Source organism: Pezoporus wallicus, unplaced genomic scaffold, assembly GCF_028554395.1.
Source record: "Pezoporus wallicus isolate ANWC-B61680 ecotype Strahan unplaced genomic scaffold, APGP_CSIRO_Pwel_v1 contig_2721, whole genome shotgun sequence".
NCBI classification, from domain to species: domain Eukaryota; kingdom Metazoa; phylum Chordata; class Aves; order Psittaciformes; family Psittacidae; genus Pezoporus; species Pezoporus wallicus.
Genome location: NW_026642515.1, coordinates 140,368 through 212,456, shown reverse-complemented (window position 1 = coordinate 212,456; position 72,089 = coordinate 140,368). Strand labels below are relative to the sequence as shown.

Here is a 72,089-nt window from a genome sequence, read left to right as displayed (position 1 = left end):
AGTAAGGAGTGGAATCATCATGAAACCATCAACATGGGTCTCACACTGCCCAAAGTCAGCAGACTGTGCCATACTCTTGGAGCAGCTGCTTTCTGTTATATGTCACACTGGGAATAATAAATCCCAATGGATCAAAATCCCTTGACTGAACATGAAGGGAATAACATTAGGACTGCCAAACTGCCCACCTAATACAAAGTACAGGAGGGAGTAACTGCAACATGTTAAGAAAGCTGGTAAAATAAAAAGAAATGAAAAGACACATGTAAAGTGGACAAAGGCAGACAAACAAATTTTTATGCTGCTTAAATCATAATAAAAAATTCTTAAACCAGTAAATATTCTTGATCTGCAATAACACTCTTGGCTTAAACCTCCAAATCTGTTGAAGAACTATGTGACCTCCTAAAAAGCTGGGGTTTTTTTTAATTATTATTTCATTGTTTTGCAGCTGTTTACATTAAAATGGGAAGTAAACCATGACTACATTGAACATGACTGCTTATAGCCAAGCAGCTGTGATTGTATTGCTGCTTGCAATGGTATTTGATCTGTCTCACCTCCAGGTTACTGGAGGTGGGACGCAGAAAGCCAAACCTGCTCAAAGCTGAGTGACTCCATGCAAACCTCTCACAGACTTCTAGAAACAACACCACTATGTGACTTTCTGGGATGTTTGCTAAGATAGATATGGACAATGCCAGACTGACACACCTGTGTTTTTTTTAGACCTTATAGACATAGTATAGAAATACTCCAGCAACCAGAGATACTGAGAATGCCCTTATACTCTTCAAGCCTTGGATAGTTTACCTTCATTTATGTTAAATGACCATTTTAGCACTTAATGTACAAATCATCAGTCTGCTTAATCATTGGCTTTCCTTTGCTAAAAGCTAGATGATAACATTGCAGTAAAAATCTAGCATGAACTATGCATATATAGCAATCCATGGTCTGTGAAAGAAGGAATGAGCATAGTGTTAATATTTCCTACCACACCCTTGTGTGAGTGCATTTACTGGACAGTGAAAGCCACCTTTGCATCCAGAACTTTACATTATTCTCATTGAGGACCTTTGTGGCATTTGAAGGCTAATCTGAAGTAATGGTTATAGTAGGAACTACTTTTAAAATGGAAAAAATGAGTCAATGCTTAGCAGAAGTGTAGAAGCAGTAGCAATTCTGTGAATAAATCTGCTGTTGGAAGCCTGTTTAAAGACAAACAAATTAAAAGTCTAGCTTTATGGGTTTTTCTTCTGAACATCTTACCTGCAGATGGATACTCTTGATCATTTACTAATATTTCCTAGACAGTTGGTTAAAGTTGTCTTGATTAATAGATCATAATCAATGTAGATACTTGAGAAGCAGACACTGGTCAAGAAAGGAGAAAATGAGATAACCCAATTTCCAAGTCAACCATCAACATTGTGTTTATGTGGTATACAGTTTCTATGGAAACTCAAGTGCAAAACTATACAAAACATAATAATAGATAATGCAAATTTCATATCACATACAGTAACGAGAAAATTTATTTTAATATACGTCACACAGTTTGGAAAAGAGAAAGTTAGGTAGAAACTTTCTGGAAATGAACAGAAAGAAGCAACATGTTTGGTCTATGAGCTTTCCTCTCCTGTGGAAGCCTGAAAAAAATATTTCATTCATATTATCTTAAATTTCTAGTCAGAACTACAAGCACAAAATTATAGTTTAAATTTTTTGTTACTGATTTCACAACATAGTATCTGAAAGTGATTACTTAATGAAATACAGAAGCTAACAAAAGTGCCTGCATTTTGTTCTAGACATAGCATAGCAATCAAAGTCTGCTTAATTAGTACTGTAAGAGAGAGAGTCAACTTTATGGAACTTTTGCAGAAAGTCTGTGGAAATAAGGTAGAAGAAGGTGGAAATTTTTTTTACTTCAGGCAGAAACAAGTGAATTACCTAAGAGATTCAATGAGTGCCTTAAAGTTGTATTGAAAAAAAACCCAAACTAAACCCAAACCAAATGAAAAAAAAGACCACACAAACATATATTCTAAGAACGTTATAGTGAGCTCATTGAGAAATTAATTCAGAGGAAGTTCTGTGAAAACTTATCCCAACTGAACTGGGATCATTTTTTTGATTTGTGATCTGTCTAACCACGCTGATTAACAGCTGGGAGGGTACAAGGAAGTGGGAATTAGTGTCTTCAGGATAGCTTAAGAAATGTTCATGAAACAAAACATTTGGGCAACTGTGACATAGAGTCATCACAATGAATTCAGGAAACAGCAGAGAAGGAGCAAGTAAGATAATGTTTATGAAGAAAGTCTATGAGACAAACTAAAAATAATGAAAAGGCTGTTATCAGTTACATGTTGAGCATGTGGTGAAAGCTTTTAATTCTTTGAATCATACTTATGACTCATGCCATAATCAAAGCTCAGTACAATTCAACATGTCATCAAATTAACAGAAAGTACAGCTAAAGGAAATGCTAATTAGCACCCTGGTACAGCAGAGATAGCAATAGCACTGGCATCATTGGCTCCTGGAGAATGTAATGAAAATGATTAATTTATCTCTCAGTAAATCAACTCTCAGAACAAATTTTAAAAGTATTTCACATTAATTTGAATTCAATTCTTCTATGCTAAATATATAATACTCCTAGGAGCATTACAAGTTTCTAACTATGTAAACATTAAGAGGCAAAAATCCTGATACTTTACAGCAAGAAACTGAATAATGGCATGGCATCTTTGATCCAAGTAGTTCAGACTTCAAAGTTTTGACAACTGAAACTCATATCAATGCTGTGAAGAGCCTAGGCAGGGCTACCAAACATCTTCTCCAGCACATCCTCTCCTCTGCTCTGGTTTATAGCAGTAACAGTTCTGGGAGTACTTCTCTTATCATACTGGGAAACAAGTGCATTGTGAGAAGCAAAGAAGAGCAAAATACTCTTAGGCTCAATTTCTGGACTCATATAATACCTTTTTTCAATCTGGTTGGTACAACTTTCCATGAATTATGTAGGAGCATGCAATTTTTCACTTGTTCTGCTAAATAATTTATAATGTAGTCCCTTATCTAAGAGAAAAAATTCTCCAAATTTCACAAGGAGTATATGTTTGTTTGGCAGCAACACATAGAAGATGAGGTGCCAAGAACATTGTTACAGTCTAACTGTACCTGAAAGTCTGCTGTCCCTGGATATGACATCTCTCTTCTAAAATGCAATATAGTCAATATATATATATCTTAAAAAAACAAACAAACAAAAAATGAGTGCCATCACTCCCTCAAATCTAGAACCTACAGGAAATATCTTGATATTATGCTTCTGTAGCATCCCTTGCTGACAAATGACACTTGTCCTTGTCATTCTCTCAAATAGAAAAGACAAGTGTTACAGCACGACCTGGTCTGATAAGAAAAAAGAGGAAGGGTCTTACAGACGTCTAAACATTACTTTGAGGTCCTCATAGCATGAAAAATTGAGACTCCGATAGTTTTTAGGCTTTAATAAAATATGTGAAGCTAAACTATCTACCTTTCATCAGGTGTGAAGACATGTGTGAAGACTGCCAGGTCCAAATCCCACACTTTTTTTATAGGATCATAAACTCATAGAATCATTGAATAGTTAGGGTTGGAAAGAACCTTAAGATCATCTAGTTCCAATCCCTCTGCCATGGGTAGGGATGCCTCACACTAGACCATGGCACCCAAGAATCTGTCCAACCTGGCCTTGAACGCTGCCAGGGGTGGAGCATTCACAATCATAGAATAGTTTGAATCAGAAGAGACCATGAAAGGTCATTTTGTTCAACCTACCTGCAATAAGCACGGACATCTTCAACTAGATTAGCTTGCTCAGAGCCTTGTCCAGCCTGACCTCGAATGTTTCCAGGGATGGAGCATCTACTACCAAGATAGATGGTAGAACTTCTCTTTTAGTGATGAAGGAGCTAAATGGTTGTACCCCACATGTCCTTAGTTCAAAAGTTGTAGGTTTTGTTGAGTCATTTTTCACAGTGAACGAAGGCAAATTCAGAATTTGAGCCTTTCTCCATACTGGGAGCCTGGGCAGTAATCCACATCAGCTTCATCAGGCTGATGTCACAGTGGTTAGGTAGTTTCAAAAATGCTTTTTCAGCCCAGTGGTCAGAAGCCTTGTGGTTTTTGCTGAGATGTACAACCATGCTGCTTTGTCAACTCTGTATTCAGAGATTGTCTTTATGTGTCCTTATATATATGTGTACATACACATACAAAAAACACGCATATGCTTACATCACATGCATGCAGAGGTCTCTCGGGGTGTTACAAAGCTTTTGTCTCAGTAACTATTTTATTATAACTGACTGTGCTGCAGAGATTTCGAATGTATACTAAAGGTGAGGGAATACTGAAAGAGTGAGGTTTCCTGACAATAGGAGCAGCTAATAAAGCTTCTGTTAGGACACAGAGATGGCATGAATTTAGACTGAAGGTCTATGACCCTGCAGCACTGACTAAAAGTAAAAAAAAAAAAAAAATGGAAAAAATAGAGAGAATCTGGGGTACAGAGGAGACTGATTTTTGTGTGTTTTGTTGTTTTTTTTTTTTGGAGGGGCTGCTGTTACTTGAAGGTTCAGGACCTCTCTTCAGCAAAGGAGAAAGTCTCCTTGACCGTTCTGTCTCTGTCTTTTGGTGTGGAAGGACAGGGGCATGTAAGTTATTCCAGAAGCAAAAGAGAGACCAGAGAGGCCCGACACCTTTGTGTTAAGCAGTTGTGAAAGAAGGGTGAAGTGCCACTCTGGTCTGCATCTCCATTTCCCCATCAGGAAGCCTGGCAAAGTAGGGAAGAAGGACCCACACAGCTGTTTTCCCACCATTTCTGCAGGTAGGGTTAGAGGCACAAGGATTTCATAGGCAGGTTTGGGAGATGGGAGAAGAGAAAACCTGGGATGGTCATCAGAAAAGCAACAGGCTGAGGAAGGAATGAGAGATATGGAAGCAGAACAGGGAGAAGTCACATATGCCTGGGAAGGCAGCCTAGCCATAGGGAAATGATTTTCTTGCTAGGCAGTAGGCAGCTGCCAGCTAGTGGCCTGAAGGTGTTGTGGTTTAACCCCAGTTGGCCACTCAGCTGCTCACTCATTGCCCCCGTGGGATGGGAGACTGAATTTGAAAAGTAGAAGTGAGAAAAATTGTGGTTGAGATAGTTTAATAAGTAAAGCAAAAGTCATGCATGCAAGCAAATCAAACCAAAGAATTCATTCACTACTTCCCATTGGCAGGCTGATGTTCAACCACCTCCAGGAAAGCAGGGCTTCAGCATGTGTAATGGTGATTTGGGAAGAAAACCACCATCACTCTGAATGTTCCCCCTTCCTTCTTCTTCCTCCAGCTTTGAATGCTGAGTATGAAACTGTATGGTCTGGAACATCCCTTGGGTCAGCTGGTCCTGGCTGTGTCCCCACCAACTCCTTGTGCTCCTACAGCCTGCTTGCTGATGGGGTGGAGTGAGGAGCAGAAAAGACCTTGGCTCTATGTAAGCACTACTGCGCAATAACAAAAACATCCCTGCGTTATCAGCACTGTTAGCACAAACCCAAAACATAGTCCCATACAAGCTAATATGGAAAAAATTAACTCTATCTCCGTCAAAACCAGAAAAGGAGGTCAAACAATTACATCTGATTTTTGAGTCTGGAAAAAATCTGTAAGTTCCTCAGCAGCTGACTACCTGTAATTTTATTCAATTAATTCCAAGACATGCTTTCCAGCAGGAGCTCCTGACTGATGGCCATTACCTTGGACTTGCATTTGGAAGCGCTTCTTAACACCAGATTATCAGAAGGGATGCATGCACATTGTGAATGCATACAGTAGACCCAGGAGTCAGGAAATATTCAGTCTTTCTTGTCTCGTGTTTTCAGGTCTCACAGTTTTTAGTATTTAGTAATAAAGGGTACAACTTTGGTATTTAGTAATAAAGGATACAACTATGAAAAAAATTAAACATTTGTCTTCAACCAAAGAGAAAAAATTCCAACCCAAGTAAAATTCCACGTCAAAAAAAAATGTGACCTCAGGAGTGCTGTCATATTCTGAGTTTGATTCAGAAGAAACTATAGAATTCTGCTCAAAATTTATCTATACGAAAATATTTTAAAAAATTTAGGAAACTTTTGCTATTTGTCCTACTGATGAGTCAGTATTTCACTGTAAAGTGTAATTGTGGAAACATAGCTGTGTGATGCATATTCCTTTCTCCTAGACTGTGAGTCAGTCAGAGGTAGACAAACCACACAGTCATATAAGCAGAGAACTCCACAAACACAAGAAACAAGCACATCTGTGTCTCTTCGAAATTAAAATTCCATCAAATGTCGTCAATGTGCATTGAAATCTCACTAGAAAACCCCCAGACATGGAGGGCTAAAGGATGCTACCATCTCCATGCTGCAGAGGACTGCTGTGCTTCAGAGTGACACTGTTTTGCTGTGGTCAAGCAGGAAACCTGGTAAAGCTGGAGGGTTTGTTGCAGGATGGGCAGTGGTGCTCTTACACCTCTCCAGGGCAGAGCCCTAAGTCTTATGCTGGAGCACCTGTCCTATGAAGGCAGGCTGAGAGAGCTGGGCTTCTTCAGCATGGAGAAAAGAAGGCTCTGTAGACCTTACAGCAGTCTTGATACCTAAAGGGGTAAGATTCCAGTACCTGAAGGGGGCCTACAAGAAATATAAAGTGAGATGTTTTACAAGGGCATGTAGTGACAGGACAAGGCAGGGGGGAGGGGGGAAGGGTTTAGATTAGATATTGGGAAGAAGTTCTTCCCTGTGAGAGTGGTGAGGCCCTGGCACAGGTTGCCCAGAGAAGCTGTGGCTGCCCCATCCTTGGCAGTTTTCAAGGCCAAGTTGGACGGGGCTTGGAGCAACCTGGTCTGGTGGAAGGTGTCTCTCCTTGTGGAGGTTGGAGAGAGGTTGGAACTGGATGACCTTCAAGGTCCCTTCCAACTCAAACCATTCCATATTTCTGTGATTCTACGACAAATCTGTTTTTATTTTTCACCTCTTGTTAGAGATTCCTGGGGATGCTTGTTTAAATAGTGGTGTTTCAGTTTTCTGGACTTTAATTATTAGTTTCTTTTAAGCTAAATATTTATAAACAATAAATTCTTGTCAAACATCAGGAATTGGATCTTTTAAAAATTCATCAAACTATTTGTGAAACATAACCTGCCCTAAGAGTTAGTTTATGCTCCTTTTATTGTTTTAGAAGAACTATTCCTCTTAAGGAGAGGAGTGAGAATAAACATGGTATTGGCATTCTTTTCTCAATGCTGTAAAGATAACCTCTCTATGATTTCATACAAAATTTATTCCTGTAACATCAGCTTTGTATCTATAGTGATTTTTTCTTGCTTTTACATTGCAAGCAAAGATTTAATTTACTTGACTTGTGACCTGGTGTCCAGGACACTTAAGCTTTCTTTGTTACATAACAAAGCTGTTTTTTCCCCTACAGTTTTTCTCCTTTCTTGATTATGTTTTCTTAGGATATTAATATACATATATATATATATATATATATGTATATATAAGATTTTCTGTTTTTTTCCTCTTTGAATGAGCTGCTATAACAAGTTCTGCCTAGCATTACCCCTGTAAGCTTCTCTAAGAATCAATCAACTAAGTCTGTGGAAAAACCCGTTATATATATTGCATCAGAAATGAGACTTAGAAGACTAAATGTGTGAATTTGTTGGGGGCATCTGTAGTAATCTAGGACAGACGAATACAACTTTGTCTAATTAAATTTGTCAATGAGAAAATAAAGTATAAGCATGTAAGCATTTGCATAAATATTTTTGTAATGAAAAATAACGGTTAATATGAAGTCAATAGTCATTAAGTAAATGCTAAAACTTTAAGGCATTTTTCATGTGATAACTGCTTCATTGCAAAGTGTTAGTGACTATTTAAGACAACAATACATATCTGTCCTGGGTTCAGCAGTAGCAGTCATGTTTTTTCCTTTGTGTTAACTGGTGCAGTGCTGTGTTTTGACTTCTAGTTTGAGAACAGCGTTGGTGAAGCCGATGTTGTCGGTTGTTGCTAAGTGATGTTTACCCTGACCAAGGACTCTGTGAGGCTCATGCTCTGCCAGGGAGGAGGGGAAGCTGTGAGGAAGCAGAGACGGGGCGCCTGACCCGGGCTAGCCGGGGAGGTATTCCATACCACAGCACGTCATGCCCGGGGTGGGGGGTAACTGGGAGTTACCCGGAAGGACAGGGGCTTCCGGGTGGAACTCGTTTTCTTGGCCGGTGGTATCGTATTCTCTTCCCTTGTTATTTTCCCTTATCATTGTTTTAGCTGATAGTAGCGGTGGTGATTTGTTGCTGGACTGTTCTTGTCTCAACCCGTAGGAGTTGCACTCTCTCGATCCTCCTCCCCGTTCCTCCGGGAGCGGGGAAGGGGAGAGCCCCGGTGCGGGGGGGGGGGGAGATGGACACGGACCTTGATTGTTGTCAGCTCGGCACCACTCACTGGGAGTGAGTGAACAAGTTACCTGACTGGGTTTAAACCACGACAGTTCTTTTTGGCGCCCAACGTGGGGCACGAGGGGTTGAGATAAGAACAGATCTGACTGGATTGATAGTCACTCGTCACAATGCTGATTTATTGGCTCTCAAGGTTTTTCCTCTTGATCTCACAGTTTCAGTATACCATATCTTACGTCCATCCGGTATTGGCTGTATTAGTGTTTTTCAAGTGTGGGGCTTGGGCTAAGGTTTTTATCCCATTGTACTTTATGGTAATGACTTGTAATACAATAGAATCATTGATCATGAAACTGATCTGGTTTATGTTCCCAGTGTGGTCACCACCTTTATACTTTGGGAGGTATATGATGGAGGTGCTTAGCAATTACACATCTTTTTTCTCCTTCTCAGGTGCTCAACCTGTGAAGGAGACATCCTTTACCCTCCTAGTCGTCCCCCCAGACCATTTACATTTGAGAGTTTTGAATTTTTTGAATGGCCTTTTAATGCTGTTGAGACTTGTTTACTGATGGTGATGGGAATCACCATGCTAACACGCATACAGAGTGTGTTTTGCCCACTACTGATTTCAAGAGTTAAGCAGATTCAGGTTTGGGTCTTGTCTGGGGTCAAAAGACGATGTAGGAGGACCGAGAGATTTTCCCAGAGGCTGGACAGCCATGAGTGGCAGGGTGTGTGGGATAGTATGGGCAAGTATCTAGGTCAGTGGGCCCCTCCAGTATTTTGGAATTTCACTACCGAACAACTGCAAAATCCAGAAGAATTAGTAAAACACTTAAATGAGGTGTGTGGTCATTCTGGCCATACCAGAGATGGACAAATCACGGCAACGTGCTGGGGCTTGGCCTATGCTTACAGGGCCTTGTTCAACACTATCCAGCACCTTCAAAAGGAAAAGAATATCGGCGGATTTGAGGGCAAAGCGACAGTCGCTACTCAAACTTTGGCTGCAATGAACTGCGCAGCTACCCCAGTGGCAAGTACAGCAGCTGCTCAAACTTCAACTGCAACAGACAGCGCGGTTACCCCAGCTCCAAGCACGGTAGCTACACCACCCCCAGCAACAAGTACAGTCGCTACTCAAACCACAGTGATAATCACTGCAGCCAAACCAGAGGACCAATTCGTACCAATATCAGTTGCCCCTGTACGCAAGAGAACAAGCAAAAAGGAGGCAAAAAGGGTGAAGCGAGATGAAGAACCAATGAATTCACCACCCGGTCCAGAATCTGATCAGGAGTCATCATCACATGACGAAGAAGAAGAAGAAGAGGTAACTTCTCGACCTCGAACCTCAACCGAGCTGCGGAATATGCGAAAAGATTTTACCCGTCAACCAGGGGAGCACATCATCACCTGGTTACTCCGATGCTGGGACAATGGGGCCGATGGTCACGAACTAGAAGGTACAGAAGCCAAGCAGCTGGGATCACTTGCTAGAGAAGGGGGAATTGACAAAGCAATTGCAAGAGAGAAAAAGTCCCTCAGCCTTTGGAGGAGGCTCTTGGCAGCTGTGAAAGAAAGGTTTCCGTACAAGGACGATGTTACGAGTCGTTCGGCCAAGTGGACTACTATAGACAAAGGCATCCAGTCTCTGAGGGAATCGGCCATCATAGAGATGATCTATCACATCAAGCCGAATAACGGGGATACACCTATAGATCCAGATGAAGTTGAATGTACACGACCCATGTGGCGAAAACTTACACGGAATGCACCGTCATCATATGCCCATTCATTGGCAACAGTGACCTGGAATGACATAGTACCACTAACAGTGGATGAAATGGTTCATAAACTCCGAGAGTTCGAAGACAATCTCACTCCTTCCATCATCTCAGCTGTGAAAAAACTGTCCCAGGACCTCGACAAATTGAGGGACGATGTATCTGATTTATCCAGCTCCTCACGTGTACCAACACACGTCTCAGCTATTAACAAAAGACGTCCTATTATTCAAGAGAGGAGATACAGAAGGTATACGCCACGGGGTACCCTATGGTTTTACCTGCTGGATCACGGAGAAGACATGACAAAGTGGGATGGAAAACCTACTTCAGCTTTGGAGGAACGGGTGAGTGAACTGAAGAGGGGAGCAAGGGCCAAGACTGATCGTCCCATGAGAGCTACGGCTTCAGTCTCTGGTGAGCAGTTTCCCAGATGGAGTGGAAGAGCTGATTTTACTCCAGCTCCTGTGATAACGAAGAATAATCCCTTTCAACACGACTTAAGTGTCCAATGCTGTGACGACCATTAGAGGGGCCCTGCCTCCAGCCAGGTGGAGGTAGGGGACAATCGGATTTACTGGACTGTGTGGATCAGATGGCCTGGCACATCAGTCCCACAGAAGTATAAGGCTCTAGTAGATACCGGTGCACAGTGTACCCTGATGCCATCAAGCTGGCAAGGGGTGGAACCCATCTATATTTCTGGAGTAACAGGAGGATCCCAAGAGTTGACTGTGCTGGAGGCTGAAATCAGCCTGACTGGGAGGGAGTGGCAAAAGCACCCTATTGTGACTGGTCCAGAGGCTCCATGCATCCTCGGCATAGACTACCTCAAGAGAGGGTACTTCAAAGACCCAAAAGGGTACCGGTGGGCTTTTGGTATTGCTGCTTTGGAGACTGAGGAAATTGAGCAGCTGTCCACCTTGCCTGGTCTCTCAGAAGATCCCTCTGCTGTGGGGTTGCTGAAAGTTGAAGAACAACAAGTGCCAATTGCGACCACAACAGTGCACCGGCGGCAATATCGCACCAATCGAGACTCCCTGATTCCCATCCATCAGCTGATCCGTAGACTGGAGAGTCAGGGGGTGATCAGCAGGACCCGCTCACCCTTCAATAGCCCCATATGGCCAGTGCGAAAGTCTAATGGAGAATGGAGACTAACAGTAGACTATCGTGGCCTGAATGAAGTCACACCACCATTGAGTGCTGCCGTACCGGACATGCTAGAACTTCAGTATGAACTAGAGTCAAAGGCAGCCAAGTGGTATGCCACGATTGATATTGCCAATGCATTTTTCTCCATTCCTTTGGCAGCAGAGTGCAGGCCACAGTTTGCTTTTACTTGGAGGGGTGTCCAGTTCACTTGGAACCGACTGCCCCAGGGGTGGAAACACAGCCCTACCATTTGCCATGGACTGATCCAGACCGCACTGGAACAGGGGCAAGCTCCAGAACACCTGCAATACATTGATGACATTATTGTGTGGGGCGATACAGCGGAAGAAGTCTTTGAGAAAGGGAGGAAAATAATCCACATCCTGCTGAAAGCCGGTTTTGCCATAAAACGGAGTAAGGTCAAGGGACCTGCACAGGAGATTCAGTTTTTGGGAATAAAATGGCAAGATGGACGTAGACAGATCCCCACAGATGTGATCAACAAGATAACAGCAATGTCTCCACCAACTAATAAGAAAGAAACGCAAGCTTTCTTGGGTGCAGTGGGGTTCTGGAGAATGCACATCCCAAATTACAGTTCGATTGTAAGCCCTCTCTATCATGTGACCCGGAAGAAGAATGATTTTAAATGGGGCCCTGAGCAGCAACAAGCCTTTGAGCAAATTAAACGCGAGATAGTTCATGCAGTAGCCCTTGGACCAGTCCGGACCGGGCCAGATGTAAAAAATGTGCTGTACACTGCAGCTGGGGAGAACGGTCCTACCTGGAGCCTCTGGCAGAAAGCTCCAGGGGAGACTCGAGGTCGACCCCTCGGCTTTTGGAGTCGGGGATACAAAGGATCTGAGGCCAGCTATACCCCAACTGAGAAAGAGATACTGGCAGCGTATGAAGGGGTTCGAGCTGCTTCAGAAGTGATTGGCACTGAAGCACAGCTCCTCCTGGCACCCCGGCTGCCCGTGCTGGGCTGGATGTTCAAAGGCAGGGTCTCCTCTACACATCATGCAACTGATGCTACATGGAGTAAATGGGCTGCACTAATTACACAACGAACTCGAATAGGAAATCCCAGTCGTCCAGGCATTCTAGAAGTCATCATGGACTGGCCAGAGGGCAAAGATTTTGGAATGTCACCAGAGGAGGAGGTGGTGCGTGCTGAAGAGGCCCCACCATAGAATAAACTGTCAGAAAGTGAAAAGCAGTATGCCTTGTTTACTGATGGCTCTTGCCGTATTGTGGGAAAGCATCGGAGATGGAAGGCAGCTGTATGGAGTCCTGGACGACAAGTTGCAGAAACTGCTGACGGAGAGGGTGAATCGAGTCAATTTGCCGAGGTGAAAGCCATCCAGCTGGCCCTGGACATTGCTGAACGAGAAAAGTGGCCAGTACTTTATCTCTATACTGACTCATGGATGGTGGCAAATGCCCTGTGGGGGTGGTTGAAGCAATGGAAGCAGAGCAGCTGGCAACGCAGAGGTAAACCCATCTGGGCTGCTGCACTGTGGAAAGATATTGCTGCCCGGGTGCAGAACCTGGTGGTGAAGGTACGTCATGTAGATGCCCATGTACCCAAGAGTCGGGCCACTGAGGAACACCAGAACAACCAACAAGTGGATAAAGCGGCTAAGATTGAAGTGGCTCAGATGGACTTAGATTGGCAACATAAAGGTGAATTATTTCTGGCCCGGTGGGCCCATGACACTTCAGGCCATCAGGGCAGAGATGCAACATATAGATGGGCCCGTGACCGAGGGGTGGACTTAACAATGGACACTATTGCCCAGGTTATTCATGAGTGTGAAACATGTGCTGCAATTAAACAAGCCAAGCGGTTAAAGCCTCTTTGGTATGGAGGACGATGGTTGAAGTATAAATATGGGGAGGCCTGGCAGATTGACTATATCACACTGCCACCAACCCGCCAAGGCAAGCGCCATGTGCTTACCATGGTGGAAGCAACCACCGGGTGGCTGGAAACATACGCTGTGCCCCATTCCACTGCCCGGAACACTATCCTGGGCCTTGAGAAACAGATTTTGTGGCCACACGGCACCCCAGAGAGAATTGAATCAGACAATGGGACTCATTTCCGGAATAACCTTATAGATATTTGGGCCAAAGAGCATGGCATTGAGTGGGTATATCACATCCCCTACCATGCACCAGCCTCTGGGAAAATCGAACGGTACAATGGGCTGTTAAAAACTACACTGAGAGCGATGGGTGGGGGAACTTTCAAGCATTGGGATACACATTTACCAAAGGCCACCTGGTTGGTCAACACCAGAGGATCTGCCAACAGGGCTGGCCCAGCCCAGTCAGAACTTTTACATATTGTAGAGGGGGACAAAGTTCCCGTGGTGCATATGAAGAATTTGCTGGGGAAGACAGTCTGGGTTATTCCTGCTTCAGGTAAAGGCAAACCCACTCGTGGGATTGCTTTTGCTCAGGGACCTGGATATACTTGGTGGGTAATGCGGGAAGATGGGGAAGTCCGATGTATACCTCAAGGGGATTTGATTTTAGGGGAAAACAGCCAGTGAACTCAGTTGTATACTGTTGCCTGCTGTGTAATGCTTTTATAGCCCATCAACTAGATGTCTCCAGGTCACCAGCGACTGGCCCTGACTTCCCTCCAGCCATCATCCCAACAGAGAATGAACTTGGAACATCATGGACCGAATGGACTCGGCAGCATTATAGGGATTGGTCCATGCACTAAGAAAATGATTTTTTCCTCTTGGTCTGTATGTATATGGATGTATATATGTGGGAGAGCGATGGTGTATTGAAAATGTGGGATCTGAGCACGACGTGAATGGTATGGAATAAGGGGTGGATAATGTCCTGGGTTCAGCAGTAGCAGTCATGTTTTTTCCTTTGTGTTAACTGGTGCAGTGCTGTGTTTTGACTTCTAGTTTGAGAACAGCGTTGGTGAAGCCGATGTTGTCGGTTGTTGCTAAGTGATGTTTACCCTGACCAAGGACTCTGTGAGGCTCATGCTCTGCCAGGGAGGAGGGGAAGCTGTGAGGAAGCAGAGACAGGGCGCCTGACCCGGGCTAGCCGGGGAGGTATTCCATACCACAGCACGTCATGCCCGGGGTGGGGGGTAACTGGGAGTTACCCGGAAGGACAGGAGCTTCCGGGTGGAACTCGTTTTCTTGGCCGGTGGTATCGTATTCTCTTCCCTTGTTATTTTCCCTTATCATTGTTTTAGCTGATAGTAGCGGTGGTGATTTGTTGCTGGACTGTTCTTGTCTCAACCCGTAGGAGTTGCACTCTCTCGATCCTCCTCCCCGTTCCTCCGGGAGCGGGGAAGGGGAGAGCCCCGGTGCAGGGGGGGGGGGGGGGGGGGGAGACGGACACGGACCTTGATTGTTGTCAGCTCGGCACCACTCACTGGGAGTGAGTGAACAAGTTACCTGACTGGGTTTAAACCACGACAATATCTGAAAACATTTTAACATGAGCAATGAAACAAGGTTTTGTAGACTTTTCTAAAGGTCTAGATCATGAGCTTACACACATAATTATACTGTGAAATTTACAGGTTCATAGGGCATTGAACACAGCATAACCACAGCAGCGTGTCAATCTCCTGTGGACCATTTTCCATGAATATGCGGTAGCCATGCAGGGCATCTGGTAAACTGGTTCCAATACAACCAGAAATCATAACCAATTCAGGTAGTATCATATGGCACTCCGCCACATGCATCAGTTTGAAGGTTGCTTCTTGACACTGATGGTAAGGAAGAGTTTGCAAACTCTAAACACAGTGCAGATGAGAGGCCCTATAGAGAGCCCACAGGCAGAGAGAACCTCATCAAGTATCAGATAAAACATTGCTTATGTCTCCAGCTGTGAGAAAGAAGGCATTGAGCTAAGCTTCAGTAGAAAGTCTGACGGTTTTTTTAGCCATGGTAGTTTAAGGTGATGGCTTGTTATCCACAGAGACCCATCAGGGAAACAGGACATAATTTAGCTGGGACCTGTCAGGGTCTGACTGGAGAAAACCCCAGTGTAGGACCTGTTTTGTTTGTAATTGCAAGACTGAACTTAAGATGCAAACAAGGTTAAGTACTGTAATTGGTCATTTTTGTTTATTACAAAAAGACAATTATTATAAAAAGGAAATTAGTATAAAAAAGAGTGATAGGACAGATCAGAAAAAAAATAGAAATGAAGCAAGAATTCAGGGTGCAGAGAGATAGTCATCACCATGGATCCAGCAGTGTCCAGGGGTCCGTAGTCATCATCCTTGGTGGTGGGAGTCCTCCAGAGTTCGTGGCTGGCATTGGAGGAGAGTGGCTCAAAGCGCACATAGTAGTCGCTGGAGGTGTTTGTCCTCATGGAGGGTGTCCTTGTGGTGGGTGTCGCTCATTTTGCCTTTTTATAATGGGCTGGATGAGTGTTCTTTATGTCATGTACTGCATGTTCTTTGTGGACCAGTTTTGTTGTCTTTGCAGCCAGCTCTTCAACTGCACGTCTGCAGCAATTCTTGGGATAATGGACAGCAATTGCTCACATCAATCCTTGACATAATGAACGGAAGAGTCTTATGTCAGCTCCTTCCACCCATCTCTCAGGCAATGGACCCTGGAGTCCCCTTTCAGTTCCTCACATCCTTCTATCAGACAATGGACCTTGGGGTCTTATCTCAACTCCTTCCACCCATCTTTCAGGCAATGGACAGTGGAATCTCATCTCAGCTTCTCATTCCAGTATTTGAGACAATGGGTAGTGGAGTCTGATTTCAGTTCAGTCTCTCACAGGACCAAAAGGTGCGTGCAGTAGAAAGTAGACCTGTGAGCTGTTGGTGCACAGATGTGAGATGAGTTTGTGGCAGGTGAGATACAGTTTGAAGGTAGAAGACAAAAGAACATCAGGTGAACTGCTGCAGGGAGGAAGGATACCATCTTCCAAGGAATACTGAATGTTACTATGGGCAAGTTAATATTTTTATTTGACAATACACAGCATTAAGTAATGTATATTTGAGTATGATTGCTTTTTTCTTATTTAGGCACTGCCTGCAAATAAGAATGGGAGTCAAAATAAAGAAATATTTGCATCATTTGCAGCAAAAAGGGTCCTTGCAATTTCCTACATGTGATATTTCTGCATGGCAGATTTCGAACATTGTGAGTCATATTAGGCTATTATATGATATCTCTGGTGTTCAGGAAACTTTCATCCTTTCTACAGTGGTGGTTCTTAAAGGAATTTTTTTTTTTTTATAGTCTAGATAATCTGATTTAATGATATTTTCTTGCAGACTAAGTAACTTGGATACAGTTCTTACTGACAGCTTTATCCTGTCAGAATCATGTATGTTAAGAAATGCCATTTTTTTCCTTGAATTGCTTGATATTGAATTCTCCCCATCTTAGTTATTGTTCATGCATTTTGGATGTTTGTAGGAAGTCCGACTCATCTCAGTAGTGCCCACTGACAAGACAAGAGGCAATGGGCAAAGCCAAAACCATATTATATTCCACCTGAATGCACAAACCCCACTTTTTACTGTGAGGCTGGTCAAACACTGGCACAGTTCTTCCCATAGAGATTGTAGAATCTCCATTCATAGAGATATCAAACACCATACTGGACATGCTTACAGGCAACCTTCTTTAGGTGATGCTGCTTGACCGGGGGGGGGGGGGTCTGTCTTTATGTTTCCAAGAAGCCTCTTCCAGCCTAAACCATCTCGTGAACCTGTGAGATTTCATATGAAACCTTGCTACCAGGCTGTAGCATACTGACTTTTGCTCTTACCCCTACATCATTATTTTCTCAGGAAGAGTCAACAGTTTCTAGAGACATATATTGATATGATGTTCGGAAAGCTATATGTCTGCACAGGTTATTTTGGGGGTATTTTCCTTTGAGTTGTTTTCCTCCACATCTGGGAGATTTGAAAGAGATACTGTCAGATAGTTTAAGTCCCACTGGTGTCTAAGCTGCTTGGTCATTACTAGATGTGTGGTAATCTTTCCTTCTATGTTTTAGATCTCTTATGGTATCAGGAAGTGCCATGTACTGTATTGAATTAGTTTTCTTTTCACCATTTTTGTTCAATTTTAGGTCTAGTCCCATTCTTTCTTCTAGCTGAAAACAGAATGTTGAGGTTGTTTTCTGCCAGAAGTTTTGCTTTTGGAGCAACTCAAGTACTGATTTCATTTGGAAAAAGTTGCCTCTTTAGAACAAGATGCAAACTTTACCCCTTACTTTTAGTTTATATGTCATAAGTATTTATTGCTATTTATTTATCAAATATGAGAGCTTTTGTATTCTTTTCAGCGACAGGCATATCCTGTTGCTGCTTAAAAATTTGAAAATGTGTATGTTTCCTCCCCTGCTCTTATTTTCTTCTTTAAAATTTTTAGTTTCTGCGTTCACCACCCTGCAGGAGCTGACTCATTGATAAGCATATGTTGGTGCAAGAGTGTTTGTAGAGAGTGCATATTTTAGGCTTTCTGCCTGCCCTCAAATTTCCTTTCTTTCAAGCACTTTTTTAAAAGTAAAATTCTTGCTGTTCTTATGTGTTACTCTAGATACAACCATTTGGTTTTATATCCTCTGCTTGGAAGCCATGTATTGGTTAGGTAGCCCTGGCTGAAAGACCATTCCCACTCACAAAATTCAGAGCATAAAAAAGACTGAGAACAGAGATCCTCACACAAAATACTGAACTACACAACTAAGTCTGACTAGTGTCTGTAGGTGCAGTGACTGGGATATTGCTTTGCCATGCTGTGAACTTTGGGGCAGAAAGATGACAGTGAGAATACAGGCAGAACTTCTCAGACAGAGAAGATGAGACAGAGAAGATGCTGCCATAGCAGAGCAGGGATTGCAGAGTAACGAAAATGTCCACTTTGCTGTCCCACCTCCTGGGAAAATTTGGCTGGTGTCTATTATCTACAGAAAATGCAAAGGAGATCATGGCTTACATCACTAATTTTCTCTTCTAGTGCAAACCACTCTGCAAGGTCACCAGACCTAGGCTTAACTTTTTGCTTTTAGGAATACATTCATGCGGTTGAGTGATGGTAATGTTAATGCACCACCAAAGCATTTACTCATCTCCCAGCTTAAAACTGATTTCTAATAGATACTCAGGATTCATGCTTGAAATTGCACTTTAAAAACCAATCACTGTATCTTAAGTTGCAGCAAACAGCAACACATACCAGAACAGAAGTTAACAAACAATAGTTGCAGTACTTGGAGAGCCCTTTCTAGAAAAAAATATGATACATAGACCTTACCCAGAGTACATCTGCACAACATGTACGAGAGCACAGTATTTCACTGAAGCACCATTGATATGACAATTTCCTTTTTATCTGTAGGTAGATTTGAGCACATGGATGGGACATGTGCAGAGCTCAGAAGCCCATGTGTATGCTTTGTTTAATAGCCATGCACCAGTTCTAATCACACTTACTCCTTAGGAATCTTCATTGGGCAACATCCCTAGACATCATAGATAACTATCTGCACCAGTACGAGTTTAGATACTTAATTTTTAAGTTCTGAAAATCAGACCTTTACATCCACCTGAGGCCAAGTGAAAAGCCTGTCTCACAGCATAATGTGCAGCTACTGTAATTTCTTTCTTCCCCTTTCCCCCCTCAAAAAAAAAAAAAAGCCCAATGGTTTATCTACAAAAGGTACCTGTTGCTACAACTGTATTTGGGAGGCAAGGACATAACAAAGGCAGACTGAGGATACAGCCCATATTAGACTGTAGCTGAAGTCCCGACTGCCTTAATTTTCTGCCTCACCCATGATATCCATTATAATTAAACAACAGGGTTATGTCTGAAATGAAGAACTGAACAGAAAAATTGCCTTGACAAACATACGGCATTCATCCTGCATATGCTAACTCTTCACAGCACTAATTAGAAAGAGGAGACACTAATTATTTCCTTTGAATTTTCAGATGGAACTTATATGGGAAGCTTGTAATTAGCTATGGGGAAGTTTGCCAGGATGTAATTTTTTTTTTTTTTTTCAGGAAAAACTCCAAATTGTTAATATTTCCAATATATAATTGCATATAGACCCTTATACCTTAGTCATATTATTTTCTAAATGCTTCTAGCAGTCTCCTGGGTAGTATGCAATTCAAAAGCATGTTCCAAACATCAGGGGTATTAAGGGCGAGGATCAAGCTACCTTCACGTGAAGTCAATGTTATCAAGACAGTAGCTTGATGAAGATAATAAATGCTTTTCAGATCAAATGTTCCCTGGCATTAAGGAATGTGCAATTTAAGAAAAGCATAAAGTGAATTTTATCTGAGAAATACAGATGACCACACCAAGTAACAACAGCATACAAATAAAAGTGAGTTGTAGAAGAATTGTGACTTTTTTGCAGCTGATGAGATGTTAACTTGTTTATCCTATCAGTTAGTATGTGAAAATTATATAGAACGATGAAAAATAAATAGAGTGTAGAGAAATTCAGACAACTACAGTTAGGACAAAGTAATCTTACCAAGTAAATTGAAGTGTGCCTATTACCAATTACCAATCCAGTTACCAATAACTACAAAATTTATGACAACAGCCTCCAAGTTTTGCTATTCAGAATGAAAATAGTGAATGAAACTGATGAAATAATGATGAAAATAGCTCTACGAAGCTAATGCCTTCTTATTAGTTTGTCCTCCCTATGGCTGACTGCCCACTGTCTCCTCTGCTTGATACCTCTTCAACAGTTCAGCATCTCTTTGCAGCACAAGCATTGACTATGCTGCAGAACTGTGCTGCTTTACAGTTCCCACCACCCATGATCCCATGTTTCTGAATTAGTTTCTTCAATTTTTTTTCTGCCTTTTTTTTTCTTATACTATAGCTGCCAACTGAAGGGGAATAAAAGCTTTTAACCGAATGTTTGTAGAGCAGCCAGTCCAGAAGAGCCGTTTACTTGACCAGGGCCATGGAGTACTCCCATAATACAAGGTAACAGTAGTAACAACATGAAAGTTGACTGACCTGAAGCAGACACTGTTTAAGAAACAACTGGAAGCAGCAATCTTTTGAATACGCCCAAACCAGATAGGACTCTCCCCTCTCCCCCTCCCTGGTTTCTGCTTTGCAATTTCATAAAGTGCACTTGTGCACTTGTGCACTCTTTTCCAGGTGCTGAAACTACTTAATTGGTTGTTACATTTTCCTTTGCTATTGCCAATATGGGATTAGGCATTTAGATACCATGAAGCTAAAATTATTGGGAATAGCTTTGGATACAGAGCATCAGTAATAACAATTTACAAGCAAATACTTCAAGACTTTGTAATGTCATCAGTTATTTCCTGGTAAAATGCAGAATGCACTAAGATAAGTCTGAGTCACCTTACTCCCTTTCCTGTACTCTCTAATTGGATCATATAAACATAAAGGGCCTATTTAGTACTGTATACAACTTTTTTTAGGTTACAATTACACTTCCAGGCCTCCTATCAACATCAGTGAGCCATTAGACAAAGCAATAAATAAATAAGCTGTGACAAAGAAAGGCCACCTCTTGAAGAGCTCAGACTTGAATTGGTGCATCTGAAGACAAAAATGAGTTCAGGTAGTCTGCACCATTTCCCTGTTGTTCACAATGTCCCATATTTCCACTTAAGCCACTTGTTTGGGTTTTTTCCTCCTCACACATTAGGCACAGGTTGTTTTTTACTGACGATTAGGCAGCAGTCAATGTCCATTTTCCTAGTAAGGAAGAAAGACTAGAATATTTTGAGAGGTTGCTTTTATATCTAGCTGTATGAAAATGGAAAAGTTTTTATATTTTTACTGCCTATGTGATACCCCTACAGGATACTCTTCATACTCTATTATGTTATACTTTTTGCAGAAAACTCAGAGGTGTGCTGGCTAGTTTTAGCACTAACAGACTTTATCCAAGATCTTAAGACTGGAAGAAGCCCAACACATTCTGACACAGTTCTCTTAGGCTTGCATTTTTCATAATATCTGCAGTAAAATAAAGCTAAATGTTATTAAACTCCCTGTGAACCTAAAGTCTACACATATTAAAATTAAGAACAGAGGTCACCATGTCCTAGCCATCCCTTAAATACTTTTTTTTTAAAAACAATCTGGATTGTAAATGTCAATGCCTGTAAAACCAATGCATCAAAACATCAGGATAAGTGTATTGATGTAAGCAGAACTGAGCTCATTCTGCCTCTTCTCAATATAGCTATCCTTTTCTTCCCGGTTATATAACACAAACATAGAAATACTGTAATAACATCTAATTCTTAATAGTTGTAGGCCAGCCATACATGAAACAGCTGAATACTGCCATGCATGATTCCTAGGTGACTTTTCCTTATGAGAATAACTGACAAAACCCACCCTTACCTTAAAGTCAAATTTGTTTGCTTTTTCACTTTCATGTCATGTTTAACAGAGCACATTTTTCCTCACACTTCTTCAGGATTTTTGATACTTATGATGAAAGCCAGAATCAGAAGAGTGAAACCAATTAAGAGGAGAGCAGTGGCTTATGATTTTTGCTTACCTTAAGAGAAGGAATTTCTAATTTCAGTGGAAGAAAGTTTGCTGTTAATTAGGTTTGAATTGACAAACATTAGCTAAACAAACAAGCAAGCAAACAAAATACCAAAATAAAAGCAAAGCCATCCCAAACAGAAAAAAACAACAAACCTAACAACAAAACAAAACAAAACAAAACAAAAACACAAACCCCACCCCCTTCAAAGCTATTTAAAGTTTATATAAGCTTCAGTTAGAGAGATTATCTCTGTTGGAAGAATATTTTGGTCTTGGTTTTAAAGTACAAACAATTACACCTATGATTCAGGATGCTGGACACCTAAAAAGATTTTCTCATACAATACTTGTCTTTTGTCACTAGAGATTTTATTAAATGTTAGGATGATGTCAAAATGGACATATATGCTTCACAGGCAATGAAAAAATGCATATCTCTGCCCTGGTTTAGAAGTAAATAGAGGATTATGAGTAATTAGCCAAACAGCCATTCTCTTAATGCCAGCAGCCCAATGAAGATGATGACTAATCAAGTACATTGAAGGGACTTTAAAATCCCATTTGCCGCTTGATTTGATGAGTATTAAAAACAGGCTACTGAAAGCTTTTTATTTCTATAAAAGTTGTGGCACTTCCTGCTATGTGCAATTCTTAAATTCTTAAGAATTTAAGAATTAACAATTAATTCTCTCCCCTTCCTTCTAGGTGTTTTGACTTCAGACACTCTCCACATTATCTGTCTCCAGAGCATTGTCTACCTGCATGGTACCTACTCCTTTTTTACCTTTTTTTTTTCCTTTAATTTGTAAACTGCAATAAAAACCACCAGAGCCAATAAAAACCTTGCAGTTTTCCCAAGCTCTTTAGACAGCCACTGTAATAGTATGTGATCTGGGTGAGGTGAGTTGAGTCCATCAGCCTTTTAGCTGGTTCAGCTGATATTTGGATCTGGGAAGAATTGGACCCTTAATGATTTTGATGAAATTAAACTTATCTAGTTTAACCATCCATTCTCCATTTAATAAAAAACAAACCAAGATTAAATGAGCAAAGTATATCTGCATTTGTGTCGGACCTGGTCCTATATTTACTACCACAGCAAACATTAAATCAACCTCCCTGCAAGGTTCAGAAAGCAAATACACCCTTTAAAAGAGAGGAGAAAGCACCAGGGCTATAGCATTCAGTTACCATCAGCTGCAATTTAAACCTACCTTCCTCATCATTTAGTCTATGAAGTACTGTGCCAGCAGATGATCAGCAAACCCGGGTGAGCTATTTGATAGCACTCCTGCTATTCCTCTGAGCCCAAAGGGAGAGAAGGATGCTTGCTTTCAGAAGCTCCTGGAGTCTGAAAGCTGCTCTCAGGTTATCCAGCTTAATAAAATGCACTGCATCCAAGCTAGCCTTGCAACTTCCCATAAGCAGAGGAAATAAGAAATTGACAAGCATCTAGACAGGTAGTATCACTCAACTATGGAAGTAAAAGGCAGGAAGAAAGGAAAAGGAAAACAAAATATTTAACAACCATCCTGAGAAGATGAAATGTCTTGACACACAGGGGCGGCACTTAGTTCTTATAATTTGCAACTTTTGAAGCACATTATTCTACCTTCCTGGGGCAAGTCAAGGCACATGGCCTACTTTGAACTCATGCAACTTCTGTCTCACCAAAGGGTCACACTCCAGAAGCTTGAACTTGAGAAAAAAAGATCCCACCTTCCCTGACCCAAAAGAAAACCACAAAAAACCACTTCCATGTAGATAAGCAGTCTGCCTGTTTCTGCCTATTGGTGGGCACTGCAGCTGGTGGGAACATAAGCACGGCTTTGAGAAGCAGCTGGGGAAGTGCGACCAACACAACCAGGGAAGGAGAAGACCTGGCAGTAGCTCCCACCACTGTCCCACATCTATGGGGACATTACAGAGGTGATGGAGGCAAACCCTGATTAGGGAAAGCAGTGAAAGTACTGGATGCAGGAGTGCTAACCTGCAATAAGGTAAAAAAATCCCTGTGGAGTATAAAGATAGGTGAGATATAAGGATATAAGGTCAGGAGCAACATGCCCCTCCAGGGCCCAGGTTCCAGGTGTGAAGACTTACCAGCAAAGCTTTCTGTTTTGATCTGTTGCACTCGAAGACATCGCTAATCAAATTTTCTCTTGTTTGAGTTCTAGCAAAATTAGCTTGGAGGCATCAGAGGGCTTTTTCACTTTAAGAGATAATGCCAACAGACCTACCTTGAAATACCAGCCAAGCGACTTCTTATCACAACAACACTAATAATTACTATTAGATGTATGATATATGTGTTCTAAATTTTTCTTTTCTTATTGTAAACCATATGTTATTCTCCTTACCAGTGGGATAAATAATATGCTATTTTTCTTTTGGAGGAGGACTATAAGCTTCATGAAATTCATATCTTACTGCAAAAAAACTTTTTCAAAAAACTTTTTCTTCATGAAATCCATTGCAAATATAACTACAAAATTTGCACAAAATGGCAAAACAAATGTTTCTTCTTAAGGTTTGATCTTAAGGTCATTTCCAACCCTAACCATTCTATGACTCTCAAGAACAGCTCAGACATGGACTGTAGCAGAATAAATAGGAAAACAAATTTTTGAGCACAACTTCTCATGTAATTCTTCCAAGCCAAAACCACTTTGGAAGCCTGTTTTCGAACATGGGTCTTGTAGTGGCCTAAAAAACAGTTAACATTTCTTATGCATTGATATGTCCAGTTTCTCTTTATCTCCAGACTTTGCCCAGCTCTTTAAATAAAGTCTTTTCTTTTTACTGCTACCACCCCAATACTTCTTTTAAAAAAAGTCACCAGTTACAGTTACTAACTGTAAGTTTTTGTAAAAAGCTTTGTAAGGGAAGGGGCAATTATTCACAGCCTCAAGAGAACATTAACTTCTTTGTCTGTATTTATTTCTCCCACAGTTCTGAGGCTATGGGCATACTATGAGCCAGCAGTCTGTGAAATGATATTTAAGGTATTGCCCACAAGTGCCTACAAATATTTCTTTCAAATTATCTTGGTATCACATTGACTTTCCAGCCATGCCATAGAGAATGCTACTGAAATGGCTTCCAAAATCTCAGGCTTCCTTCTCCTCTTTGAAGTGTTTGGGGTTTTTTGCTTGCAGACCTGTGGCTATGCCTATTAAAGGCTGCCTAGCTGAGGGAACTACCCAAACTGATTGTGGATGAAGGCTGCTAAATTGTAACCCAAAAGGTAAATGTGTGGAGCCCAAGAGGTGTGCTGCCTCGTATTTGAGTACTCCATGGTGGTAAACTAAAATCATCACTTTAATATTTCAAGGAAAATTGTGATGCCCTCCTGGGCTCCCAGAGAACTAAGAAAGCTGACTTTCCCATCTTTCAGCATTTGTCCCATTGCAGAAAACGACAACAGCTGGTAGCTTGTGCAAGCCTCTTTCCTCTCTTAGCCTGTGTGCAGCAGGGAACTTACTAGCATTTTGGTATCATGTTACCTGATTGCCTGAAGACCAGTTCATAGGGAGCTACCTGAGAACTCTTTCCCTTATTAAATACTGAGGTGTAGATGTATGCATAGTTATGTGGCATGAGTTTTCATGTTAACAAAGAGTTAATAAACCTCTCCATGTGGAACACCAAAGCAGTACTCTGTTAAGAGTGTTGAGCAACAGTCTCTTATTCCAGCTGGAAAAAATGTGCGCATTCAGAAAACCTGATACCCAGTAGCATAAAAAGTGGAAACTGCAGAAGTTTCAATGCTGTTTTAAAAGCTGAGGTAGCCTGAACTACATACTGAAATCTTCTCTCAGTTCTGCTGACTTTCTGTTAGTCTGATGTTTAAGAGGCGTTTAAAACTCAACATCAGCTGATTTCCTAAATTGCTTGGATTAAAATATGTCAACACTGTCTGTTTCTTTGCTTACATATTTTCACTGTGAAATTTAATTATCTGATAATTTAATATCAGTATGAATCCAGCCATGGATCCTCACTCAGTTCTAATCATCACCAGAATTTGAAAAATGTGGTGTATCACTCCTGTTTTAGTAGAAGGTTACAGCAGCTGGTGTTAATGCTTAGTCTACATCCTGACTTGTTTTTTCAGCATGCAATTAAACATGAAATTACAACAGCATGCCTTTTACTTTTAGCTTCTTATCTCAGATTAGTTCTGAGATTTCAAAAATGAAAGTCGTTCTGCAAATATTTATAAGCACACACAACATGTTGTCTCTAGCCCTAATTTTAAACTTAGATTCTTTTTTTTTTTTTACCAAAGACACTATGTTTATACTACGCAATTTGTCTTGTTGCTTAATATTTGCAAAATATTATGACTATATTTATAAAATCTTAGTATTTATAAAAAGGTCAATGGACCTTTGAATAGGAAAGAGGATTTTATGAATTCATTAAGAGAATGGTGGCAAAAGGAGGTGATTTCCTCAGAACAGACCTATGACACATTCATATTTATTTTCAGTGAATCATGCTGTAGAGCACTAATAATTGTCCAGAAAGCTGGACAGGAGTTTTCTAGTTCACACGTGAATAAGAAAAAAAAAAAGATCAATATGCTGGTGCAATGATAACACTTTGTGGTTTGACTTCTGTGGGAGAGTTCCAGGTAGACAGCTTGCTGGAATAGCTGCTGGCCAGCTGAGCACATGGTAAGCCACCAGTTAACACAAAAAAGTTTTTAGCAAAGAAGGAAAGAGTCCTGATGAGGTTAAGAGACACCTGAATATTGGATATGAGCAGGATTTAAGATACAGTTTTTTTTCCACATGCCTGCGTTCACGATAGCATACTGTGGAAACTGTAAGTGAATAATCAATGAACAGATCACAGCATACTCAAATTAACTCCTATAATATATGAAGGAAAAGAAACAGCACCTTGCCTTTGAAAGACTATTTCTCAGCATCAAAGCATGATGTCTCTGATCTCTCAGTCCTGATTCTTAAGGGGAACCCACAAAATAAATTCAGGTGAGGAGCCTGAAAGCTTGTACTGGCAAAGCTTTAGTAGGTGAGGCTGCAGAGGTGGCCTCTATGAGAAGACACCAGAAGCTTCCCCCATGTCTGACAGATCCAGCGTTACCTGGCTCCAATACAGACTGCCACTGGCCAAGGATGAGCCTATCAGCAATGATGGTAGTGCCTCCACGATAACACACTTAAGAAAGGCTAAAAAAAAAGCTGTGTAACAACATCTGTGAGAGAGGGGTGAGAATATGTGAGAGAAATATTCCTGCAGACACCAATGTCAGTGAAGATGGAGGTGGAGGAGGTGCTCCAGCCACTGGAGCCAGTATTTCTGTACAGCCCATTGTACAGACAATGGTGGAGCAGGCCACAGTGCAGCAGATATCCACACTGCAACTCATGCCTCGAAGGAAGCTGTGACCAATTAGAGGACATGCTAGAGCAGGCTCCTGGCATGGACCTGGGGCCCCATGGGGAGAGAAGCCTAAGCTGGAGCAGGTTTGCTGGCAGGGACCCATGCTGAAGCAGCCTGTTCCTGAAGGATGCACTGTATGGAAGGGACCCATGTTGGAGCAGTTTGTGAAGAACTGCAGCTTGTGGGAGGGATTCAAGTTGCAGAAGTTAATACAGGACTGTGTCCTGTGGGAGGGATTCCACGCTGGATCAGGGGAAGAGCATGAGGGGAAAGGAGCAGCAGAGACAATGCGATGAACTGACTGCAACCCCCATTCCCTGTGCCCCTGTGCCACTGCAGCAGAGGAGGTGGAGAATCTGGGAGTAAAGTTAAGCCCAGAAAGATGGGAGGGATGGGGGAAAGTGTTGCTCAGATTTGGCTTTATATCTCAAAATCCTACTCTGATTTGATTGGTAATAAATTAAATTACTCACCCCAATTCGAGTCTGTTTTGCCCACAGTGGTGATTGCTGAGTGATCTTTCCTTGTCCTTAGCTTGACCCATGAACCTTTCATGATATTTTCTCTCCCCTGTCCAGTTGAGGAAGGGGAGTGATAGAGTAGCTTTGGGCAGCTGGCATACAGCCAGGGTCAGCCCACCAGAATTCATTTATTTATATATTTATTTAATTTATGCTTTTGCGATAAGTAGGTTTTCCATTAAAAAAAAAACCTCAAAGCTGATTCTGTAATAAAATCAGGCAAAATTAAAAAATTACTGCTAGCAAAAAGAAAAGACAAAACATAACCAAAACACATTTTTTAATAGCTTTTGTAACAATTAGAATAATAGAGTCATAGAATACTTAGGGTTGGAAAAGACCTTAAGATCATCTAATTCCAACCACCATGGGTAGGGACACCTCACACTAGACCATGCTGGCCAAGGCTCCTTCCAGTCTGGCCTTGAACATTGCCAGGGACGGAGCATCTACCACTTCTTCGGGCAACCCATTCCAGTGCCTCGCCACCCTCACATTGAAGAACTTCTTCCTTATATCTAACCTGAACTTCCCCTGTTTAAGTTTGAACCCATTACCCCTTTTCCTATCACTACAGTCCCTAATGAAGAGTCCCTCTTTGGCATCTTTGTAGGACCCCTTCAGATACTGGAAGGCTGCTATGAGGTCTCCACGCAGCCCTCTCTTCTCCAGGCTGAACAGCCCCAACTTTCTCAGCCTGTCTTCATATGGGAGGTCCTCCAGCACCCTGATCACCCTCCTGGCCTCCTCTGGACTTGTTCCAACAGTGCCATGTCCCTCTGATGTTGAGGACATCAGAACTGTACGCAGTGTTCCAAGTGAGGTCTCACAAGAGCAGAGCAGAGGGGCAGGATCACCTCCTTCGACCTGCTGGTCATGCTCCTTTGGATGCAGCTGAGCACATGGTTGGCTTTCTGGCCTGTGAGCACACACTGAAGCCAGCTCATGTTCAGTTTCTCGTTGACCAAGACCCCCAATTCTTCCCCGCAGGGCTGCTCTGAATCTCTTCTCTACCAATGCAGCTGTGCCTGGGATTGCCCAGACCCAGGTGTAGGACCTTGCACTTTAGTTGGTTGAACTTCATGAGGCTGGCATCGGCCCACCTCACAAGCGTGTCAAGGTCCCTCTGGATGGCATTCCTTCCCTCCAGTGTATCAACTGAACCACACAGCTTGGTGTCATCAGCAGACTCGCTGAGGGCGCACTCAATCCCACTGTCCATGTCAGCGACAAAGATGTTGAACAAGACCGGTCCCAACACCGATCCCTGAGGGACACCACTCGTTACTGGTCTCCAGCTGGACACTGAGCCATTGACCACAGCAATTCGCGTGTAGTCATCCAGCCAGTTCTTTATCCACTGAGTAGTCCACCTATCAAATTGATGTCTCTTCAGTTTAGAGACAAGGATGTTGTGTGGGACAGCGTTGAACACTTTACACAAGTCCAGGTAGATGACATCAACTGCTGTGCCCCTGTCCATCAATTTTGTATACCTCTCATAGAAGGCCTCCACATTGGTCAGGCAGGATTTCCCCTTAGTGAAGCCATGCTGGCTGTCACCAAGCACCTTGTTGTTTTTCATGTGCTTTAGCATGCCTTCCAGGAGAATCTGCTCCAAGATCTTGCCAGGCACAGAAGTGAGACTGACTGGTCTGTAGTTCCCTGGGTCATGAATTTTCTCCTTCTTGAGAATGGGGGTTATATTTCCCTTTTTCCAGTCATCGGGAACTTCACCTGACTGCCATGATTTTTCAAATATGGTGGACAGTGGCTTAGCAACATTTTAGTTTGAAAGGGTCAGAACAAGCTCTGCAAACCAGACTTTAGGAAAACAGTCAGATACCTTGTATTGAACTGAAAATATTTCTGCCTTAAATTCCTATTTCCATCTGGTGACAACTTATCAGTCTAAACATACATAGAGCATTTGAATCTAGCATGGGATATAAAATGGGAACTTCATTTCTACACAGAAGTCTTTTAAAAGTAATTTTGATTAATAACCTTAATTTCTATCAAATTAGTACCAGCATTCTTTCAAAATTAAAATTCTGAATAATCACGAAGGGCAGAATCGAAGTCAGATTAGGTTCTGAACAATTCCATGAATTGCTTGTAACAACCTCTTCTCAAAGACATCAGAAGTTGAATAGGTGCATGACTTTGCTAATATTTGCTCAGGAAAGTTTGTGTCTGTTTCATTTGCAAAATTCCTGGTTTCAATTTTGCCTCTGGAGAACTCCAGCAGACACTTTGCAAGTTTTCTTGCAGCATTTTGTACCCTTGAACACAGCTCTTCTCTGCAGTATTTATTAGAATGACTTTTTCTGTCAGGTTTTATTTTGTCAGAAATTTTAACTGAATATAAATGTATTTCTGTTTTAGTACTAATAAAAATATAAACTAGATTTCACCCTCTCAAGTAGTTTCTCTTGAGTGGCTTAATTTCAAAGTTTATCTCTAGTCAAATTTTAGCCCTAATGGTTCTTAAGTGTAAATAAATTCTTTAAAACCCTCTATGTTGCCAGTGGTTTCAGTGTAAAGAAGAAACAAATCTTTATGGAATAATTTTGATGCTAAATTTTCCTAAATCTTTTAACATTGAGGGGTGGTTGTGGTGGTTTTGTTTGTTTGCTTTGGGTTTTTTTAATAGTTTGGGGTGGGCTGTGTTTGTTTTTTGGTTTGTTTTTTTTTTTTTTTTCTTTTTACTTTTGAGACTTCTTTTCCTTTTAGTTCTTCCAAATCACAGAAAGTAATGTGAGCAAACAGAGGAAATTAGGAATGCTGAAATATTAGGATAAAATAACAAAGGGATTCTAAATCTCTGGCTCAATATATGTGATGTTGCAATTCAAAACAATGAAAAAAGTTTTCCCAAGATAACCAAATAGCTATGCTACGAACGCCAGAACAAAACTTCCTACTTCCCGACATCTCCGGATCCCCGAAGCCCCAGCAGCCCTTGCGAGAGAGCGGCTGACGTGACGGGGGGCGTTCACACGGTGACGGCGACCACCCCCCTGCCCCTTGCCTCGGAAGAGCCTCAGAGAGGGCAGCGGCAGCCCGCCGGGCGCGGGCAGGTCGTGTTGCTGGCCGTGTTGCTGGTGTCCCAGGCTGCTGAGCAGTGTGGTCGCCTCCAGAAGGAGAGCTTGCAGTAAGAAGACTGCAGCAACTCAGACAGAGACCCCGTCCCAAACCGTGGCTGTTCAGGTCTCTGGGTGCAGGGAGTGCCAGAGCCTGCTGCTGCCGGGGGAGGGAGGACAGCATTCCACCTGCGGGAGGTGTGAGCAGGTAGAAGATCTGCTTAGCCTGGTGGCAAGACTTAAGGAGGAGGTTGAGACGCTGAGGACCATCAGGGAGTGTGAAAGGGAGATCGACTGGTGGAGTAACTCCCTGGCGGGCCAGTCGGAACGGTTCCAGGGAGATACCCCCCAAAAGGGGAGGGACCCCCTGCCCTCTCACACAGAGGGGGATGGCCCGAGACAGCCCCTGCCCTGTAGCTGTTGCGCAGAGGTAGGGGACCAAAAAGACAACGAGGGTTGGAAGCGAGTTCCAGTTCGGCGTCATGGGAAACCCTCCCCCCTTCCTGCCCTGCTTCCCCAGGTGTCCCTCCGTAATAGGTTCGAGGCCCTGGATCTTGAAGGAGAGGTAGGTGAGGATGTGGGGCAAGGCCACATAGGAAAAGGGAGTCGACTTTGCACCTCAAGACTGCCTCTGATAAGAAAGAAAGAAGGGTCATTGTAGTAGGCGATTCCCTTCTGAGAGGAACAGAGGGCCGGATATGCAGAGTTGACGCTCATCATAGGGAAGTGTGTAGTCTGCCTGGAGCCCGGATCAGGGAAATCACTAGGGCGCTCCCCAACCTGGTGCACCCGACAGACTACTACCCGCTGCTGGTCTTCCAGACAGGTGAGGGGGAAGCTGCCTCCCGCAGTCTGAGGGGGATGAAGAAAGACTACAGGGCCTTGGGGCGGATGGTGAAAGAGTCTGGGGCTCAAGTGATCTTCTCCTCACTCCTTCCGTCTTCCACTGACGATGTGGGAAGGAATGGGAAGATTCAGTTCATAAACGATTGGCTTCGAGACTGGTGCTACAGGCAGGGCTTTGGATTCTTTGATAACGGCTGGTTTTATAGGGCACCAGTCTGGACAACGACAAGAGGGAAAGGTTTATCTCACAGAGGCAAAAGGATGCTGGGGCATGAATTAGCAGGGCTCATTTGGAGAGCTTTAAAGTAGATTCGAAGGGGGATGGGGTTGTAGCTGGGCTTGCCCCAGTGGGGCAGCACTCCAGAATTGATGAAGACTGGGAGGCCTCCTATAATCCTAGGGTGAAATCGGTGTGCTCAGCTCGCTCCCTGGAATGTCTGTACACCAATGCGCGCAGCATGGGTAATAAGCAGGAGGAGTTGGAAACCTGTGTTAAGTCAGGAGACTATGATCTGGTGGCAATTACAGAGACGTGGTGGGACAGCTCACATGACTGGAATATAGTCATGGAGGGCTATGTCCTTTTCAGGAAAGACAGGCCAGCCAGGAGGGGTGGTGGGGTTGCTCTTTATGTACGGGAGCAACTACAATGCACCGAGTTCTGTCTAGGGACAGATGACGAGCGAGTTGAGAGTCTGTGGGTGAGAATTAAGGGGCAGGCTGGCAGGGGTGATACTGTTGTGGGTGTCTGTTACAGACCACCAGATCAGGGTGAGGAAGTTGACAAGGCCTTCTACAGGCAGCTGAGGCCGTGGTCGTCATGGGGGATTTTAACTTCCCTGATGTTTGCTGAAAGGACCACTCAGCAACCCAGCCACAGTCCAGGAGGTTCCTCCAGTGTATGGATGATAACTTCCTCCTGCAAATGGTGGATGAGCCGACCAGGAGAGGAGCGCTGCTGGATCTCATCCTCACTAACAAGGAGGATCTGGTCGAAGCAGTAAGGGTTGAGGGCTGCCTTGGTTGCAGCGAACACAAGATGGTGGAATTCAGGATCTTGTGTGGTAGGACCAGTAGAATAACAAGTAGAATTGCAACCCTGGACTTTAGCAGGGCAAACTTCGGCCTTTTCAAGCAATTGCTATGGGAAATCCCATGGGCAAGGCTGTTTGAAGGTAAAGGGGCCCAAGATAGTTGGTTGGCATTCAAGGATTGCTTTTTCCGAGCTCAAGATCAGAGCATCCCGACACGTAGGAAGTCAAGGAAGAGAGCCATGAGACCTGCGTGGCTAAATAGGGAACTGCTGGGTATGCTCAAGTGGAAGAGGATAGTTTACAGGTCATGGAAGGAGGGGCTGGCCACTTGGGAGGAATATAAGGCTGCTGCTAGAAGATGTAGGAAGGCAGCTAGGATGACTAAGGCCTCCGTAGAATTAAACCTGGTGAGAAGGGTCAAGGACAGCAAAAAGAGCTTTTTCAAATACATGGCAGATAAAACTAACACCAGAGGCAATGTAGGTCCACTGATGAACGGGATGGGTGTCCTGGTGACAGAAGATACAGAGATGGCAGAGTTACTGAATGCCTTCTTTGTCTCTGTCTACTCTGCTGCAGGCAGTCCTGAAGAGCCCTGTACCCCTGAGACCTTAGATGAAGTCAGGTCGATGGAGCAGTTTGCCTTAGTCGATGAGGAATGGGTTAGAGACCAGTTGAGCAATCTGGACATCCATAAATCCATGGGTCCAGATGGGATGCACCCGCGGGTGCTGAGGGAACTGGAGGGTTAGGGTTAGGGTTAGGGTTAGGGGTTAGGGTTAGGGTTAGGGTTAGGGGTTAGGTGCTGAGGGAACTGGAGGAAGTCATTGCTAGACCACTCTCCGTCATCTTTACCAAGTCTTGGGAAACGGGAGAGGTGCCTGAGGACTGGAGGAAAGCAAATGTCACTCCAGTCTTCAAAAAGGGCAAGAAGGAGGACCCGGGTAACTATAGACCGGTCAGCCTCACTTCCATCCCTGGGAAAGTGATGGAACACCTTATCCTTGGTGCCATCTTAAGGCATATCAAGGATAAGAGGGTTATGAGGGGCAGTCAACATGGCTTCACCAAGGGGAGATCATGCTTGACCAATCTCTTAGCCTTTTATGAGGAAATAACACGGTGGATGGATGATGGCAGAGCGGTGGATGTGGTCTACCTTGACTTCCGCAAAGCATTTGACACAGTCTCCCACAGCATCCTCACAGCTAAATTGAGGAAGTGTGGACTGGATGATCAGGTAGTGAGGTGGACTGCGAACTGGCTGAAGGAGAGAAGCCAGAGAGTTGTAGTCTATGGGGCTGAGTCTAGTTGGAGGCCTGTAACTAGTGGAGTGCCTCAAGGGTCAGTACTGGGACCAGTATTATTTAATATATTCATCAATGATTTAGATGAGGGAATTGAGTGTACTATCAGCAAGTTTGCTGATGACACTAAGCTGGGAGGAGTGGCTGACACGCCAGAAGGCTGTGCTGCCATCCAGCGAGACCTGGACAGGCTGGAGAGTTGGGCAGGGAATAACTTGATGAAATGTAACAAGGGAAAGTGTAGAGTCCTGCATCTGGGCAGGAACAACCCCAGGTTCCAGTATAAGTTGGGGAACAACCTGTTAGGGAGCAGTGTAGGGGAGAGGGACCTGGGGGTCCTAGTGGACGACAGGATGACCATGAGCCAACACTGTGCCCTTGTGGCCAAGAAGGCCAATGGCATCCTGGCCTGTATTAGAAGGGGGGTGGTTAGTAGGTCGAGAGAGGTCCTCCTTCCCCTCTACTCTGCCCTGGTGAGACCGCATCTGGAATATTGTGTCCAGTTCTGGGCCCCTCAGTTCAAGAAGGACAGGGAGCTGCTGGAGAGAGTCCAGCGCAGGGCAACGAAGATGATTAAGGGAGTGGAGCATCTCCCTTATGAGGAAAGACTGAGGGAGCTGGGTCTCTAGAGAAGAGGAGACTGAGGGGTGACCTTATTAGTGTATATAAATATATAAAGGGGGAGTGTCACGAGGATGGAGCCAGGCTCTACTCAGTGGCAAACAATGACAGGGCAAGGGGTAATAGGTACAAACTGGAACACAAGAGGTTCCACTTAATCTTGAGAAGAAACTTCTTCTCAGTGAGGGTGACAGAACACTGAAACAGGCTGCCCAGGGAGGTTGTGGAGTCTCCTTCCCTGGAGACATTCAAAACTCGCCTGGACACATTCCTGTGTAACATTATCTAGGTGTTCCTGCTCTGGCAGGGGGATTGGACTAGATGATCTTTCAAGGTCCCTTCCAATCTCTAGCATACTGTGATACTGTGATATTGCCTGTGTGACACACTATGAGATTGGGAAGTGTTTATTGTCAGCTCCTCAACAATAAATCTAAAGGTTATTTATGGGCAAAAACTGGTGATTAATGTTAGCAGATGGCAAGACTATCAGCCAAAAGAATAGAATTTCAAATTTATTTCTTTCCAACTGTGCCTTGTTTATTTTGTATAAGCTCAAACTACGCTTTCTTATTGCATAACATATGTCACTTGGAATTACATTTAAAATTCTTAAGAAAAAAAACCTAGGAGTCATCCAGAGAGGAATAGCAAAACTTACCAGATGTCTAAGAAACAAAACTCTAGGTCGACTCTTTTATAAAGAGCACTCACAAGGAAGGATTGTCCCACCTTGCAGAGCAGAAGACAAGACATGAGAACTGCCTTCTGTGAAAGGCAGCTGAAATATGACAAGCTCTGCAACTGGTTGGTATTCACATTTAAATGTTGAAGTGTCCCCAGTATCTAAGGTGCTTTTACTGCTTATAAGTCTTACACTACACCTGACATTTTGCACTTCTGACTCATGGCTTAAGCCCCCTTTCAAGAAGCTCCCAAGTCTTACCTGCTACCTCATGGTTGTACTTAGCTATGCCCCAGCCATGATCCAGCCATCGCAAGAATCAACACATTTGTGCAGCAGGGCCCAAGGTCTTTGCACTCATTCATCTTGTGCCTTGCGTAGCAAAAACAAAGAGTGAAAAAAAGGCATGAAATAGTGTAAAAAGAAGGTACCCCATAAAGCCTTTAGATGTAATTAACAGGGGCAATTAGCAGAGCAGATAAGCCTTGGCGCTGTGCAGCCAGTGTGGATTTAGGAGGCTTGGGCTGCTGTGGGCAGCTGTGGGATAGCTGAGTGTTTCTCTGTGCAAGGATAAGGACTGCATTTGGGAGTGCAGGAGAACTGGAAAGATGGGGAAAGGTTTGGGACAGGGCTTGTGTGCACACCGGAGCGTTTGCCCTGACAAGATCACGTTGTTAGGGAAGAGGACTCATAGAAGACTACTCATAGACCAGCCCCCTCAGGCTTTGCAGGCAGGGAGTGCTTCCTACAGTTCAGATGCCACTCAGGAGCTCAGTAGTTGTGCCTGGGACAGGCTTGCTCCTGCTCATGTAATTGGCATCATGACCTGCCAGCACCCATCACTGTAAGCAGACAGCCACTGTCTTCTTTCAGAGAGTATCTGAGACACCAACTGGCATCAGTGAGAACATTGCTTCCAGGAGCCTTCAGAAAGCTATTGTTGCCCTATGCAAATAAACCAGAATATGCCCTATGAGTGGGTTAATTAGTATTTTAATTTATCAATTTTTGTATTAATCAGAAATAAGAGTAGATAGGGTGCCTTCTTCAGCAAGACAACTCTTTTTGCTTGAAGGCAGGATTCTTAGCGAGTGACTGGGGAAACACAGAGGCAGCAGCACCACGGCATTGTTTAAAATAACCCCTGGGGATGGAACTGGCTGACAGGAGCTGATAGACAAATTTTCCCATTGTTGATTCGCACAGTCTTTGCAAATTACCTGTGGTTTGCCCTTATTATTCTTCTTCTACTTCTTTAGCTCACTTTTTCCTTTGTACCTTGTAATACTAAAGAAGCTTCCCTCTACTCAAAAGGCAAGAATAGCAAGGTTTATACATCCACTATTGACCTATCTGTATCTCCTGCTATACACGTAGTTTGCTTTAAAGTGATTTCCTTCTGTCATATCATTACTTCTGTCTACAATATCACTCCTCCTCTCCTCTCCTCTCCTCTCCTCTCCTCTCCTCTCCTCTCCTCTCCTCTCCTCTCCTCTCCTCTCCTCTCCTCTCCTCTCCTCTCCTCTCCTCTCCTCTCCTCTCCTCTCCTCTCCTCTCCTCTCCTCTCCTCTCCTCTCCCATCCTCTCCCCTCCCCTCCCCTCCCCTCCCCTCCCCTCCCCTCCCCTCCCCTCCCCTCCCCTCCCCTCCCCTCCCCTCCCCTCCCCTCTCCCCTCCCCTCCCCTCCCCTCCTCTCCCCTCCCCTCCCCTCCCCTCCCCTCCCCTCCCCTCCCCCCTCCCCTCCCCTCCCCTCCCCTCCCCTCCCCTCCCCTCCCCTGTAAAAGGGATAGTTGCTTTTAAGCAATCTTTTTTCTTACTATACCCAACCAGAAATTGTAGAAATTAGATCATCTTCCTGCTCAAATAGTCATATATATCTTTCTGATTGCTTAACCATCTTGTACCACCCTAAAACGTTGCTGATATGATTTAACACATTTACCAACACATTTGCTAAAAATACTAAATAGCTTTGGCCATTTTGTTTTTCTTTTTTTTTCTTTTTTTTTTCTTTTTTTTTTTACATTTTTATAGTGATTTTCAGGATGATTGCAACTATTTAGTATTATCTGCATCAGTCAATGTGGTGCTAAAAGTAAACTAAATTGTTAAAGAGCACATTTTGAAAAACTCTAGTTCCATTCCAAAGAAGAACATATGGCACCATAAATAGAGATAGAAGAAATGTTAAAAACACAGTAAGGTGGGCTAGTGAGGTAGAGAAATATTTCACGGGGCATAAGAAACTAATGATCAGTCATTACCCCAACATACCTGGATTAGGAAGTCCATCAGAGAAGATATAGAACCAACACATTGCCAGAATGTAGAAGGGGTAGCAGAAAGTGCGGCCTTATGAGAAGACAAGTAAGTTTCCTTTGTATGTGCTCACAGCGGAAGGGCTTGAAGAAATAAACTCTGTGGGGGGATTTATCCTGATGTCAGAGAAGAAACTCGTTGCAAAAGTAGAGGCAGCATGCAAAGCCACCTCTGTGTTAATGTGTTACTGCTCTCAGATAAATGCAAATGACATTCCTAATTCTCTTGCATCTGAAACTGAATTCCCTCAGTTCCACCCAGACTGTCACACTGATATTTCGTGCAAGACATCCCACAATCTGCCTCTCCTCCACCAAAAAAGAAAGAAAGAAAAAATGTTTCAGAGCCACTTCTTCTACTAAAATAATAAATTATGAATGCTACATATTACCTAATGGGTGGTGAGTATTTCTCTTGGCACTGGACAGTCACCCATTGTGGAAAAGCTTTGTGAATTGCAGGTCAGCTGCTGGACCTACACAAATGTCTTTTTCCTGTTTCTTGTGTCAGTATCTCCCTTCCATCTGAGTGGTGGCAGTTCTGCTCTCCAGCTAGCTATTCACCCCAACCATGTTTCCAGAGCAACAAAATGGTCCTTCTACAGGGCTGTCCTTCTTGTGGCAGCTCTCTTTCATTCTACAGTAAAACATAGCTATAAATACTTGACTGCTGATTCCTGCTTTAGTATGATTACTATACATCAGCATGTTGCTTCTTTAGTGTACTGTCCATAGATTTAGTCAATGTACTAGGTATAAAAAGGAAAAAAAAATAAGCTTCCATCTTGCCCCCACTCACAAAACTTTAGAGTTGGCATCTAACTAGTTAGTATTTGGTTTATGGCTAATGCTCAGTGGGAAAAAGGCAAAGCCACAATGAATGTATGTTTAAAGGCACCCTGATAGGTCAGAATTGTTTTATGCTGGAAAAATGTATCTGTTTTGAATGGAGATGAGCATACACTGATTTTCTTGGAATAATGGGCAAGTGATGGCTGGATGCTGGATGCCTCCTGATGCAGAGCCTCATGATGAATAGATGTATACTAGTTAGGAACAGTACTCACAGCTAAGTTCTGATGCTAGTGTGGTTCTGCAAAAAATGGCATATCAGTAAGAAGAAAAGGAAACTATCTGAGCATTGCAAAACAGTTGTCTCAAAATCCTTTTGGAAGCCAATATCAGGATAATCAAGCAGACAAAGATATAAAAGGAAGCTACCACTATAACAAGAGCAAAATGGCTGAATTATGTCCTTCTCAGCATATTATTGAGGGGAGATGAAAAATTATTAATCAGAAAAACTTCCAATGGACTTACCCACATCACACCTTGCAGCCTATGGTCTCAACTCACTTTTTTATCTGTTAAAGAAAGCTCAAGGTAGCAGCACCATCAACAGCAGCATCTCGAGGAATCAGAGATCATAAAAGCAAACCACAATTTTCCAATGCAGTCAGGATTTTCCCAGAACAAAAGTTCTTCTCCCAGAGTCAATCTGAGTCACAGTCTGACAGATCTCACCTCAGTTCCAGGATATCTGATAGGAAATTTGTCACCTGGTTCAAGTAGCTTCTTTTGCAGGGCACTATGCAGGGCTGTGCATGGACATATCAGTTGACTCTAAAATTGATCATCAAATATAGCTTGCATCTGCAAGGAAATTTTGGGCATAACCTGGGTGACAGGATATATAACACTGACTTCTAGATTGGCACAGACCATGGTGAGAGAGGTTGTCCCTCTGGAGTTCCTGCAGGACCACAGTGGAGCAGATATCCACAATACAGCCTGTGAAGGACCACAGGCTGGAGGGAATTGAGATACTGTGAAGGAAGTCACGATATCTTGAAAAGTCCACACCAGAGCAGGCTCTTGGCCCATGGAGAGAGGAGCCCGTGTTGGAGCAGGTTTGCTGCAAAACTTGTGACTCTGCAGGGACCCACACTGGACCAGACTGTTCCTGAAAGACTGCAACCCATGGAAGGGACACAAGCTGGAGCAGTTCATGGACTGCACCTTGTGGAATGACTCATGTAGAAGTTCATAAAGGACTGACTGTTGCTGGAGAGACCACACACTGGAGCAGGGGAAAAGTGTGAGGAGTCCTCCCCCTGAGGGGCGAAGGAGCAGCAGAGACATGTGATGAACTGCCTGCAACCCCATTACCTCCCCTGCACTGCTGGGGCAGAGGGGGAAGAGAAATTGGGAGTGAAGTTGAGCCAGAAAGAAGGGAAGGTAGGAGGAAAGCGGTTTTGGATTTGTTGTTTCTCGTTATCCCTCTCTGTTTAATTAGCAATAAATTAATTTCTCCAAGATGAGTCTGGTTTGCCTGTGATGGTAACTGGTGAGTGATTTCCCTGTCCTTGTCTTGACCCACAAGCCTTTTGTTTTTCTCCCCTAGTCCTCGAGATGGATTGAGAAGATGGAATGACATAGTGGCTGGTGGAAACCGGACAGCCAGCCAAGGTAATACTCCACAGAACCCTGCACTGTCGATACATAGTTACCGATTTTCCAGGCACTCCTATTGAACCTGAATTTTAAACAAGTCTTGCCAGATCTTCATATAAAGGTTTGGCTACTTTGTTGTAAAACACAGAGGCTCACAAAATTAACAATTAATACTGTTTCCAGACCTTCATGAGTGCAGGTACCCATGTGCTAGATTTTTTTTTTTTTTTAATGTTACTGTTCTAGTTCTGGAGATCTTAATTTAGCCTTTATTGTTTTAAACATGCATTATGAAGCTCAGGAAACATCAAGGTTTGGTGTGTGTTTGTGTAAGAAAAAAACACATTTCAAGTGATTTATCCTCTTCAGTCTTATTTATATGCAGAATCCAAATAAGGGGAAGTTGTTGAAAAACTAAATGGAAACCAGACATTCCAATATTTCCATATTTCAAAGAATTAGTGGATTTTAGGAACATCTTGAAAAGTCACTGATGTTTTGAACCATCTCAGCATGCTTGTCAAAGAAATTATATGTGTGCTGTTTTCAGACTACTGTTTTACATGTTTCAAAGCTCCATATAACCCACAGGAACAGAATAATTGGAAGAATGGAAAAGAAGAGGACTTAGGAAGACATACACATATCTGGAGAAGTGAGGAAGCATTACCATGCAAGTACTCCATACAAAGAAAACAACCTCACATCATTGTCACAAGGCAGAGTAAGAGGTACCTGAACACTACAACATTTTTTTTCCCACAATGCAAAATCATCGTATTGTTGTTGCGAAAATACCACTTTTTTTTTCCTTTAAATGTATTCTGTATTACTTATTTTCAGCATTGATAATTTGTTAAATCATCTATTACTACAACTATATTAATTTTAAGTCTAATTACTACCAGCCTTTTCTTCTGTTGATCTTGGGAGTAAAATCTAAATGCAAAAACTTCTGGCAAACAAGAATTTCTATCTTCATCACTGAGGGCACAGCAAATATTTCTACAGCACAACCAGATTTTTATAACCCCAGGCATGAATCTGTTCCTGTGATGGCTATATGCCAGTTCTTGGAATGCTAATTCACTTCCTAATAAGTAGTTCTTTTGCTTCTGTTATTAAAATAAAAAAAACCTTGCAAACAAACGCCGTAAATACAGAAAGTTAGGCACCTTCTAGAAAATTGTCTTAAGAATTACAAAGAATGAGAAACAAACTTTCTACACTTCCATATCCGCCTGCCTATTGCTACAGAGTTAATATATTTCTTCTACCAACAGAACAACATTTCGTACTGACTGAGCTGTGTGACTTTCAATCTCATCCATCTGAAGTGTTAAGGGAAGATTCACCAATGCAGAATACAAATTGCAGTCTCAATGAAAAGTTCAATCTGTATCTTTTGGTGATCAATTTTGGCAAATACTCTACAGCGTGCAATGGGCAGTGTTATGCACAGTGCTGAGTTCCCAGAGTAGCCTTCAGCTAAGGAAAAACAGAAGAGAACTGGGGCTTGGGATTTCACTGGAGAGATATAAAGGACAAAGAGAAAAGGCAGATATAAAACCCAAGAAGAAATAAAAGATGAGAAGAAGGTGGAAAAACTAAAGAGAGGGTAGACAAATTATTATGTAAAAAGCACAGAAATGGTGCATAAAGTCAGGCAGAACATATAAAAGGAAACCTAGAGAAACTGTAGAAAGTGCCTCCTGTCAAACAGAAAATAATTCTAAAAGAAGAAAGACTTGAAGTTAGGAATAGTTCAATAAATCTGAGGCTTTCTATATAGACATTTTCTAGGAATCTTAATTAGAAGAACCAAAATTTCAGCTTAATTTTTTTCCCTAAAAATTGCAGCTGTTGACAAAATACTATACCTAACCATGGTCTGCACAAGCCCCATACCAAGCTGTTCTGTGCACTTGCATGGAGAGAGGAAACAAAGTTGACTCCTATGGAAAAGAACAGGTATCATATCATCAGTGACAAATGGCTGTATTTATGCCGTACAAGAACACAGGCCCAAAATACCTGGCCATGGAGAATGTGTGGGAGGGACAAGGAAGAAAATACAGTGTTCCTACAACATCTAGAAAAGGTATGTCCTCATTCTCTGGGCAGTTCTGCCTCACTGGAAGAGTTAACACACCACACCTCAACCTCCACATCACACAGCTCTGCAACGTGATCAGGAAATCCCCTTCACACCCCCAATGTCATTTTCCTGATGATTATTAAGCCTGGAATAATCCTGACCAGATAACTGTCTGCACAATCTGCACAGAGTTTGAAGATTTGAGAAATAGCTATTGACACTTGATTTGATGGGGAAGAGGCGGAGTCTGATAGATGACTAAGAATTTGAAGCTACAGGCAAGACAGGGGAAGGCATGTGTCAGAGTAGAACTATCACGCTTTGCATTCCCTTTTGTCTCCAGCTATGAGGGGCTGTCCTACTATGGAAGCAGAGCATTAGTTTCCCAGTAAGTATCAGTTACAGAGATCCTCAGTTACCCTTAAATAAGATTACAACTTTTTATGTTGTACTCTGAAAGGTTTTCCTAATACTGCAGTTATTAATTGAGCAAGCTCACATGAATTGTTTTAGGAGGTTCAAAAATTTTTAACTTGTTACATGCCAGTGGTATGTTTCCTTTGTGACCTAAAATGTCTGTTTAACATTTCCATTGAGAAAAATGTTGAAACAATATTTAAATGCACAATTGTTTTCCCTTTTATGGAGTAATTTGAACCATTTTTCAACAGCAGTATATTTATTTGAAGGGTGTCACATTGAGGAAACCTCATTATTAGACAGCACTTACCATACACAAAAGTATCAGAGGGAAAACATGAGGGAGTTTCTACAGGATACACTATGTTGGCAAATCAATGAAATTAAACAGCCAGAGAGGACATGACTCATTCATTTTCTTGATAAAAGCTAGCTTTATAAATGTAATGAGTAGCTGTTCTTTAGGAAGAAAAAAAAAAAAATATTAGCCAAAGCAAGTGTAATTTAGCACATCTCAAAGCATGTCAGAATGGTTAAGCAACAGTTACCAGCATCAGTAGGTACTTTGCCACCCTTTCTTTCCTTTTTTTTTTTTTTTGCTTGTAATGGAAAGAGAAAATAAAAACAATTCTACCCTTGAAAGAAAACACTGTAGGCATTTTTAAGCTGCTGAAACACGTTGCCACATGAGAAGTCATCTCCTTTCCTCCACTGTGCTTGAACAACTGTTAAAGTGACATGCACCCCATCAACACTGGCAAGCACACACTTGGTTTCAAGAATCATCTTTCCCACTATCTTGTATTTTTTTTATTTCTGCCTCAGTTTGCATACATAAAGTTAGGCCATGCGTGAGTCCACTGATACCTGTATCTGTCGAGACCGTAAAACACGTCAGTGGTCTGTATGGACATCAAAGATGTCACAGCCATTTTGAATGGAACTGAATAGAGTAAGACATGGGAATCAAGGCAGATGTGCATATTAGTGTTTCTTTCTACACAATGTGCTTGAAGGCTCAAATACTGTGCACACAAATTCAGTGTTCCATTTCAGGAATCAAATACTCACTTTGCAGGAGAAGTAAATCTACTGTTTTTATTTCTGAAGGTACCCTAAACCCAAGAATAGGGAACTCCAACTTGTCTGTTGCCTCTAAAAATTCAGTTTTGGCAGACATGAATTGTCTATACAGAATGGAGTTGGGTCCTGTCCAACAAGTCCTTTTGTTCCAGACTTGCCTTAGTGCCAAGCTTAAGGCTGTGAAATAAGAGCAAGACTCAGAATTTCAGCTAACAGCTAAACCATACCTTCTGATTGTATTACTGTGGGCACAAGTCACATTCAGCCCTACACTTTGGGAACAAAAGAAGAGTGATACAGTATCTCATCCAGATCAAGCTGCCACAGGTAACAGGTACTGCAGCCAACTCATTAGCACTTTGAACTATAATAATGAAAAGATCTGTAACTGCAGCATTCGGCTGGTGTATGATGGAATTTGCATCCACTGAAAGGGTGCCTTGATTTGAAGGGAAGATGTCAACTCTTTTTCCTTTTTTTTTTTTTTTTTTTTTACCCGATTACAAAAGCTGAAAGAATAACTGGCTTTTTAGTTGAGTTAGTTTCCATCAGGGGAAAGAATGCTGTGCTTAAAACTGTCCTGTGATTTTAACTTATCTCTAAAAATACCCTTTGAAAGATAAAGACAGAAACAGACTTCCAAATGAAACCCTCCCTAAATACTAACATTCAGACATTTCTACTTTATTTTATTAATTTGTTGCAATTGAGAACAGTAATCTTCGACTTCTGTTTATCTGCATTATGACCTTAAGGTTCTTTCCAACCCTAACTATTCTATGATTCCACATTCCATTTTCAATTCTTTCTTTCCCACCCCCAGATTTTGTTCATAGTTTGCCAGACTATCTTTAGAGAGGATGGAGCACTTAAGGTAAAGACCCAATTATCTTTATTCCATAAAAAAAAAAAACAACCCAAACCAAATCAAACCTGAAGATACAGTTTCATCCAACTCCTTAAAACCAGATTCCTCCAGTTTTTCATTAAATAAAGATCTTACCTTCTTCTATCTCTGCTTGAGAGAACCAAAACTAGACAAATGGTTTATTCATATTTTGCTACCACCCATCTTCCCGTACAGGTGAGGGAATGCTGCTGTTGTGTGCTGATCTCAGATCTCTTAGAAACAGCCATTTAGTAAAAAAAAAATCGTGTGTGACCTCTTGTTGTGATTTAAGCCCAGCCGGTAACTCAGAACCATGCAGCTACTTGCTCTCTCTCCCACTTCTTCCTCCTCAGCTCCCAGAGCGACGGGGAGGAGAAGAGAAAGAATGTAACTCCCATGGGCTGAGATAAAAACAGTCCAGTAACTAAGGTATAATACAAAACTACTACTGTTACCACCAATAATAATAGTGATAAGGGCCCATCTATATGTTGCATCTCTGCCTTGATGGCCTGAAGTGTTATGGGCCCACTGGGCCAAAAATAATTCACCCTTATGTTGCCAATCTAAGTCCATCTGAGCCACTTCAATCTTAGCAGCTTTATCCACTTATTGGTCGTTCTGGTGTTCCTCAGTGGCCCGACTCTGGGGTACATGGGCATCTACGTGGTGTACACCTTCACCACCAGGTTCTGCACCCGAGCAGCAATATCTTTCCACAGTGCAGCAGCCCAGATGGGTTTACCTCTGCATTGCCAGTTGCTCTGCTTCCATTGCTGCAACCACCCCCACAGGGCATTTGCCACCATCCAGGAGTCAGTATAGAGGTAGAGTACAGGCCACTTTTCTCGTTCAGCAATGTCCAGGGCCAGCTGGATGGCTTTCACCTTGGCAAACTGACTCGATTCACCCTCTCCGTCAGCAGTTTCTGCAACTTGTCGTCCAGGACTCCATTCAGCTGCCTCCCATCTCTGATGCTTTCCCACAATACGGCAAGACCCATCAGTAAACAAGGCATACTGCTTTTCACTTTCTGACAGTTTATTATATGGTGGGGCCTCTTCAGCACGCACCGCCTCCTCCTCTGGTGACATTCCGAAATCTTTGCCCTCCGGCCAGCCCATGATGACTGCTAGAATGCCTGGATGACTGAGATTTCCTATTGAGTTCGTTGTGTAATTAGTGCAGCCTACTTACTCCATGTAGCATTGGTTGCATGATGTGTAGAAGAGCCCCTGCCTTTGAACATCCAGCCCAGCACAGGCAGCTGGGGTGCCAGGAGGAGCTGTGCTTCAGTGCCAATCACTTCTGAAGCAGCTTGAACCCAGTATCTCTTTCTCAGTTGGGGTATAGCTGGCCTCAGATCCTCTGTATCCCTGGCTCCAAAAGCCAAGGGGTCGACCTCGAGTCTCCCCAGAGGCTCCAGGTAGGACCATTCTCCCTGGCTGCAGTGTACAGTACATTTTTTACATCTGGCCCGGTCTGAACTGGTCCAGGGGCTACTGCATGAACTATCTCATGCTTAATTTGCTCAAAGGCTTGTTGTTGCTCAGGGCCCCATTTGAAATAATTCTTCTGGGTCACGTGATAGAAAGGGCTTACAATCGAACTGTAATTTGGGATGTGCATTCTCCAGAACCCCACAGCACCCAAGAAAGCTTGTGTTTCATTCTTCTTGGTTGGTAGAGACATAGCTGTTATCTTGCTGATCACATCTGTGGGGATCTGACCCAGGACGCTTTTTCTGCTCAGGTACTGTTGAAAGGGTAGATAGTTTGACAGTGACATCTGTTAGCCCTGAATTACACTAACAAAAATCTTCAGAACATAGCAAGAGATTTCTATCTTAATGCAGAGACAGGCCTCATTTACATCATGTGCATTGGGTATGCTTGTAGCTGAAGGCATGTATTTAGCTGAATGACCACCTCAAATGGAACAGACCATGAAGGACATTAGCTTACATACTTTGTACTTACTGCTAAATTCAAAATACAAAAGAAAAGCATGTGTTTTGGTACAGTCTTGAGAATTCTGCATAAATCAGTAAAGCACACTGTAGATCTCAAGTACTACTGACAGGACCCAGACTAGATCTGCTAAAAGAAATGAATGCAGCTGGTACCTTGAAAGAACGTAGTACTTGTACCACCACTAGATCTAAGCTCTGATCTAACTCAGCCAGAAGTCAAGCCTGGTCTGTTGGCCAGTCAGCTCTGTTCTTTAAAAAATGAATGAAAAACAATGTACAAAAAAAGTAATTAAATCTGTACCAGGAAGAGTAAGTTTTCATATTTCAGAATATTAAAAACTTACTTTCTACAGCAAGTCAGTATTTTGTAGTTTTTAGTGGTGCATCCTGCTAAAGCCACCTATTGATCACTCATTTAAGCTAAAATTTGAGTACGCATATGTACGAGCCAAATGAACAGAAATACTTTTAGCAGCGCACTTAAAAAGGTTAATTTTTTTTTTTTTTCATGCCACATTTATTCACATTTTTGCATGGGCAAAACCAACAACTCTGGACAAAGCAGTCTATTACTTCTTTTGGGAAGATAAAGCAAGTACGCATGAAGAATCCAAATATGTTCACTCTAACTGATGGGAAGAGGACCAAGAAAATAACAGCCTGAAGCAAATGGCTTTTGCACCACAGAACAGTTGCTGTAAGCTGGCAGCATGCTTTGTCACTCTGCTTAAAGTTACAGATCTGAGACTCTGGTGTAGACTAAAACTGTAAAACTTTCATCAATGAAAGCAAGAGTGTTTGACACAAGTTAATGTTCTAGCACAGTATCTACTGCTGTCCTGAGTACTCTCTTCCTTCTTGCAGAATATGCAAGTGTATGTCCTCCTTCTCCTATGGCAAAATGCCTTCCCTAAAATTTTATTCCTAGAACATTATTGCCCAGTTTCACTGATACATCTTGCCAAATAGTCTCCAACACACACTTAGTTACTGCTTCAAGGCAACTGTGATGGAATAGTGAATCTAACATCTTGGAAAAGGATGGGTTTTATGTACTGAAAGTTGGAATTAAAAACTTGACTGTATAACGACCTGTACAATCTGGTCTGAGGTCAATGTTGTCCTTGAGTAAAGCAGGAATTTGGACTAGATAACCTGCCAAGATAATTTCTAATCTGGATGATTCTCTGATATGGCTGTCTTCATACTCATGGAAACTTTAAAAACCCAAGTTCTTGCACGTAGTTTAATTCAAAATGTTCTGGCACTTACGAAAGTTAAGGATCTTCAAAAAGTCACTTGGAATTCTATACAATAAAATACACATAAATTGGGGTTTCTTGACATGCCTCTTCAGTGAATTACTTAAAAATATTTACAGTGAATTTTCATTTTATTTCATTGCTTCCATTCTATACACTAAATTTGCAATTAACAATTTTTCAAAATGAAACCAGTTCCCAATTATACTTCCACTATAATTTCCAACACTTATGCATTTAAAATACAAGAGTTAAAATAATAATGTAGACCTGAACGTGATATAGTCAGAACCTACAAACAGCAACACCCTTTATGTTTGCCATGACTATTTTCCATAAGTGACAACTACTATACAATGATTAATGATTATAATGCACATCAATTTACAGTATTCACAACAGGCTTATAACATGAAAGTGTGAAAAAGGCAGCAGCCTCTCATACAATTTAAAAGTGACTCTCCACCTGCTTTTATTTGCTAAAAAACATCTTCCCCCCCAACTTTCAAGATTATTTACTCATGAAAACAAGGACTAAATTATTCTGAAAAATAAGAAGTAATTTTCAGACTGGAAGTCTTGATGTGCTAGGGGAAGAGAGCAAAAATTGTACATTTCAGTTGGTCACTTGTACATAAAGAGACTTATTTCTGCTCCACAAATAACAATTCAGCAGAGACTTTAAAATGAAGGACATCAGTGCCAAATAGCAAACAGGTAATGGTGCACATACTTGTGACCTAACAAAAGAGAAACTCAACAAATAGCCCATTATTTTTTTACACTTTCTATACACTTTGAACACTGACAGTACATCCATTTGTATGAATATTCTATTTTTATACAAAGTAGCAGAGTAAAACTAAACCCTGAAGTTATAAGTGTAAAGTTGAATAAAAACGGCACTTACACATGCACACATCAGCTTCTAATTTGCTTTATTCACACACTTTAGTTACTGCAAGTCTTACAAACAAACTGCAGGACATCAAATTTGCATTCTCTGCAACTTTGCCCAAACCCAAGTTTTTGTTATTTTGTACAAAGCAAAAGATTCCTCTTCGTCATCTTCTGCCACACTGCAGCAAAGTAACGTGTAATAATTCACAGGTGTGTAGGAGACATTTATGTGTAAGTTACTTTTACAGTTTCTATTTTGCTTACAGCGCCATTAACAGTGAAGTTGAAAACATATTTAAAAGACCAGTAAACCCACCAGTCTCTCACTTGCAAGTTCTTATAACTTATGAGAACAAGACCATTTGAACCGGCTAGCAGTTCAAATTAAGTATCAGTTGTGATGTTTATAAAGTATATACTAAGAATTCATCCATTCCTTAATTCAGTTAACTAGTAAGAGGAAAGGTAAATCCTCACTCCAGCCATATCTAAAATCTATCCCCTTCTGTATGTCTGCATATTATATATACAATTTGTGTCTATAATGTGGAATTTAAACAGTACTTTTTTAATTACACTTAGGAATCCATATCCCCATTTTTAAAACAAGTTCCTTTACAGTGCAAGGAGCACCCACAGAATGGATTCTCCAAACTTAATTTTCTAAGCCATTTTAAACAACAGTTAGGTTAGTAAGTCTCTAACCTAAGCCCACTGCGCTAAATCCACACCTGAACAGATTAAGAAACATTTTGAAGCAGTGTTGAGTAAATTATTTTGGTAAGCTGTAAAACTGCCACATGCAACGTATACTGTACTACAACAGCTCCAAATCCTTTATAAAAACCTAGCATTCCTTCTTCCCGTTTTATAGTATTTATGCAGTCTCTCATTCCCTCATACTGCGTATTGATGGGAAGCACTTCATAGCCAAGGTCCGTATTGTCAATTATTGTGCGTGTCCCTTGAATATGAAGGCGGTGTAAAACTGTCTCCAGTGGGTAAAGCATGACATCAGCACAAAGGCTAGCTGCAAAGCTAGCAATAAGTTCTGGAAAATAAGCATCCAGCATGCTCTGAATGGAAGTAGAGCCCTCAGGTGGAAGGTTGTGGGAATTACCCCTTTTCAGAACAAACAAAACAAGCTTCTGGATGATGGAACTGATGACGTAGTGAAGAACCCCATGTAGAACAGTTGGAAAAGCCAAGACCATCAGAGGAAGCAGACGCTTGCTATGGGGTACTCCCATGCCTACAACTCTGCCAATTCCTTCTTTCACGCAGTCCAGGATGCCCGGATTATCTCGAATTATTTCGCTCTACAAGCGCAAAGAATAGTTACAACCTGTAACCATTTCAAAACCATATTGACATCCACCTCGACACTTTGTCACTGCTGAACAGAGAATTCCTTTATAGACATCTGCACGCTATTGTTATCTACAAAGCTATACTGCTGCAAATTCTTTGCTCTAACACTCTGGATCACACTCAAGTAAGCAGTCTTTTAAAACATGAACCCATCCTAAAGTCTTTATTTAATGTACATTTCATTTATTTGTGGTGCTACCAAAGAAATTCAACTTCTGGGCTACTGCTGAAAGTATCAGTCTACAAAACAGTCATGTATTGAAAACACCTTCTTCCAGACAAAATGACAGGGAAGTATATCTAAATCAAAAGTCCTTTTATTTAAGGACTACAACTCTAGTTTTTGAACTTGAATGTGCATAATAAAGACTTCCATAGCTAAAGTTGAGCTGACAGATAATTTTTAGTATGAATTTAATAGGTTCAGCTCATGTTTCTGTACCATTATTTGCATCTAAAATAGCACTCTTTACCATGCTGCTTCTTAGAAGATAATTATTTTGTTCACGTAGTGAAAATAAACAATTCACTTAGCAATTACTTACTCCATTATACTCCACCTATGACTGTATGACTAAGCTAAAGACCTTGTTTCCCCTTCTAATGTTTTTACAAACTCTGTGTTTTATCATCTCTGGTACATCCAAAATTCAGGATTTGGGAGTTCTCCTCAATGCCCAACTCTGAATCCTTGCTGAATGTGTCCTGACCTGATGCCTGGATAAACCACCAGAACATTCCTCAGTACTCTGGGAAAGTACTAACAGCCTGCAAAGCCTTCATGATCAGTCTGCACAGAAGAGAAACTCATTCAAATACCTAAGTTGTGTTGTTCCACACTTTAAGAACAAGTTAAGCATCATAACCCCTAATGAATCCTCTTCTCCCCCATATCATTATAGTCACTGCGCTTCCAAATCTGTGCTTGCTTTTGTCAAGCATGACACCATGTGGTTTGAGAACCTGAAGACAAAAACAGTAATGTGACAGCTACAAATTTCTACCATTTACAGTTATTTTGACGAAATATATTTACTTGAGGAAGTGCATCAAAGGAGTACTGTTGAACAGCATGGTTCACCAGAATTAAGGTAACCAAAATTAGTACAAAACTGTTACTTAAAAATCCCAGAATCTTTAACTTTCATAGTTTGTTATTGGTCATTGTCCTCTTGCAGCACAGGAATATAATGTAAATCTGATGAGCCAAGTTGCCTCCCTGGACTGATTAGTACAGCATATTCCAACTGTCTATATTAAATGTCCTTTCTAATGCCAGATTTAGACTTAAGACAGTATGACTAATATACCTATTATAGTAAATATTTTAATCTCAATTAAAATTTAGTCATACACTGTCAAGCAAAACAAATGCAACAACTGCAAAATAAACCTGAATCCAAACCTAAAGAATAACAGCGTCTTTTTTAATGTTGTAAATATATGTTAAGTTACCTGTACAGTTTCAATCAGGCTTGCAGAATAAAAAGGCATTGCTACCACATGTGTTAAACTGTAGAAATGAAGAAGACGAGAATTATGCTCATTACACTACTACAGATCTAGCAAACTATGCACCTGAAAGTTGACAGTTATCTACCAACTCATGCCCAAGAGAAAATTAACTAAATTATTAAAATGCACATCAACAAGCTGAGACACACTTCAGTCTGAAATTGTGTTAAATCCTATTTCCATGTGACTAGGCTGATTCACTAAAAGAATCTAATTTACTAAAAGAATCTAATATTTTAGTCAGATTCTATACAGGCACAGGGATCTAGTATGAGAGAATATTTTGTGAAAGTGGTGTATGCAATCAAAATCGTTCAAAAAAACCCCAACAACACAAACCTCATAATCAGAAAATTGTTATCAGCACCAAGTAACCATAGCTGCAGATAAAATTAATATACATTTAGCAGCTTCATTAATGTTTAGAAAATTACATAAGGTAGTAACACATGCTATACTTACCCTTTGAGTAGAAGGTGTCCACCTATCTGCTTGAGGTTCCATTTATGTGAAAGCTCCCTAAAAAGAAAAGTATTTGCCTTAACATGGGTAAGAACACATTATTCTCAAGCATTTCTTCCACAGGTATCAACACCCAGTTTTCATACTGCTGTTCTACTATCAGCTTATGTTGCAAGATTTCCCATAGTGGAAAGATACTGAGCAACACACTTAATAAATCATGCTTAAATGTTAGAAGTTATTTGGGCCTATTATGCTATAAAAAAAAAAGCCTTTAATGATTAAAATGTATACAGCTCTCACAGCTACTGCCTTTGAAGTGTTGCAATTATTTCACATCCTTATGTACTAATTCTTCAAGCCATTCTCAGGGAATACTGAATTATTTTAAAATCTCACTAGGGTTCCTTTGTCAACACACTTGTTTTTATGTTTTGGTTTGGTTATGCTGCTCCTTTTGTTTGAGGTTATGTTTACCCAGTTGTTGTTTCTTTTCTGAAAACCTAAGTCACATTCTGATGCAGACAAGACCAAACCAAATAGAACAGGTCAGACTAGAAGCTGAATATTAATCCTGTACAAACCTAAGACTTTTGGCTTTAGCACAACCTGGTAAAACAGAAGAAAACCTACCTGTTTAACACAAAGGTGACTTTAAAATAAGTCCCATTAAAGTAGTATTTCTAATTATGCACTTCAAATTAGGAACATTAGCAAACATAACTACATTCCACTTGACAGAAAGTGTAATCCCACCCGGCTCAAGATACCACTCAAATACCAATGTATTTACCATATATTTGGTAAATACTCCATTTATGAGGTAAAAAGATATTTGTCTGAAATTCTGGACACACTAAACTGTATATTTTTAATAATAAGCTATAAGGTGTTCAGCTTCAATTACTGTCCAGGAATCACACTCACCCACTGCCTTTAGTTACAACTTCAAAGAAAAAAACTCTACTCTTTCCCTAAAATTGTATGTTACTGGTAGCTATCACTTTCCCAAATATGTAGGTCAATTACTAAAGAGGAAGGGAAAAGCACTTACTATTATGCATTTTGGACACTTGGATTACATCCATTGAACCATATTACTCAAAGATGTGGAAAATGAAACCAGCCAAACTAATGTGTGAAAGACTAACCTGCCAATCCACTACATGTAACTACTCCTGCAATGGGAGAACGATTACAGAATGAGTTTGTCTAGTACAGAACCAAATGCAACTTGAAAGTGTTAACACCCATTTCTGTGCCCTCTCCTAAGCCAGAGGGAATCTTTCATAATATTATGATATAGAAGTAGAACTGACATCTCACTTCGTTGTTCTTTGGAGTTTGATAATGTAGTTAAATAACCTGCTAAACCAGATTTGGTGACACTGCTGCAGTAAGCAGTATCTCCCTGTGACAGCCCATACATACACACTATGATTAAAAAGGGAGAGCATCCTGTAGAAAACTGCATGAGGTGGTGCACATTCAAGACAAATGCTTTAGCCAGATCACTTCCCCAGTCCAGCTCATTCTGTGGCTGTTCACATACCATGTTGGCACAACAATGGGGGTAGGACAGAGGAAGGAATAAGTAACTACTAGCAGAAAGGACTGCTTCTTTTCGCAGCAGTGCCAGCTCACTTTTCAAGCTACTGAACAAGTGGCCCACAAGAGAAAAATACTTCCTTACATTTAACAGAAATCAGAACTATGAAAATATAAACACTGTATCACATTTGAACTTAAGGGTCTTCTACAGCAGTTTTTAAAAAGCAAGAACAAGTCACACTTTGAGAAAACTGTGAATTTCAGTTATGCATGAGACATCTGACCAAAAAGCTTAAATACACACTCCACACAATTTAAGTATGAAATGCTCTTGATAATGCTTTTGACAAACGCCAGAAACTGAAGACTTACTTTTATTAGTATGCATACATGTATCATAACAGTAGCTAGATTAATGAAACTACGACTTTTTACTTTAGACATGGTATCTGCTCGTATCACACAATACAAACCAAAATACGAAAAGAAACTTATGAATCCTTTAATTATGGTGGAATTACACTGAAGACCAATGTGCTATGCTAGTTCTATACAGACCAGTAAGCAAACATACAAAGCACAGGAAGTCTCTCACTATTTATTAATTACAAGCTTGTTGCCAAGGCAACCACACCATGCTGAAAACACCTATTCAGTGCCTGGCTGTTCTAATGAAGTAATTTTTTTCAAAACAGCCTGTAAGTTCTAACATTTTCAATAAAAATCAACAAATGATATAATGATAAATTTGTTAGAATCAGTAAATAAAAACCCCATGCAATACCTTGGCAAAGGTGTAAATTCACTGATGATGCCTTCTGTTCCCAGGGTTATGCCCTGAACAATGAAAGTGCTGCCCATTCCTTTCCAGAGGGCTCTTGGACCCTGCATTTTGAACATGCAACATTTTGATTCTTGCAACATAAAACTCAAAAATCTTTTAACCCGATTTTTATAAAATGTCAGTAAATTCAAACTGCACAGGGCTACAAGTCTACCATTAAAATGAATTATTGCCAAATTCAGGGGACAACTAATTTTCAGCTCTGAAGAAACTTTTGGTTTTCAGTCATTTCAAGCAGTTGTCAACAATTTTGGAGGCATATCTCTCACTGTGAATACTCTGCGCTATAAGCTTAACACCATTTTCTATGAACAAAATGTTAAATGACATCTGTACAAAACCCAGAAAGTCTGTTTTTGCTGTCTTCTGAATTTTAGGCTTGCCATTCCCAGACAGAACTGGAAATTCATGCACTCTTATCTTTGGAAATAGTAATTTGGATAATTTCTTTATTCACAAAGATTAACTGTTGTTTCAAATACTAATAAAAAAAGTTTCAGGGGTCTTTTATTTTCTGACATCTGCAAATGTTCCCCACAAAGGACTATACTACCAAAAATAAAAGAAAAGATTTTACAATCTTCTTGAAACATTTCTGCCACCATAAAAATAACAAACCCTTACAATGGCCATGTTTTTCACCCTCAGTTACAGAAAGAGTTATGGATGTCAATATACAAGCATGTTATAGTAACCTTCACTGCTCAGATAGAGCCTGACACCAAATACTGACCTGTGTCTTATTGATGCTGTACATAATATTGACAATAGTAAATGGAGTGAGATGATAATTCTGAGCATGATAATTAACCTGTTGAAAATATAAATAGTGACAGTTATAAACACATTTGGTGATGTTATAACCATACAGGAAAAAGCACTTCCAAAATAAGGACTCTATCCCTGTAAAGGCCAGCTAAAGTGATCAAAACATAAATAAATGCTCACTGAACTAGGGGAACAGGCAGAACTTGTATTTGTATGCTGAAAATGTAAACACTAAAGCAAGCACGAGCCAGAAAATACTGGAACACAAAGCATCTTGCTTGTAATCGGGGATCTAGAAGTTGCTCTTGCAGACTCTGAAACACTTACTATAATACATTTTCCACCGCCCAAGTAAGTATGAAGAATGTTCAGGGTAAGTTAAATTTCAGAATGGAAAACGTATGCTACAAATAAAAACATGTTAATGTAGCAGCATCTCCCTAAGATTTGTAAGGCTTCCTTACACTCCACAGAGTATGAAAACTCAGCAATACCATGGTACGCAGGACCTGTGACTGGAAGAGGTAATATAAAGGACATACCTGACACTGGCGACGTAGAACAATGCAAGGATGTGCCAACACATTTTCTGTAAATAAGCTTTAAAAGAAAAGTGTGTTTAAAGCATTGGAAGCCACCATAAATTTATCAGAAAAGGCTTGTTATTTTTCTCTAACATAGAGTACGTGGTGGTAAGCTACCAAGTATCCATGCAAAATGCCTCATTAATTCACTAGATAATGTAGAGTTTTTCCAAATACTGATTTTATATCTAGTGGCCATAGTGTTCAGGATGTGGAAAACTTTGTCATGCTTGATTAAATCGAAGCATATAGTTCAAAGGACAACTGAGCCCTGCTAACAGCTCTCTGTTCCTGAAGGAGATCAACATGTTCCTGCCCTATTGCTCTGCCCATTTGCTGATACTCTCCTGAGCTCAATCACCTTGATAAAGCTGTAAAGAAGTCAAACAACTCTTTACATATTAGGGAGGACTAGTTCTAGTGCCCCCATCAACTCTATTTTAATAAACTGAGCAGGCTTATCAAGGGGTCTGAATAAGCAAGCCCAGCCACGGCAAGGGAAGCAGTGGGAGAAGAGGGATAAGCAATTTCATAGGGTGGGATGACTTAATTTAAGCAACTCATTATGAGCTAAAAATGGTAATTTCTTCACTTCTAGTTCTCCTTCTTTACCCCTTGCCTCTCTGGTCCAGTTAGCTGCTGTCTGTTGGCTTTCATAGGTAGTCAGCACCAGTAAATCAACCCAAATCAAACAGCAAAACATATTGCATCAATTTTGTTTTCTGTTTCAGTGAGTCAAACTGGTTAAAAGAGGCTCTGATATGCCTGGGTGAGGGTGATAACAATGGGGTAAGGAGCAGGACAGGCTGGTGGTCAAGTAAAAAGTCCTTCTCTTCAAGTAGAAATACACTATAAGAACCTCAACCGACATAGCTTCCATGTTGCTCTAACTGGATAAGTGACACAAGCATTCTCATACTGTGAAGAAAGAAGCACTTTTCCATGAGAAGTCTCATATTCAGGTCAACAACTGTGAGTCACAACTTTTTTAAGACAAAAACCCTACTTTCCATGTCTTCACAAGCTGCATCAGTACACTGACAAAGAAAAACCCAATCAGGTGTGAGTGACCAGGAATGCTACAAAAACCTCCTAAACTTATCATGATCCTTACACTTGACAATTTAAGCTCTGAAAATGTTGTTAAAGGCATGCTAAAATCCACTACTTTTTCAGCGTCACCATAATACAGAATGGTTATTGGACTACTTGGCTACATCAAGATTACTATTCCAGAATACTTTGGCAATATACTTGAAGACATTTTCATCTTCTTAGGAAACATTCACATTACCTAAAAATATTAATAAAAGTGGCAAATGTGAAAACAGCGTTCTGGTGTTAATTTTCGGATCGCTCTAACAGAGTATGCATAACCTGTGCTGAACCCAGGACAACCACACAAAATCCTCTTTCTTTATAGTCATTGCTGATCAAGTAAACAATTCAGTTAATTCAGTTAAGGAGAACAGAAACCTGCATGAATTGCAGGTAGTAGGTTTCTAAAGCCACTGCAACTGTGTGAGTCTACTGGCATAAAAACACAATGCAAAAGTATGCACAGGGATCACAGGATAAGTATAGCTTTACTAATTTTCTGTCATCGAAAATTGTTACACAACTCTTACCTTGCCAGGCCAATACCAAAGCCTGCAAACCTGTTCAGCTGGTCTGAAAAAAAAAAAACAAAAAGACCACCAGGTTATACAGCAGTGATAATCACAAAGCAGGAGAAAATGCCATGCAGATGATCTGAAAAGAGTATTCTTCTACTGTACTTGCTTTACTTCAGAAAATTATGGCACTAAACCACAACATTTGTGGCAACTCTGCACATGGATAAAAAAATTATTGCCCACAGAATATTTGCACTTTGGACTGCATTTGTGTTGGGACATGCTTTTACTAAAATTAAATAAATAAATAATCATTGTCTTAAAACAGATACAGAGGAAAAAATAAAAAATATTTAAAAAAAAAAGAAAGTAGACAGTGAAACAGAGAATTTTAGCATATAAAAACCTACCTAAAACCAACCACTGAAAAAGTTAGCCAGCATGACAGTTTACCATAATTCTGAAACATATACTCAGATATCTGAGGTGAAATTAATTAAAAAAAAACGCCACAACAGTAAAAAGAAACTTTGGGAAAATTAACACTGAAAGTCATTGATGTAACAAACTTCAGTATGATGTGAACTTTCAAGTCAACTGTTTACCTCCACTCCTTTGCAAAAATCTAGTTACTGAGGAACTGTTAAAATCACAACAAGAATAATGGGTTGAATTCTCTGTTGTCTGCTCTTAGGCAGACATTTGCACATTGGGTATTATCAGAAAAGATTTTAAGACGAGTATCAGAACTGTAAAGGCAACTGAAAATTAACGCTCAGTCCTACAATCTACAGGGTGCACAGAACCTGTGACTATGGCTGATGCCAGTAACATCAGTGGAGCTCCACAAAGACATGGGAGTCCTTCTAAGAGGAGTAACTCTCTCCACTTGCAGAAGCTGGACTCAGTGATACAGCAACTCCTTATCAGTCCTCCAAAATGCATAAACAAGAACCAGCGTAACCTCCATGAGTAGGTAGACCAAAAAAAAAAAGAAAAAGTGGAGTCCAAGTATTTACGAATATTTAAGTGGTGCTTTAAGCAATGCTTAGTCTAGCTAAGGCTATACTCATTACAAAACCTGAACAAATCCACTGCACGCTAAAAAAAAGAAAAAAAAAAAGAATAAAGCAACAGTTCCATTTCAGTCTTTCATAAAAATTTCATACCCAAGTGTATTCGAAATGCTCCAGAACATCCTTTTAATTAAAGGAGACAATGTTCTGTAGCCTAGATTTAGCAAGTTTCTCTTAACTCACCTCAATTTTACAAAGACATTAAATGATGATGGTTTCTGCTCAATTACTGGAAAAGAACATAGATGTTTCCTCAAATTCTACCAGTTTCACAGTTCCTTTACTATCACAGGTGGAGGACTTTACTTAAGCAGCTCATGCTGTACTTCCTGCATTTTGTCAACGGCACAATAAAACAGCCACAAGACACAAAGTCTAAAACACCAACGACTAAATTGTAACAATATATACCGTCAGACCCGGTGGTAGTACTTGCCCTTACAGCAAGTGGAGTATTTCTGCTGTTTATCGTTTACATAAGCAATAGGGAGCTGACCACACGCTGCTTAACCAGAAGCCGCAGGGCACATTCTGGCACTCTCAATCGCATATGCATGTAACTACGCGTTGCTGCACCGCAAAGCGAGTGCTGGAGTGCAACAGGCTCTCCTTCTTCTAAAGGACTTTTCCCTCGGCGGGGCAGAGGTCAGCGCCAACACACCCGGGCGGCGCTGGTCCGGAAGCAGCCCGGCCGCGGATGAGTCTCCAACCACCGCCCGCTTGCCCTTGCCCGGCGCAGCTGGTCACCGGTAACGGGGGACTGGGGGCCGTAGTGAAACGAGGGAACGGCGAGAGGCGTGCTACCCCGCCGGGCCAGGCCGAGCCCTCCCTTACCGGCGCCAGGGCCGCCCGGCCCGAGGTTGGGCTCCTCGTTGAGGCCGGCGCCCCCCAGTGGGGTCCCCGCCCCGTACGGCGGCGTCTTCTCGCCCCAGTGCAGGTTGCGGCTGCCAGGGATGTCGGGCGGACTGGTCACCCAGTGGCCCAGCTCCGAGGCACTGCCGAAAGGCCTGGGACCCGACTCCTCCCGGCCGCTACCGCGGTAGCCCAGGCCGTCAAAGCCCTCGGGGCGCCGCGGGTGCATGGCGAGGGGCAGGCGGGGCACGGGGGCGGCAGCGGCGTAGAAGCTGGCACTAACAGCGGCACAACCCCCACCCAACGCCTGACCACCGCCGCCAGCTGCAGAACAGAGCCGAGCCTGCTGGAGCCGAGCACGGGCCACGTGATGCGGGAAGAGGCGGAGCCGGCGGACTGTTCGGCCAACAGCGTCCCTGCTGCCGGCCAGGGGGGTGAGGGTGCCTTCCGGTGGGCCTTCACGGGGAGGCGGAGTCCGGGACCCGGAGGGGAGAGGAGGGGAGCGGAGAGGAGAGGAGAGGAAAGAAGGGAAAGGAGAAAGTGAAGGGAAAGGGGCCGGGGGTAAGGGAAAAGGGAGGGAGAAGCGGAGGGGAAGGAGAAGGGATCTCTATGGGAAGTTTGTGTGACAGAGCTGGAAGTAGGGCTGTCGACTGTGGTAACAGGGCTGAGCAAACCCCACAGGGGGCACAAGGCAGAGGGGTCAGGACAGTGTCTGCTTGGTGTAACCCCACTGTTCCGTAGCCTGTGCTTCCCATCCTCTCTTTATCTCCCACTAATAAACTGGTTGCTGGGCAGGCTCCCTGCTGAGGAGAAGTGGTCACAGTCACCAGTGGGACTGTGGGTGCTCCCCCTGGCCAGCCACAGGAGTCTCTAACATGGGCCTGATACTGGCTGGACAGCTTCCCTGTGGGGTGTTTGCTCTCTGCTCCTCCTGCCTTGAAAAGTCCATCAAGGTCTCCCACTGCTAGGTCTCAGTCTGACCTCACAGCTTTTCGGTTTTTTTTGTACACAGGGTTAAGCCAACATTAGTCCATTTAAGCCTATTAACATGGGCAGCAGGAGTCATCCACTGACTTGTGCTTTCCCACCATTACAGTCCCTTGCAGCTCCACATGTTGTGCTTGGAGATGGTTTCTTCTTCTGCCCTTATGTGCTAGTTTCATTTTACCAGTAGAGCTTCAAGTAAAGAGCCAGCATTCACGTGAAAGCAGACCCTCAGGGATAAACAGCACTTCTGTGCCACAAAGGCAGTGTGGATCCTTCCTCTCTCTACCACCATTTTATTGGGCCATGACATTTTCCTTGTTAACTGAAAGTCTGCTGACATCATTGAATTTTAATGTTGTAATCTCAAAAATATGTGCAGATGAATCAACTGCCTCTGAGAACAGGGGCCAAAACACTGCAGATTTTTTTTCTTTTTCTGGTAAAAATCCATATTAAAACCAACCAGGTTACTTTTGTTTCTAAGACATGTTCACTTAGATCAGGTCAACATATAGGAATATACATGTCTTTAAGGGTATGTGGTGATCTGATCATGTGCAGCCTTATACATGAAGGTAGTGCCTCTGGATCTCGTAGAAGTTACGGTTTTGAGAGAAAATGCTGACCATGAAAGAGTAGAGTGTGTACTATTGATAATACATCCTGCAATAGCCTGACAGCATGAACAATGAAAAGCTCTTGTACATGCAAAGAAAAGTATGTGGAAATAAAAGCATGGAAATAAAGTACATTTGATTGTTACATGCTTTTAGTTCCCTGTAAAGCTGTAGAAATCATAAAAAAGTTTGAGTTGGAAGGAATCCTTAAAGGTTTAATCTAAGCATCCCTGCAATGAGCAGGGGTGCCTTCCACTACATCAGGTTGCTCAGTGCCCTGTCCAGCCTGACTTTGAGTGTTTCCAGGGATGGGGCATCTACCACCTCTCCTGGCAACCTGTGCCTCTCTTATCATAAAGAATTGCTTACATATGTCTATGTATTTCAGTTCAAAACCATTAGCCCTTGCCATATCACAACAGGCCCTACTAAAAAGTTTGTCTCCATCTTTCCTATAAGCCCCCTTTAGGTACTGGAAGGCTGTAATAAGGTCTCTTTGGAGCTTTCTCTTCTCCAAGCAGCCCCAACTCTCTCAGCCTTTCCTCCTCATAGTAAAGATGTTCCACAGTCTGATGATTTTTATGGCCCTCCTCTGGACCTATTCCAACAGGTCCTTTTCTTTCTTGCACTTGGGACCCCAGAGCTAGATGCAGTTCTCCAGTTGGGTTCTGACCAGGGCAGAGTAGAGTACAGGAACCAAAACCCCTCCCTCAACCTGCTGGTTACACTTCTTTTGATGCAGCCCAGGACATGGTTGGTTTCTAGACTGCAAGCGCATGCTTGCTGGCTCACATCCAGCTTTTCATCCACCAGTACCCCCAAGTCCTTCTCATCAGGGTTGCTCTCAATCTGCTCATCCCCCAGCCTGTATTGATCCTGGGGATTGCCCTGACCCAGATGCAGGACCTTGCACTTGGCCTCGTTGGATTTCATTGAAGTTCACATAGGCCATTTCTCATTCTTATCAAGGTCCCTCTGGGTGGCATCCCATTCCTCAGGCATGTCAACTGCACCACACAGCTTGGTGTTGTCTGCAAACTTGCTGAGAGTGCATCAATCCCACTGTCTCGGTCATCAATGAAGATATTAAATAGTACTGATGAAGATATTAAATAGGAATATTAAACAGAAATGCAGGTGTGGGATCTATGCCTTCTACACAGCATTTCCAGACCATCCCCTGGTGTTTGTCAGACTGTGCTGTCATGGCACAGAACTTACTTTCAAATGATCCAGCAGAAGCTAGGGCTGATTTCCTTTATTTAAAAAAAAACAAAACAAAACCAACCAACCAACCAAAAAAAAAAAAAAACAACAAACCAAACCAAAAAAAAAAACCAAAAAGAACAATTTGGTTGTTCTTTTGCAGTGAGAATGAACTGGCAGCAGGCTAAGTGCATTGAGCAGGAATTACAAGACACAGAGCTTCTGTGCTAATGATCCCTTAAATTAAATTCCAGCCTCCAGGGGAGAAAAAAGAATGAGGGCTGTGAAGAAGAGAAAGGACCAAGCCTCATTCACACAGAGATTCTGAGAGAAAGATTGTTGTTCTGAAGAAAAATACAATCTTTTTCCACATTGGAATAATAAGCCAGATCCTCTTTCCTAAAACAAGGCTCACTGACTCAGTAAGTGTGTGAGAGGGACAACAAATTTGTGGAAATTTGGGGGAGGAAACTGTATGTCACATAGAAACATCAACCATTCCTATACATCATTACTGTACTCTTCCTTGCCCATAAAACCAATTTTCTGAAAAAGAGTGATTTTTTTTTTTTTTTTGGTTTTCAGTCCCAACAAGAATACTTGAGCAGACTTCCAAGGCATTGTCTTACTTTCCTTCTACAAAGATGCTATCTGTAATGTCAGAGACTGTCTCTTGAATCTACAGATTTCTGTCTGTGGAGTCAGAAAGGCTGAAAGAGAGATTACATTCTTTGGGGAATTATGTGGGAAATCTGAGCTCCACTCTTTAGGACAAATCCCCTTACAGATTTAGCTTCACAAAGTGGAGCCTGTGTCATTCAGGGTCCTGTATACGGTATATAGAAATGCATGCCACATAGCAGCTTGCTATCAATTCTGTGTACTCACATAGCTTACTGTAAGCCTGTGTGTTCACAGTCTGTGCACATTGGGCATCTATTCTCTAGGAAACAGCAAACAAGTTTATTTCTCTAGGAAACTGCAGCTATCAGATTACTCAATGGGGAATGCTTTTTCACATGCAAGCCTTCATTGTCTGTCTTATTCAATATCTCACCTACATGTCAGAAAACATTAAATTACCTTTTGCGTCTACACATACTTGACTTATGCTGTTTGCTTGTAACAGTGTATGTTTCGGCACTGGTACTGGGAGCTCATCTTTTGGATACTTCCTGCCCTTCTTTTTCCTTGAGTCAGCCCTGCCTCCAGGCACATGAAAGCTTTTATACATGGTGATAGGTGGGAGGAAGTTATGCCAATGGAGACAGCTGTTCAGTCAGCAGAGTGTATATCCTGAGCAGATTTTGCTTAGTTTTCTAAGTCCTGCAGAATTAAAATCTATGCTTTCCTTAGGGAAAAAAAAAAAAAAAATTGTAGCTATTGCATTGTTATCCAGTTAGTAAAGGACTACTCTGAAAAGCTTCTGACTCAGATTTGATTTACACCACATGTTTGAGATCCACACAGTCTGTAGCTGCCCTCTGATTCATATAATGAAAAAGAGCATCTATGCTCCAAGGCAGCCAGGGTTTTCAGCAGCACAGCTTGAAAAAGAGCTGAGTGTTGGGTCTATGTATTGAGTTTATATGACTGCAGGAATGGCTGCTGTGAGAAGACTCCAGAAGCTGCCCCTATGTTGGACGCAGCCAACTCCAGCTAGTTTCCAGGCAGACTCACTGCTGTCCAGAGTTGAGCCATCAGCAAAGCTGGTAGTGGCTTTGTGAGAATATACTTAAGAAAGAGTAAGAAATGCTGCACAGACGGAGGAGTGAGAATATGTGAGAGAAACAGCTCTGCATACACCCAAGTCAGTGCAGGAGGAGGGGAAGGGTGCTCCATGTGCTGGAGCAGAGGTTCCCTGCAGCCCATGGTGCAGCCCATGGTAAGGCAGCTGTGCCCCTGAAGCCCATAGAGTTCCATGGTGGAGCAGATTCCACCTGCATCCCACACTGGAGCAGATGGGAATGACCTGGAAGAAGCTGCAGCCCATGGAGAGCGCACACCAGAGGAGGTTTTCTGTTAGGAGCTGCAGCCCTTGGGAATCGTGTGCATCTCATCCTGAAGAACTGTACCACATAGAAAGGACCCACACTTGAGGAATTCTTAAAGAACTGTATTTCATGGGAAGGACTCACATTGGAGCAGTTCATGAAGGACTATCTCACATGGGAGAACCCTATCCTAGAGCAGGGAAACTGTGAGGAGGAAGGAGCAGCATGGGTGAAGAGTTATGAACTGACCGCAACCTCCATTTCCCATCCCCTGGCACTGCTCGAGGGGAAGGAGGTAGAAAAGTCAGGAGGGAAGTCTGGAAAGAAAGGGCAGGGGGTAAGGGAAAGGTGTTTTAAGTTTTGTTGTGTATTTTTCTCCCCCCCCCCCACCTTTTTAATTGGCAATAAAATAATCTTGCCTTAACCTTCCCCAAGTTGAGTCTGGTTTGCCTGTGACAGTAACTGGTGACGGATCTCTCTGTCCTTGTCTTGACCCATAATCTCTTTAATTTTATTTTCCCCTCCTGCCTTGTTGAGGAAGGCAAGTGAGAGAGCATCTGGGTGCACATCTATCAGTCAGTCAAGGCTAATACAACACAGTCCTTTTTGGCACCCAAAGTGGGGTTGCCAAGGAATTCAAGATAAAAATGGCAACTGTGAGATATAATAGGCAAAACTGTGACTGCATGTTGCCAGAAAGTGGAATAATTGTGGAGATCAATTTTATTGGACAAGTTTTTATCATGATAAAACCCACCTCAAAAAAGAAACTGTCCTTGTCATAACTAATACAGGACTTGTGTGATCTCAGGGAAGTCTTAAAACGGAAGTTTTCCCTCATTTCTGATCTTTTTAGCCTGCAAGTTTGTAGAAAATCAGTAAACCCTCAGTACATTTTGTAGCGAAGGACCAGTACATTTTGTAGGTAAGGACAGGGCTTGGATCTGGACTGTTGTCTATCAGCTATTTTAGAAATTGAGATCCTTTATAGTCTAGGAAAATAATTTTGTAATGTTTTTTAAAGGCACAAGAAGCAAAATTTGAGAGAATGTATCACAGGACCCCCCTCCCCCCCAGCCAGTTCTCCTTAAAACCTGTGGCATTTTCCTCAAGGGCATAAACTTTTGTAACCAAAATGGAGCACTTCACTATTTAAAATAACCAGTAAACAGGGCAAGCAGCTTGAAATCCACCTTGGTCTCAGCCCTGAAAAAATATGTAAAATGGTTGATGCTTTATTTTAGTTTTGAATAGTGCCGCAGAAAAATTATGGAGTCAGAGATCAATGTGATCAGACAAAAGCCATTTATTATAGAGTATCAATCCTTTTTATACTGTTTCTCTGCCTCAGCTAACAATAGCTTGCTGTATTATAATCGGATATATTTTCTTGTAATACACTGCAACTATGGTTACATTTACAATAGCTTGCTGTATAATATTTGGATACGTCTTCAATAGCTCGCTGTAGTATAATTAGGTACATGTTCAATAGCTTGTTGTATGATAATTGAATACATGTACAATAGCTCAGTATACTATGCTTTGATGCATATTCCTGCAGCACACAGCAACTAGTAACAATGTGTATGAGAACTTAACCTTTAAAATTTGCTGACAAACAGTCCACTATTTTGTATCTTAGCACAGTCCAGTTTCTTCTTGTTTTGCTTGCACTGCTACTTTTGCTACTGCTACTTTTGCTTCTTTACCCATGTCCTCCTTCATCTTCGGTTCATGTCGAGCTCCACGTAGGCACTTGCTGACTTGGGAATGTGGCCATTCTTTGCTAAAAATCCATCCACAGAATAGAGGTAAATTTCAGGTGGCCTTTAGTGAAATATCCATGGAGGAGCATGGAGGATCCATTCCTCCTCTTACTGGACAGTGGAAGCTTCAACCTGAAGAACATCTTCTGGAAGTCCTACTTTGTGTCAACAGGAACATTTAGATGCTTGTCACTGTTGAATAAAGACTATGTATTTCAGTGCCTAAGTGTTGATCTCTAGAAGCCTCATTTCAGGCACTGTTCTTAAAACCTCATTGTTTAGACCCTGTTGCATCATGCAGATTCATGTGAAGGAAGGGGTGAGGTCAGTGGAGTGCTATCCAGATGCTCCATCTCAACTGTCAGAGAAACAGGATGACAGAGGTGGAAGTATACATTACCCTTACAGTATCGAAGAAACCCTGGGTGGAAAGAAGCCTGCTAGGCTGCTTGAAAGAGGACAGCTCTTCATGCTGTGTGTGTGCACTCTGCTTTAGATAGGTCCTGCTCAGTGTCGCTCCCTTCTTTTGGGCAGACTATTCCACAAACTCACTTAAGATGTTAAGTATTATGAAGTCTGTACTGTGCTGGTGTCAGATCTTGTTAAAACAGATGAAAAGTTATAGAGGAGGAGAAAAAAAAAAAAAAAAGAAAAAGAGATCAGCCATAAAAATCACTGGCGACAGAGGAAGCTCCCACATGAGCAGCTATTGGAGCAACCTGGACAAGGCAAGAAATAAATGAAAGAGAAGATAAAGAGGTGCAGTATGAAAATTTATAAAGCAGAGGAAACCCCTGAAGTTCTAACCTTGGCTGAAAAAGGAAACAAACATTTTGCTACCAGTTGTGCCCACCAGGTTCTTCTTTTGGGCTGGGATGACTTCTCCCACCTCTAAAATTTTGTCCCTTGATCAATATGAGTATGGGGAATATTTTCTCATATTCCCAGTGTTCTCTTTTACTTAGTATATTCTTCCTGCTGGGCTATAGCTGTCCCCACTTCTAAAGCCCACTCCAAGCTACCTTCAAGCCTTTTACTGCCTATTTCTATTCCCTTAACATTTCCAAGGATGTTAAAATAATATTGCAGACAACTTCATCAGAAATATGCACTTTAGTCTTTCGTATTTTTAAACTATTTTTAAACTGGTTTTCCACATACACTTTGAGATGGAGAGGAGAATTGGAAAAAATATAAGAAGACCCCATGGTTTGAGGTAAGAACAGTTTAATAATTGAAATAAAAGTGAAATATAATGAACCAACAACAATAATAATAAAAACAAATAAAGAGAAGAAGCAATAAACCCCACCTTCCAAGAAAAATACAAGTGGTGCACAGTACAATTGGTTACCACCCACCAACTGATACCCAGCCTGACCCAAGCAGTGATCTGACCTCCTGGCCAGCTCTCCCCAGTTTATGTACTGGGCATGATGTACTGTGGGATGAAATACCCCATTGCCTAGTTTGCGTCAGGTGTCTTGTCTCTGCTTCCTCCAGTCTTCTTGTGTCCCTCCTCACTGGCAGAGCACGAGAGACTGAAAAGTCCTTGATCAGACCAAGTGCTACTGAGCAACAGCTAAAACATCAGTATGTTATCAGCATTATTCTTAGACTGAAGCCAACACACAGCACTGCACCAGCTACTGGGAAGGAAATTATCTAACTGAAACCAGGAACCTCTCTGTGTGGCGAGCACAGTCAAGGAGCACAGACATCTAAACAGAGAAAATAACCTCAAGAAAACTTTATCAGAGCTTTTTAGACAACCCAGAAATGAGTCAGACATTGCACATACTTGGACAGGCACAACTTAGATAAATAAAATGGAAAATGGGTCTCCATCTTATTTTCCAGCAACGACAGGATATAGAAGTGTTTATAGAGGCAGCAAGAAGCTGCAGAGTAGCAAGAAAAAATTATAGTATTGCTACCAGGAGAAGGACTTAGATGGTGACATTAGAAATCTGATATTGAGTTTTGAGAAACAGCAACTGATCAGAGTCTATTTGTAGACATTACCAGCAGTAACACCTGTCACGCAGGACCTGTAACTAGCCTTGGTCAAGAAGCCTAAGTGTAATCCTCCTGTCAACTGCTTTTCCTGGGACATCCTTTCTAGAATGTACAAACAGACCACTGTTGACAGTAAGATTGTCAAAAAGGCTTGTCAACAGATGCTTGTGGTTTGGTTCACCAGGAAAAAAAAGTCATGTTTTACCCTCAACACTTCTATAAAGCAAAGAAAGTAAAATATTGCAAGTATGTAACTTTCAGGATTTTTCAGGAGAGTGCTTGGAAGTTTTAGTTTCATAAAGTCATCCTATATTGTCATTATATGTTAAATACATCGTAATTCAAGCAGTGTTTGAGGACATAAATAACCCCTTCCTCCCAAATCAATGCATTTGTACAGCGGTATGTATCTGCTCTTGCCAGTATGGGCACAGTTTTCACGTTTGCGGAAGAGCAGCACCACCTTGTGACACATGTGTGTAACACTCCGGAGGGTTGCATGCCTATGTATTGATGCTGTGCTTGCCAAATGGGAACACAGCTGCTGGGATCTGCGCTGGTCACAGGAGTCGCAGATCCCTTCCCAAATCATGCTGCTGGCAATTACTTCAGCTTTACCCTGTTTCATTGCACTTAATTGAAACACAGGCAGCTGATCCAGCATCAGTCAGCTCCCACAGTACCAGTCCAAGAAGGTGCTGGTAACTGGGCTCCTGATCTAGTTGTTCTGGTTTGTTTGGGAAGGACTACTTCTGTCATTACAGATAGCCTGCTGGCGTACTAGCTCTTAGCATTGTTACAAAATCACCAGGAGTTAGAGTAATCTCTTTTCTTTGCTGGGGCTGAGGAGAAATACAGAAGAAAGGCAAGCAGTGTGCGCGTGCAGTGAGACAATGACATGGGGTTTTTGAAGTTTAAGGACTGATGTCTGCCTAGGCTCTGAGCACAGACAGAAAGACTGTACATGGAAATAGTGTAGGCAGTCTTTAACACACTCCCTGTCTGTTAAGAGAGTACACACACCTTCCTGCACATCTGCCCAGCCTGGAGCCAGCAGCTCTCTACAAATCATAAATAGTGCTAACAAGAACTGCAAGACAGAAAGGGTGTGGCAGGTTGTGAGTGATGACAAAGTGGAGGCAGAAATCTGCAGGCTGACCTTAGCTTTGACAAGGTAATGAATCTGTCTAGCTTCAATCAGAAGCCTGATGTCATTAGCCATTTCTTGTAATTTCTGCTCATTTCAAAATGAAGACAGTCCTCATGTTTTATAGGCTTCTGCACCTGACACCAGCATCTAAGCAGATGAAAATGAAGGTGACTACTGCCACACTCCCTGTGTGTCATGTTTTCTGTCACCACTTTTAGAATGGGCTGTGAGACAGGGTGCAAATGCTCTAACATGGACAGGGAGTGCTAAACATAGGCATGTAATGTTAAGCATTGACCCTGTGGGTTCCTTGGGTGCCCCAGGGTATCCTGTTGGATCCATCAGGTGCAAACACCACAGGTCCCACTACAGGACTTGTGTCACATCTGCTGGCCTACTGTAGAAGGTTTGTCTATGCAAAGCTGTCTAAGATGTGCCCACTTCAGTGCAGACCTGGGCCTTGGGGTTTCTGGGTTTGCTTGTTCTGCCACAGTTCCTGGCATTTCACCACCCTGTGTCTTTGTGTGGGATGAACAGAGGAGCACTGTAACTTGTGGAGGTCCTTTGAGCAGGAGCACACCCAGCTACTCATAAAGATGCTCAAGTGTGAACATTAGTACACTTCTGATAGTCCTGACAGAGATATTTCCTGACATAATTTCCATTTAATTGCATGCTTTTGTGGCAGTGCTGAGGACAGACGCAGCTCCTCTCCCAATGAGCTCATTATCTGTGAAAACAAATGACAGACAGATGAAAAGCATCTCAATACAGTTGCCAAGATGAATGAAGTACCTGAGAGAATTCTTTTTTCAAGGTTATTTACTCAAGTAGTTTATTTAGATTTTGTTCTATTAATTCATTCAGCTTTCATACAGTGCTTAGTGTTTTATAGCTGTTCACTAGCTATTCTTGCAATATCACACTAAGGCTATTAAATGCGATCACCCCCATCTTAGGAACTAGAAAGCTGACAGAGAGGTTAAGTCTTCCCAAAGTCTCACAGTGAGACAATGAAAGATTTCCTGTAAGGTTAAAAGACAAGACTTCATTCCTTTCTACCTGTTTCCAGGCTCCAAATACGTACAGCTTTTTTGCAGTAGCTGTCTCTATTTATCACGTACTTACACTTTCTTAAAATGGGTAGAATTCAAGCAACTACTTAATGTTAAACTATGCATGCATTTCCTTTCCAGACCAGAGTTACAAAGTCAGATTCAGATCTTGCCCAGCCACAGGCACCCAGGGCTGCTATATATCCATGAGACTGTTGGTGAAAACACCACCGAAGAAAGAGTGTTAGCAAAAACTGACATTTCTGACACCACTGCCACAGCAGATGTTTGTGCAGGATGTCTGTCTCCACGTTGTTCACCTACTGACACCTGGGGTGCAGGGACAGGAAAACTCCCAACTGACAACTCGGAACAACGGGGTGAGAAGAACCCCTAGTGATGCTGTTGGGCATGCGCACCACTGCTGGGTGGAGAAGGTGGTTACAACTCTATAAAATTGGCACCAACCAGGATTGGGTGAAACATTTCCCCATAGGACTTGGAAACTAATGGGACTGTCGGGATGCTGCAGCTCCAGGGTGGTAGCTATTGCTGTGAACTCTTTTATTCTTTCCTCTTACTTTCCTTCTTTTTTTTTTTTTTTCTGTCTCTCCCTCTGTGTCTTTGGAATTTGCAGATTTGTAGGTGGGCACATAAAGTTCCTTGGCACCTGACTCCGTTCTGAGTCTTAATAATGTCACCAACAATAAGATCAAAACCATGCTCCAGCTTTTGACCAGCATGCGACATATTCGCTCATATTGTGTCTGCTTGTTCTCTTCAAAGTTCTACACTGGCCAGTTACTCTGGAGCTGAGGCACTGGATGTTCCTCAAAATAAGCCTTTCCCAGCAGGTACACCCACTGTTACCTTGACCTGCAGTAATTTTGTGCCTTTTATAAGTTTTGCCCCATCCTGCAATTCCTAACACAGCTCTTCCATCTGTGTAACCCTTCTGCTCTGGTCACTTTTTTTCAGGCAGCCTTCTTTTTTTTTAGAGACACCCTGAAAACAGGATATATGTAAGAAGGACACCAAATTATGAGACTCTGTCCAGAGAAGGCTGACCAAGATGGTGATGGGCACTTAGGAGGAGTGGCTGAGGCCGCTTGGTTTGTTCAGCCTGGAGAAGAGAAGGCTGAGGGTGACCTCATGGCAGTCTACAGCCTCTTCATGGAGGACAGTGGAGGAAAAAGTGCTGATCTCCTGTCTGGTGGCCAGTGCATGACATGAGGAAATGGAATGAAGCTGAGTCAGGGGAAGTTCGGTTGGACATCAGGGAAAAGTTCTTCACTGAGAGGGTGGTCAACCACTGGAATGGGCTCTCTGGGGAAGTGCTCATGGCGCCAAGCCTGCCGGAGTTCAAGGAGTGTCTGGACTTATGTATTTAGTGTGAAGTAGTCCTGCAAGGAGCAGTGAATAAGAGTCAATGATCCTTATGGGATCATCTTGAAATATTCTATGGTTCTATGACTGTTTGCAGTACAAAGACATTATTTATTAATTAATAATCAGAAAAGAGAGCTTTTTTAACAAGCTGTATAGAGCTTTTTTAACAAGCTTCTGTAACAAGCTGCTAGGTGAATCATTAACATGCTCACCACCTTGAGGTCTGAAATGCTCTTTGAAAGCCGAACTTCTTAGGTGTAGGAGTTTGATGTGTCAGTGGGAGGAAGCTTTCACAGAGGAAAGAGAGGCTAACAGAGATGATTGTATTGTTCGTTGCAACTTGCCTAGCTCTTTCCA

The 72,089-nt window shown here is 42.0% G+C and overlaps 1 protein-coding gene across 2 annotated transcripts; it reads right to left on the bottom strand.

Annotated features, from left to right (window-relative positions):
- Window positions 1–48,928: 48,928 nt before the first annotated feature.
- Window positions 48,929–59,795, bottom strand: SLC25A46 (solute carrier family 25 member 46). 2 transcript variants are annotated; one of them, XM_057430863.1, is made up of 8 exons: window positions 59,529–59,795; window positions 57,631–57,673; window positions 55,961–56,018; window positions 55,384–55,461; window positions 54,591–54,691; window positions 52,256–52,312; window positions 51,734–51,791; window positions 48,929–50,226 (listed from the first exon to the last, which is right to left on the bottom strand). In XM_057430863.1, exons 1-8 carry the CDS (start codon window positions 59,773–59,775, stop codon window positions 49,648–49,650), a joined length of 1,221 nt encoding a protein of 406 aa, XP_057286846.1. In that variant the 5' UTR covers window positions 59,776–59,795; the 3' UTR covers window positions 48,929–49,647. The 2 variants fall into 2 exon arrangements, with proteins under 2 accessions (XP_057286846.1, XP_057286847.1); XM_057430864.1 differs by lacking the exon at window positions 59,529–59,795 and adding an exon at window positions 58,425–58,467.
- Between the last annotated feature and the right edge of the window lie 12,294 nt (window positions 59,796–72,089).

Coding starts and splice junctions, on each gene's coding strand:
- SLC25A46 (XM_057430863.1), bottom strand. CDS start 59,775: ATGCACCCGCGGCGCCCCGAGGGCTTTGACGGCCTGGGCTACCGCGGT. Junction 54,692..55,383: donor ACAGCATCAATAAGACACAG/GTCAGTATTTGG, acceptor TTCAAAATGCAG/GGTCCAAGAGCCCTCTGGAA. Junction 51,792..52,255: donor GGACACCTTCTACTCAAAGG/GTAAGTATAGCA, acceptor TCATTTCTACAG/TTTAACACATGTGGTAGCAA.